At 37.5% G+C, this 72,089-nt stretch overlaps 2 protein-coding genes and 1 long non-coding RNA gene across 3 annotated transcripts; 2 read left to right on the plus strand and 1 right to left on the minus strand.

Moving 5' to 3' along the window:
* Window positions 1–11,250: 11,250 nt before the first annotated feature.
* On the minus strand, window positions 11,251–12,170 carry LOC145796146 (uncharacterized). The gene is made up of 2 exons (XR_014336819.1): window positions 12,030–12,170; window positions 11,251–11,644 (listed from the first exon to the last, which is right to left on the minus strand). It is a non-coding gene; the product is annotated as an uncharacterized LOC145796146 (long non-coding RNA).
* On the plus strand, window positions 11,416–13,348 carry LOC114268302 (UDP-glycosyltransferase 71K2-like). Its single transcript, XM_082881167.1, has 2 exons — window positions 11,416–11,644; window positions 12,030–13,348. The coding sequence occupies exons 1-2, from the start codon at window positions 11,416–11,418 to the stop codon at window positions 13,238–13,240; spliced, it is 1,440 nt and encodes a 479-aa protein (XP_082737293.1). The 3' UTR covers window positions 13,241–13,348.
* A 10,259-nt stretch (window positions 13,349–23,607) lies between these two features.
* Window positions 23,608–25,403, plus strand: LOC114268343 (UDP-glycosyltransferase 71K1). The gene has a single exon (XM_082881174.1). It carries the CDS (start codon window positions 23,893–23,895, stop codon window positions 25,333–25,335), a length of 1,443 nt encoding a protein of 480 aa, XP_082737300.1. The 5' UTR covers window positions 23,608–23,892; the 3' UTR covers window positions 25,336–25,403.
* The last annotated feature ends 46,686 nt before the right edge of the window (window positions 25,404–72,089 follow it).

Consider the following 72,089-nt stretch of genomic DNA (forward strand, 5'->3'; position numbering starts at 1 on the left):
TTTTACAGTTCTGTAAAGTGGCTTATTTTTGGCCCCTCTTCAATGTTGTTGAAGGGCCCTAACCTATTTGGAGTTAGCAGCTGTGAGTTGCTTCATAATCTCATGTTTAGGGCCATTTTTGCATGCCATTGTTGCCCTATCTTTGCTTGCTGTTTGGCCATGATTTGTACTGTAAAAATGCTTATTTTGAGGCTGCCTTGCTTCTGTCTTTTCATCTCGTGTACCAATTATGCATGCTTTGTATAGCTGTAGTTCATTCTATGCGCCTAATTTGCATTTCGGGAGAGATTCCATGCATCGGGTGTGTTTTCGCCTCATTTCGGGGCTGTTTTCCCCCACATTTCATTGCTGAAAATCCATTAGCATGCTTGTATATCATTTTCCATGCCATTGCATTGCGTATGCCATTGCCTTGGTTTGCGTGCTCGCGTGCACGCATTTCGAGACACTTTATTTTCATCCATCGGCCTCTTATTTGAGTGTGGCTGAGGCTCTCTCATGTTAGTATAAGTCCATGTTGCATTCTATATGTCATTTCCATGCCATTGCATTGCGTATGCCATTGCCTCAGTTTGCGTGCCCGCGTACACGCATTTCGAGGCACTTCATTTTCATCCATCGGCCTCTTATGTGAGTGTGGCTGAGGCTCTCTCATGTTAGTATAAGTCCATGTTGCATTCTATATGTCATTTCCATGCCATTGCATTGCGTATGCCATTGCCTCGGTTTGCGTGCCCGCGTGCACGCATTTCGAGGCACTTCATTTTCATCCATCGGCCTCTTATGTGAGTGTGGCTGAGGCTCTCTCATGTTAGTATAAGTCCATGTTGCATTCTATATGTCATTTCTATGCCATTGCATTGCGTATGCCATTGCCTCGGTTTGCGTGCCCGTGTGCATGCATTTCGAGGCACTTCATTTTCATCTATCGGCCTCTTATGTGAGTGTGGCTGAGGCTCTCTCATGTTAGTGTAAGCCCATATCATATTTCCATGTCATTTGTATTGCGTATGTCATTTTCTCGGTTTGCGTGCCTGTGTGCACGCATTTTGAGGCATCTCATTTTCATAGCATTGTGCATACTAGGTTGTATCTTAGATCGCATTTATGTATTTTCTCGGTTTGCGTGCCCGTGTGCACGCATTTCGAGACATCTCATTTTCATAGCATTGTGCATGCTAGGCTGTATCTTAGTTGTATTCATGCATATCATGCATATTGCATCGTGTTCGGGATAGGAGTTAGCCCGGGCACGGGAAACGAGATGCGTTTCGTACTCCGAGTGACGGAACGTGTCTCAATTCCCAGTCACCGACACTCCGGATTACCCATGATGGAGTTAGGTTCTTGTTGTGTTTATACGTGCATTCATTCTATATTGAGTTACACATTTCGACTCCTCGGCCATCATACCTCGATATGCGTGATTGGTGGCACGAGGATCGAGGCATGCATATATCTGTGAAAATACATTGCCATGCCCCTTTCTTGCTCTCTGTTGCAGCAAAATAAAGAATCAGCAACTTTTCGGAGTCTGGCACGCTTTCCAAGAATAACTGCTAAACAGAGGCTAATTGGGGCATCCCGGTGGATTTCCGCGCAAAGTAGCCTAACATACATCATTCATCAGAAGCGAGGCAGTCCTTGGCTTGCACGCCAGTTTTACAGCTTTCTTAGTTAATTTGTTAATTAAGTAGGAATTTGTATATTTTTTGGACTGTAATATTTGGACTGTACTATTCTTTCATTTGGGACTGTATTATTTATTCGGACCCTCTGCGCGAGGGCATAACTGTAATAAGTGTGCGTGTGTGTGTTGTATGTCTTCCAACCCCACGTCTTTCTCCCTTTTATTTATCCGCTTATGATGGTTAGATCAGGGCATATTTCAATTAACATACAGTATGATAGCATGTTTGCATTCATTCATCTGTATTGCATGCACCGGGCTCGGCGCATCATACTAACTGCATTGTACTTTCAATTCCAAATTGAATACATGATAGTTGTAGCATTTCATATGTAGCCGAGCCTGCTATAGTTTGCATTTTTGCATGTGTTGCATTAGGCATTTCTGTATACTTAGGGTCATGCATGATTTCTAATGTAGTCTCTTTTTTGGCTTGGAGTACCCGGTTAGCTTTATGCTTTAGCATCCTTGCATGCGTGTGAGTGAATGCCATGATAGCATGCTTACCATGAGGCTATTTGCTTGTGTGATATAACTGCCTGAATGCCTGTGGGTGAAGGTTGGGTTGTTTAAATTGGAACAAATCATTGACTGTGAGTTTTAAGCCCACTAGATAGTGGCAAAACCATCTTTTCTAAGCCCACCCGAGGGTGGCAAAATCTGTATTTTAAGCCTACTTGCGAGTAGCAAACCATCTTTCAAAAACAAACATGAAATGTTTTGTTTCAATTCGGGCGACCTAGTCTATACTTATATGCTGTGTGCATCACATAGTAACCTAGGCTAATAACCGGAATAAGGACACACAAAGTTTTCAAAAATAGATATCATGGTTAGTAGAGGCCGATCTTTGATCGGGCGAGCGGGGGTGCTCACGAAATGACCTTCCCCAATCGTACCCAAGTTCCCGAGCCGAGGCAACTTTGGTGATGACGGACACGTGGCCTTTGGCACCGAGTCAGGGTTTCCTAAATTTCCCATTAAAAAAACATTTAGGTGGTGACTCTGTATCTGGAAAAGCAGTCCATGTTTGGCACTTCTTTTCAAAAATTTGTTTCTCAAAACGATTTGCCGGATTTGGACTCTTTGGTTCATACTTAGAACCGTGACAATTTGAGAGTCCCGAGCTGTAGTGACCCCAAATGAACGGAACGGGAGCTCGTTCCTCTCGGGGCGTTCGGGAACGTCTACAACAGGGCACGGTAAGCGAAGAGGCCAGAAAGGTATGGAATCAATATATACAAGTAATCACTCTCTCTCTAACGACTTTCTACTTCCTCTCTAAGCTAAAAGCTTCAATTTTTCTACTAGAGACTGCTCTAACTTAAACATCGGAGGGTCCTCAAGAAGGAACCCTACCTCCGGGGTCCTTCTCGACGGACTTGGTGCAGGTACAACTAGGAAAACGAGGTTCAATCATCCTGTGGAGCATCCGGACCTTGTCCGACCCATTCCTCATCCGACAAAACTACATTATCAAAACTAATTCTTAATTTGATCTTCAATTTCAAATTTAAGAATCAATCCGTCTATAGAATATTCTAACCTAGAAAAACATTTGTCTACAAAGAATTTGGGGACTAATCGAATTAAACACACTTTCCATGAAATTTTCTTGAAACCCATTTTAACCCAAAACCCCTTCAACATTCATCTTTAATCATCTCAAAACTCATCTTAAATCAATTTCTATCTACATTATTTAAACAATAGAAGAAAGAAGATGAGATTTCTTACCTTAGGATGATTTTTTTCACAATTTTAAGCTTGAATCTTGGTACCCTACAAGGCTTTCTTCTTCCCCTCATTTTTTTTCCTCCCGGTCTCTCCTTCTTTTAACCGTGCTGCCTCTTCCTTTCTTTTTTTCTAATTCTGCTTCCAACAGATTGAAGGCCACCCTTATGACTTCATTCATCATCTCTTTTCTTTTTCTTTTTTATTCATTAGTGGGGCATTTGTCCTTGTCATATGAACCCATGTGGTGGTATGCTAGAATTAGTTTAGTACACTAATCACACATTAGTTTAATTAAGTATCACTTAGTCTTGATTAATCATAATTAGCACATAAGTTAATTAATTATAACTAATTACAATTCCAACATGATTTAATTAGTCTAATTTAACTTCCATTAAGGCCCAATTAATTATATTTAATTTTACCAATCCGAATCAGATTTTTAGTCAAACTTCCAAAAGACTTCAAATATTAAATTAAATTTGTTTCCATCATCAATTTTGGTTTCTTAAATCATTAAGGCCTTCAATTTCAGCTTAAACTTCAAAATCTTTGTCAATAAATTACATATTCAATTGAACACCTCATAAATAAATTTAATTCACAAAAATCTTAATTCCTAATTCGTATAACTTAATTAACTCCGATTCGGACCCAATTAATCAAATCTCAATTTTATAAATTTGAATCGAATATTTAATTAAACTCCCATATGGTCCGATACTCAAAATTTAAATAATTCAATTCATCATTCGTACTTTCTTGAGCCATTTAGGCTTTCAATTCCTAATTCCAAAATTAATCCTCAATAGAACTATATATAAATCAATCTTGATAATTTTCGTAAATCCCAAATTAAATTAGAATAATTGGCAATTAAATTTCAAATCTCCTTAATTAATTAAGTACTAATCATTAACGTGGTGGGGTCGTCACACTACGGGTTCGAATTATATTCCGTCTATTGTCACAAGTCCTATTTGTCATAGGGAAGCTGTTTGTGACAGCCATATTGTGGTTCGGGAGTTGTTTTGAATTTTCGACCTTGAAACGCCATTTTTCGACTAAGTTTAAGGCATTTTTGGCTCTAACTCCCAACCTACAGGTTCGAATTACATTACGTCTGTTGTCACGGGTCCTAATTGTCATGGGAAAGCTATCTGTGACAACCACATGGTGGTTCGCGAGCTGTTTTAAATTTTCACCCCCAGAATGCCCTTTTTCGACTAAGGGTTGGTTTGGCATAAACTAAATAATACAAAAAGTCAAAAAGTCGTTATCCTATTTAAGTCACATCATCTTATTTAAATCACATCACCTCTCTAACACATCAACTCAAACCCAACCCATATAAGCCAATAAGTCAAAAAGTACACTTTTTTAGAGCGTCCCAAACCAACCCTAAGTGTAAAACGTTTTTGGCTCTAACTCCCAACTTAGGAGTCCGAATTACATTCGTCAGTTGTCCTAAGTCCTATTTGTCAAGGGAAAGCTATCCGTGAGAGATACACGGTGGTTCGGCTCTCCCAACCTACCGGTCGGAATTACTAGCACAACTTGTACAACAACTTATGAAGATTTATGTTAGACCATATATAGTTGAGTTTTGAAAAAGATTAAGAAGGAGTCTAGTGACACAAAGATGAACATAAACTTCAAATAAAAAACGTGAACCACCACCTAGAGTAACAGATGGACAGCAAGATGAGCAAAAGAGTGCTTATTAATTGAGTTCGGAAAAATTGGAAAGAAGATGCTTAAATAGTTACTGCAAATATATCCACTGCCCATGTCAAACTAATTTTATTATTCATGAGGCACTAAGGAACACCTTAATCATAACATAATAATTAAGCACTCAAGTAATCTTCTCCAAGTAGTTGGGATTTCTGCTTGTGTCTATTTATGAAAATGAAAATGAATTTTAATAAACAAAATTAGACCAATGTTATTGCCTATCAAAATTAGAAATAGAGTCTACTCATTAGAAACATACCTCATATCCTATCCAAGTAACTGAAGCAATCGCTGTTCGTACTAATGCATTTGAGAACTTTCTATAAATATCCAACTTGACACAACTCCTCTTTGCCTGGATAGAAAAATATCATTATACAAACTCTATGAGAATGAAAATAGAAAAGTTGCTCTAATGGAAAAATAATTTAATGTTGCAACTAATCAGTTTCCCAAATTCTACCTATCCCCATGAAAATGGTACTAAAGAAGCCCTCTTGATGATGTTAACAAAGATTGATTTTGTCTCGTGATTCCTTTTGCAAATATAGTGTGATGGTTAACATCTATATTTAGCAGGCCACTATTTCAACTAGAAAAGTTTAAAATTTTTAAAATTTTACACTTAATAATGGGGAACTTGAAGGCATATTGGACGAAGACATATTTGAAAGATCCTGAAAATGAACAAGGGAAAGTACCAAAGCAGCGCATGTAAATGCTAGTCATATCCATTAATCAATGGGAGCCAAATCAAATGATATAGAAAATATATAGATGTCAATACAACTTTTTAAAGAAAAAAAGTAGTCTCAAACTCCCAAAACTTGTTCAAGTGCTGCTACCTAGAAAAGACAAGAGCAAGACCTTTAAGAACAAGTGAGAAAAACTCCCAAAACTTGATTGGCTCCATATTAGTTACAAAATATGCTTGCAAAACCAGCATGATATTGTAAATTTGTCAATTAAAGCCCTTCAAATTCAAAAAATGTCATTGCCTAACTTATGGGCAAATTACATAACAAAGCTTGACTATGCCATGTTCTTTTTTATTATTAATAAATTACGCTACTTAACTATTATCTACCTGCCACTAATTTATGAGTTTCTTGGGTTCTTAATCCATAATTTCAGCATTAAGTGACATTGGTCCCTTTAGGTATCAATTCCAATAATAAGACACATTGCCTCTACACTATTTCAACACTTAAAAAAACAATAACAAGTCATATGATGGTTCCAGCAACTAAGTTTTCCAAAAGCATACTACGTTTTCCAAAAGCTATCAGACAACACACATTTATAACAAGTGCAATATCAAGTTCTCATTTTTGTTTCACATTACCATAATAATCCATATTCCAATTACCATTATGCCAAAACGAGGAAGAAAATTTACCTTGGGTCCCTTCACAGTTAGGTAATCACCTTCACGCATTTCTCGAAAATGGTAGGACATCCTTTCTTGTGGACACATCTAATTAATATCAAGATTCAAAGACACAAAAGCAATCTAAAAGGAATGAGAACTAGATAAAACTAAATCAGAAGTAGTAAATAAACTAGTGGAACATTTTAGAGCTCGTATACCTTTATAACAAGTTCAAAGTAACCAACAAGTTCACCTTGACTATCCTTTCCTCTGTCTGAGAAAACAATGAAATTAAGAATAAAAAACTCATATATTTGGGCAAGAGTGTTTATATATATATATATATATAATTCAACATTAAATCCGTTCATTTGAAATCCTTCAATCTAAACATAACTTGAATTTATTTGGACAAGCTATAGTGATTCAAATTGTACAATTCTAAACCCTCGTCATCAAATCTTTAAACAAATATGAGAATTAATTTATGTATACAAATTTACTAACACACACTAATACATAGAAGATAAAATTCGGAGGCCTATTGAAACGAATGACCAAATTTGGGTCCCTCAGTTTCTTGGGTCTTTTTTTTTTTTTTTTTTAATATGTAAATTGTAGGGTACAACAACTTTGTTTTCACCAACAATCGCATAACTGAGATGAAGAAATTATCTCTGAGGTTCAATCCAAGTTGAAATTCAACAAAAGAAATGATTAACAATCTAAAAAGGGTTCCAAAAAAAGAGTATTTCACAAGTAAAAATACAAAAGAATCAAACAAAAAAGTAAATCAAACAATACACTCATGAGTAGGCAATCTAAGAAATAAAATGTTTGTGAAAACATTGTTTGTGATATAGTTGCACTGTTGTATAAAGATTAACATGCTCTATTTTGTATTCCAATCAGCACAAGTATTGCTAACAATGTAGTCATCCAGGAAACAAGTATTTCTGCAAAAAAAAAATTCTTGTTTCAAAATGCAAGCTTATGAGGAATCCATAAAATGTGCAGCTAATTAACCGAGTAAAACCCTAAATCAACATATCTGGGTTTCAGAAAAGGAGGAAACTGCGAAACAATCTAAATCAACACGAAATTAAACCCTAAATCTACAATCAGAAAAGAGAGAAACAGAGGATGGGGGGGAGAGAGAGAGAGAGAGACTGTGAACGAGAGAGAGAGAGAGAGAGACACACACACATACACACACACAGATGGAGAGCTATAGAGCGAGCTGAAGAGAGTGAGAGAGAGCACCTGCGATCTGTGTCTGTGGCGGTGGTGATTTTCGATGGTGGCAGTGGCCGTGTCGACGTCCTCCGTACAGTGGGCTGCGATGAAATGATTTCGTGTGAGGTTTGGTGGTGAGACAGTCTGGGTGTGAGAGAGTTTGAATATCGCTTTTGTCTAACAGAGGAAACGCGAGCAGCCAAAAATTGTTTCCCTCCCTAAACTTTTACCATTTTTAGCGACTAAATCAATGTTTTGTCGGCAAATGCAATATATATACCCATTATTCTATTTTGTAGCCGAAGATAAATTAACGGCGACTAACTTTTTAGTCGCCCAAAGTATTTTTGGCGACTAAATATAATTTTGGTTGGTAAAAGTTAATAAATGCCGACTAATTTTTTTGGTGGCCAAATAGTTACCATAAGAATATGCTTATTATTTGGCGACTAAAATTTGTTTTGTTGGCAAAACATAATATATGACGACTAAAAAAAAATTAGTAGCCTAAAATATAGACTTAAGGCGACTAATACAATTTTCAGTCGCCAAAAGTGAACTTTTTGCCGACTAAAACTAAATTTAGTCATCAAAAACTAATATTTGTTGACTAAAAAATTTTAGTAGCTAAATCCTAAACCAACGCTAACTAATAAATTTTTTAGTTGGCAAATGTGATACATTTGGCGACTAAAATACTTTTAGTTGCCAAATTTCGTCGCCAAAAGTGTAAATTCTTGTAGTGTATTTTACTTTTTTTGACCCCTGAACGACCTTTTTCGACTAAGTTTAAGGCGTTTTTGATTCCATATTTTTTTATTTTTTTATTTTTTTATAGTTATGATTCTCATAGGATTAAGTTATGACATTTGTGAAAATCAAACCCATAAATATCATAATCTATGTACACCATCTACGTATGGTAAACACTCTTTAAGATGTGTACCATAGAATTACCCATTTATCTATTCTATCAAATACATATTTTTCAATACATGAGCCAAATAATAAATTAAAAAATCATCACTTATTAGGTTCTTTATAAATTATATCGAAACAAAAAAAATCTTTTCACAATTGTAAGTGTGATTCATATAACTAATGCTTATGACAATTATAGTTGTTATTTTTACTACTATTCTTAATAAATTTTATCCAAATTCGTATTTTAACCTGCATTAAGAATCATATATATATATGTCTGTAATTATTAACAGTAAATATAAATTTTAAAGTGTATTTATAATAAAATGAAATAGGAATAACATTTTTGCTTTTTGTTTATATAATTTCACTAGGTTTAATTTGTAAAATCTCAAACATTTTTGGGTAAATTTTAAATTTAGTTTAAGAAAATTTCAACGTTGAGTGTTGTCATTATATAACTCCACCAGTGTTTATCAAGCATTTTGTGTATACTATTCATATAAAAAATTAAGTTGATTTGATAATTATATTTTTAAATTCAATTTAATTATTAGTATTTTTTTTTATGATAAATGTGATAAATTGAATAAGTTACATTTATTGAACGGTCTAATTTTTGTGTGTGAGTGTGTGTGACTGATATACAATAAGTGTCTGACAAATAAACGATTCGAATTATAAAAACAGAACTTATAATGAGTCTCACAAACTCGAACACCTTTCAATCTGAATGAGAGGAATATGCATCCTTTTTATAAGAGAGAGGATCGTGTAATTTTAAAATTTTTAACAGAAAAACAATAAGAAATTTTAGAAAAAATTAATTATTTTAGAGCATCTACAACGGTGCATCAAATTTTTAACCAAATTTGAGTAAAAGTTTCATTTGATATCAAGTGTTTCAACGAAGTTTTTTAAAGTTTCATCTGATCACCGGTTGATCGGGCGGATGATGGAGCGGATGTCCAACCGGTTGACCAGCCAGTGTAAATTTTTTACAAATTTTTGGCTTGAGATAGTCATCTGGGCGGACAACCGGGGGGACGATTGGTTAGTATAATTTTTTTATAAATTTTTGTCTTGAGGTGGTCATTCGAGGGACATCTGGAGGTATATCCAGGGTTCATCCGATAGTAAAAATCAAACGGTTATGAACAATGATTTAATGAAATGTACATTGATTCTTAGTTTGATGAGAGAAAAGTGACATATTAAATTTAATACCTATTAGATGAAATTATTGAAACAGATATTTTTTTTATCAAATTTAAATTTAAACAATTGAAGATGATTTTATATAACATCAGCGAGTAAAATCCAACAACCACTAGATATAAGAATTATAAATTACTTATAAAAAAACAAAACAATTTTATATTACTATTTTTTATTCATATAACAATAATTTATAAGGTAAATTACAAATATATCTCCTGAAATTTTATTAAAATACGAATCGCTCTGTGGTTTTGAAAATTACATTCTACCAACTAAGATTTCTAATTTCATAACAAATCGTTTATTTTATTAATAAATCATCAAGTCAAGTAATAATTTTTAATGATGTTAAAAATATGTTTTAATTAATAATTTAGGTAATTTTATTATTGTATAGGAGAGTAATTATGAATTTCATTTTTTTTAGTTAATTATGTTAAATAAAAAATTCTAATAAGGAGATATTTGTAATTTTTCAAAGCATAAAATAATCTCTATTTTAAGCAAAGTTTAAGGATGTATTTGTAATTTACCATAATTTATATGGATGTGTGGATCATGAGCCAAAGAGCATGGGAAATTCTATTTCCACATACCAAATATTTTCTGTGCACATCATTTCTCAAGGCACACACTTAATGAATTTAAAATCTCATCTTTTACTCAATACACAAAAATGCCCTCATCTCCTTCCTTCTTCAAACCCTAATCCTAACCCTAGCTCATCATTTTTCATTCACCGCTGGCCAACCAACGCTGGAAAATTACGCCATCATTGCCATTCTCATCCCTTTACCATCACTAGTCGCCATTACCATCCAATAACATTCTCTATTTACAGTTTTTTTAATTTTCCAAACATAAATTGGTGTTTTGTGAGTGTGTGCATCAGATGGAAAGAGAGAGGGGGGTAAATACTTGTGATATTGTTGGTCAACTTGGACGCATGTCTGAGTCTCTAAATTTGTGATCAAGTTTGCCAAATTCAATGAATTTCAATTCCTTCAAGAGGATCACATATTGTTTTAGAATTGCGTCCTCTTGCACCATTTCCAAAACTGTCCATTATATTTATCCCTCACTTACTCACAACTCAAAACATCTAAACCAGATTCTTGACTTTCCAAGAAATTATGTAGTAGACCCAAAATTCATTAATCATTCACATTCTAGCTAGTATTCATCAAAACAAAAAACAAAATAATCAATGGAGTACAAAATCTTGCAAAACCCAACATGTGACAGTGGCGGTGGGAAAAGTTCATCGAAGGTGGAGGCTAATGACCACGGATGGCACAATTGTGTTTTAATTTGAGAATTAGGGTTTAGATTAAAAAGATGAGAATATTTTGGTATTTTTATTTTAGAATAAAAATGTAATATAAATTTTTTTTATTAAGTATATGGATTGAAGAGATGTGTGGAAATAGAATTTTCCAAAGAGAATTGAGGAAAGGAAGGAAGGGAACCACAAAATCAAAATAGATCTAAATCTGAGATGATGAAAGCAGAGCTTGTGTTCATCCCATCTCCAGGGATCGGTCACCTTGTCTCAATTGTAGAGTTCGCGAAGCGCCTTATCGATCGAGATGATCGATTCTTCATCACCATCCTTCTCATCAAACCCTCCACCCTCCCAAACATTGACTCCGACACCAACTCACTCTCCGCCTCCCACCCACTCATCCAACTCATTGACCTCCCTCAACTCCATCCACCCAACTCACCTGAACGAATTGGGATCCTCCCCTTGAGCCCCCTCCTTCATTCTCTCCTTGCAGGGGCCTTCGGGTCCACTTTGAGGCACAGTTTTGATAATCCGAACCGTTCATATTTTTAGATTTATTCAGTATATCATACCTGTAAAAAATCAAGTTGATCGAATATCATAAAGTATGTGTTCGGAAAACTGTTTATTAAAAAATAGTTTGTAGTCCCAAATTTCTGAACGCATACTTTCTGATATCCGATCAACTTGATTTTTTACAGGTATAATATACTGAATAAATCTAAAAATATGAACGGTTTGGATTATCAAAACTGGGTCTCAAAGTGGACCCGAAGGCCCCTGCAAGGAGGGAATGAAGGAAGGGGCTCAAGGAGGGGATCCACCTGAACTCGCCAAATCCCCTAAAAACTATATCACTCTTTACATAGAAAGTTTCAAACCCCACATCAAACACGTCCTCGGTAACCTCATCGGGTCGACTCACTCTCACCCTAACTCGCCCCGACTCGTTGGGTTAGTCCTCGACTTCTTTTGCATTTCCATGATTGACGTTGGCAACGAACTCGGTCTTCCTTCTTATCTATTCTTGACCTCCGGTGCTGCGTTTCTTGGCCTCATGCTATACATCCCAACTCGCCACGACCGGGTCAGCACCGAGTTCAGCGAATCGGATCCTGAGTTTTTGATTCCGGGTTTTATCAACCCAGTTCCTCCACGAGTTTTGCCCTCCGCAGTGTTCAACAAGGACGGTGGTTACGCTGCTTATCTCAAGCTTGCAAAAAGGTTTAGGGACACCAAGGGCATTATAGTAAATACATTACTGGAGTTGGAATCCCATGCTATTAGCTCATTTTGCGATGATCAAACCCCTCCAATCTACACCGTAGGACCGGTGATTGATGCAAAGGGTGAGGCCCAGAACAAGCTAGGTTCCCCAGGGTCCCACAGTAAGAACAACAACATAATGAAATGGCTTGATGATCAAGATCCATCGTCGGTGGTGTTCCTGTGCTTCGGGAGCATGGGGACATTCTGTGCACCCCAACTCAGAGAGATAGCTCAAGCGCTGGAGCGCAGCGGGCATGGGTTCTTGTGGTCCATTTGTCTACCACCACCAACAACACCACAAGGAAAAGCTGAGAATCCGGAGGAGGAGATGTTGCCAGATGGGTTCATCGAACGGACCAGAGGGAAGGGGCTGGTGTGTGGGTGGTCCCCACAGGCGGAGATACTGGCCCACAAAGCGATCGGAGGGTTCGTATCGCACTGCGGATGGAACTCGATCATGGAGAGCTTGTGGAACGGTGTGCCTTTGGTGACGTGGCCATTGTCCGCTGAACAACAGCTCAACGCGTTCACGATGGTGAGGGAGTTGGGAGTGGCGGTGGAGATGAGGTTGGACTATCGCCGCGGTGGTGACCTTGTGATGGCCGATGAGATAGAAAGAGCGGTGAGGTGTGTGATGGTAAGTGACGGTGATGTGAGAGAGAAGGTGAAAGAGATTGGAGAGAAGAGCAAGAAGGCGTTGGTGGAGGGTGGATCTTCATTCAACATGATCGGAAGGCTGATGGAGGATATGTTAGTCGATGTTTGATTGCCATTACTACAATTTACACGGCAGAGCATTTGTCAATTTCACGATAAAGTAAAGGTAGTTAATTTCACAATGTTTGTGGTAGAGAAGTTATCGGCCGGTCTTGCATATCGGGGTTTGGTGTCTTAATTAGTGGGTTTAATTTCAATCTTTTAAATTTAGATTTTTAGAAATTAAAATTTTTATTTTTAGTAAATATTTTTAAAATTTTAAATAATTTTTTTTATTTTTTTTTTTATGTATCTTATTTAGATATATCTAGGTAGTAAGATATTTAGGAAAAAAATATTTTAAAAATTTAATAAACACACAAAAATATGAAAAATGTCTTGAATCTTTATATATTTTTTTATATTTTTAATATTAAGTTAATGTTTTTGAATTATTTTTTACAAATATTATATTTTTTAAATATATTTATTTTAGGTGTGTTTAAAAATTAAAAAAATTCAATGAAAATAAAAAAAATATGAAAAACAAAAAAATATTAATTTTTTGAAAAGTAAATTCTAAAAAGTGAATAGTTTTGTGATTGATAAAAAGAGTAAAATTATAAATTTATATTGAATTATTGAAAAATATAAAGAACATCATAAATTGTGATTGGTGTGTAATATAATGATGTAATACTCTAAGGGCATGTTTGATTGGGTGGATTAGAGTATGAAATTGAGATTATTAATCTGTGAGCTCAATTATCCTATATTTGTTTTAATATTTTATTTTAGGATTATTAATGCAATGGATAATTAATCCAACAAATTTATAAGATTATTAGTAATAGGGTAGGAATGAAATTATTAATCCAATAAATATTAATCTAATTGAATAATACATACTACACTAATTTAATAGAATTATTAATACTTTATTATTAATATTGTGATCAAACATCAACTAATAATTTTTCTGAGGTCGAGGTGTGTTGCTATTGCTGGCTGTCTTTGTCAATGGCGGACGGAGTGGCGCTTGTATGTTCCACTTGTTTTTGCTTTTAAATTACGTAATTTATTATTTCAAGTAGTATTTAGCTGGTAAAGAAAAATGGAATTAAAAAAACATGACTAATGTTACAATTACACCCATTTATACTTCTAAACACATTCCTTAGAGAGAGTGAATGTGTGAAATCCGTGTGTGTATATATATATATATATTAGCAGTTGCCACACGCGATACGTGTATAATTCAAATAAATATAAATAAAATAAAATATTTATCATATATTATGTACTAGTTAAGTGGTAAGAGTCTTATTCATTTGATATAAGTCTAAGGTTCAAGTTCCATTCACTCATCTATCTAATTTTTTTTTTATTTTAAATAAAAAAAATAGACATGTGATAACATAAGAAACAAAATTTCAGGACACCATAAGAGGTGTTCACTTTATAATAGTATTAAATATTAAGGGAATTTTTTTTAAGGTCCCTAATAAGAGTAATTTACAGCATAAAGGACACCAAAAATAGGAATGATGTCTCAGGTCCCTCACTAACGACAGGCGCGTTTTTAATTTTTTTTTGGATCAAAATACCCTTCACAGATCAACATAGAATGCTCAACTCGATTGCATTCCGATGACTCAATTCATTCCAAACATCCAACCATTTTCATGAGTAAGAGAACATGAGAATTATGGTTTCACTATCATCTTCACTGTCGTCATTACAGTTTCATTATCTTCTGCCAAACTCTTTTCAATTCGTTCCTCACAAATTTCTCTGACCCGTTTTCATTGTTCATCGTCATCTCAGTTCATCTTCATCTCATTGCATCTTCATCTCAAGCCATTTCAGTTCGAAATTAGGGTTTCATCATCACTCTGGTAAGTTTTCTCCAATCCAACTAGTTTTTCTCCGAAACACAGTTGACTAGCCTTCCATTAATTAGGATTTCAATTTCGTAATAAAAACCTACATGAATTTGAAAAATGTTATTTCTCTAAGTTTCGAACTTATTCTTGAAGATGTTTGTGTGATTTTGTCTGTAAATTTCTCTGTCATTTGAATTTCTCTGGTATTTGCTTGATCTATGTGTTTTCTTTGAATTTTCTCTGGCATGTTTATTCCCCCATTTGTTTCTGGTTATTCCATATTTTTCTCTGGTTTTCTGTAAATTTTTCTGGCATTTTCATATTATGGAATTCATATTTTTTTTGGCTTGCCATGTTTAATTTTCTCTGTCATATATGTAATTTTCTCTGGCTTGCCATGTGTAATTTTTCTGGTATGTTTATTTTGTTCCATTCTTAAATTTTCTATGGCCACATCACTTTTCTCTTTTGTGTGGTTCTGTCATGTTCCATTTTCTCTAGTTGCTTGTAAATTTCTCTGGCATTTTCATATTATGGAATACACACGTGTTTAATTTTCTCTAGCTTACCATGTGTAATTTTCTCTGGTATGTTTATTTTATTCCATTCTTGAATTTTCTCTGGCCACATCACTTTTCTTATTTGTGTGTGTCTGTTATGTTCAATTTTCTCTGGTTGTCTATAAATTTCTCTGGCATTTTCATATTATGGAATGACATTTTCTCTAGTTTGCCTTGTTTAATTTTCTTTGGCATATATGTAATATTTTCTGGCTTACCACGTGCAATTTTCTCTGATATGTTTATTTTGTTCCACACTTGAATTTTCTATGGCCACATCATTTTTCTCCTTTGTATGTGTCTGTCATGTTCTATTTTCTTTGGTTGTCTGTAAATTTCTCTGGGATTTTTATATTATGGAATGCATATTTTCTGTAGCTTGCCTTGTTAATTTTCTCTGGCATATATGTAATTTCTCCTGGCTTGCCATGTGTAATTTTCTCTGGTATATGTTTGGTTTGTTCCATTCTTGAATTTTCTCCGGCCGCATCACTTTTCTCCTTTGTGTGTGTTTGTTATGTTCCATTTTCTCAATTTCTCTGGGATTTAATGTTGACATCTTTATGTTTTCATTGTCTAAAAATGACGAAACGTAAAAGCAGCAAAACACCATAAATACCAAGTAAGAAACAGAAACTCTATAAATAAGATAATCTAATTTGAATATTTCTTAAAACTAACTATACCTATAATTTGTATGTAGTGTGGATTGTGGCATCTTCATTTGCTACATAATGAGACAATATAGCAACCATGAACCTATCAGCTCAACATTGTCAAAACAAGACGTAAGGTTCACGAGGACAGAAAATCATAGAGAGATTTGCGACCGAAATTGGCCGGTCATGGACAGAACCAATTGAAATATCACCAAAAGAAGAACTAAAAGTATAATAGTGAGCGCATACTAGTGAAATGAAGACAATGTACACAATGTAATAAGGAATGACCCTTCAATTTTTTTTCCCGTACATTGAAGAAATGATGTTTTTGACATATATGTATATATATTGTTTTAACTAATGTAAATTTCATAACTATCAATGGTTAAATATTTTTTTTTATAATGCATATTTAGTGGTGATTATCAATACAATCCACGCAAAGAAAATTGTCTAAAGAAATTTTTCTTGTATGAAGTTACCAGAATTTCACAGAAAAATTTAACTCGTATTGTGCCAAAAGGGTGCCTATATGATCATATAATTTGTAATGCACTGTGTTGGTATGAAACAATCATCAAATTCAAAAAACACAATGCACATTGTAGTTTTCTCTACTATTGGCAAATTTCTCTAGATGAATTTGAGCACACAAAACATAGTGCACTATTAGCAAATTTATCTAGATGAATTTGACCTCACAAACCATAGTGCAGAAAGTAATTTTCTCTGCTAGTGGCAAATTTCTCTAGATGAATTTGCCACAATGCACATAGTAAATTTTTCTGGATGAATTTCACCTCACAAATTTCTCTAGATGAATTTGACCTTACAAAACATAGTGCACAAAGTAATTTTCTCTGTTACTGGCAAATTTCTCTGGATAAATTTGCCACAATGCACATAGTAAATTTCTTTGGATGAATTTGACCTCACAAATTTCTCTACTATTGACAAATTTCACTGGATGAATTTGACCTCACAAAACGCAATGCACATTTCAACAAACACAATGCACATAGCAAATTTCTCTGCTATAGGAAATTTTCTCTAGATCAATTTGATTGGTATTATAAAGGCACTCCCAAAGTATGTTTCTAAAAACGCAACATAAAAAGTAATTTTCACTGCTATTAAAAAATTTCTCTGGATGAATTTGATTGGTATTATATATGCACTGTCCAAAAAGTACATTTCACAAAACAAAATACACAAAGTAATTCTCAAATGTATTATTCAATCAATAAATGTAATATCCTCAACTATTTAACAAAGGTTCCTTGCATGTCCTCTTATTATGGCGATCAATCCTATCACATCGACTACACTTAATCACCATTTTAAACTCTTCAGTAAAAGCAATTTTGTTCTTCTTTGGCCTCCCAGCTGGTCTCTTACTCAATGCAAGTAAAATCATAGCATCATCAATTCAATTCGCATGAAACATTAATGATAATAGTATCATTCCCATATTTGCATAGCAACAACACTGCACTGTCCATCTAAACTAAAACAAAAAATACCAAAAATAACTTGTTCAATATAAAAATATTTCACAAGAACAACATAAAAGTCCAGAGAAATTTACAAACTTAAATTCACCTTCAAGATAACAAAAACAAAATTATAGAAGAATTAATGAATCTAGAGAAAATCACAGAGATATTCAATGCTAACTATTAAACACAATCATAGACAAAAATCACACAGAAGATCAGTTATCAAATTATAAGCTTCTCTGTGATTTTCACTGGACTACAAGCTTATAATTTTCTTTGTGTGATTGTGCATTATTGGACACAAATCAAAATGCAGAGAAATTTCTCTGGAATATAAACATACAATTTTCTTTGGAATATGAACATATAATTTTCTCTGGAATACAAAGCAAAGTGTAGAAAAATGAAAAGTGCAGAATAAATGAAAAAAACAAAGCACAAAACTTAAGACAGTGAAGAAAAACAGAGCCGGTCTCCAAACACGAAGAACAAAACTTATCATTGATAAACATGTAACACAGAATGAAAAATCAACTCCATTGTCAATAACAAAGAATGAAAAATCAACTTCAAAAATCAAAAATATAATTCACTAAGCTGGCTTTTCTATCACTTTGATCAAAACTGAAAATAAAAACCTAATTCAAAATAAACTACAAAAACTTATTTGAAATCGGAGTCCATATATACAAATCAAATGAAAAATAAAAAACTTAAACTGATTATTAAACTTACCTGATTCAGCTCTACTGGAAATTCGAGCTTCAACACGACTTCAACTTCTACACGATCAACGAAACTCAACTACTATACGACTACAAAATTCCTATAAAATTTCCACGAAATTTGCATCATCGAAATCTCCATCGATCGCCAAGTTCATCCCAAAGTAATCTTCCATAAAAATAGTAACGTAATCTTCGGATTCCAAAATTGAAAACCACGTATAATATACAAAAAGGTAAAATAGGTATTTTATAAACTAAACTAACATTGAGGGACCTTAGACACCAGAAAATATTATTGTGGATCTCTCCTCATACTAAAAGTTGGATAGGGACCTTAGACCAATTTTCCCTAAATATTACAACTACAAAAATCTCTTCCATTTTGAAAGACAGAAATTGTGCATTTTTTATTTTACCTAAATTGTCCTCAACAAATGACCGTATGTTAGCCTGGTGTTAAATTACATATTTATCCTTTTTGTATTGAGAATATTGCAAATTTATCTTTATGTTAGCTTTGCATTAAATTACATTTTTTTCCTTTTATATTGAGAATATTGCAAATTTATCTTAGTTGGGCGTATTGTAATTTTGTTTGGCTTCAAATTTTTTTTTATGAAGTTTGGTCCTCAGTATATAGTAAACAAATTGTTTGTTGGTGGACTGTCTCGTGTCATTTAACTTGCTATTTTTACTCTCTTGTGGATAAACGAGTAAATTACAAATATATTATTGGAGATTTGTTCAAAAGGAAAATTAGTAAAATATTTCTTTCTAATTTTGTGTAATAGAAAAGGTCTAAGATTTTTTTTTTTTTTTATTAGCTGAGGTCCCTTAATATTTTTACTGAGAAAATTTGATTCAGAGAAATCTTGTTCGACTCAGAGAAATTTTGCCCTATTTAGAGAAATTTTGGCCCAAACTTCGAGAAATTTTGTTTCTCTATGAAAATTGAAATTCCTCTGAGTCAGGACTAAATTTCTCTGAGCCGGGCAAAATATCTCTCAGTCGAATTTTTTCTGTAAAAATGTTGAGGAATCTTAACTATTATGAAAATATTGTATGTTATTTATCTTATAAAATCTTAATATCAAGGACCTTAAAAAAGATTCCCCTTGTTTAAAATGTGAATTACTTTCAATGGTTTCGGAAATTACAAATATTTTTTATCAAAATTTATAAAAAAACTATTAATTGACTTATTGGTTAATTAATGAAAGGATAATTTGTTATGCGATTATATATTTAAAAGAGTGGGATGTAATTTTTAAAATCATAAGTCAGCAATTAGTATCACAAATTCCTATATTTCAAACAAATTTTCACAATGAATGGTTTATTTTAAAAATATATTTGTTGTCTATTTTTTTAGAGATAGAAATGATAAAATAAAATTATTATGATTATCAGATTGAACTAATTTTATTCATGGATAGTACACAAAAGACACCACTTAAATAAGATGTGTGAACAAAACTAGACTCATAATAAAATAATACTAGGCCCCGTTTAGAAATTGATTCTTTTAATTGATTTTTTCACTTTATAAAAATATGTGTAAAAAATAAAAAGAACGAGACCTATTAATTACACATAGAAATATACAGTTAGAAGTGATTGAGACTCTGCAATCACCACTCCTACCACCCCACACACTCGTGGGGCTGGTGAAAAAAAAAAAAAAAATGAGAGAGAGAAAGAGAGACAGGAAGATGAAAAAATGGGTGAAAAGAGAAATGTTATATTAAAAGAGTAAGATGACGTCGTTTTTTTTTTTTTTTTTTTTTGTGATAGAAAAATACCGTTGCATTTATTTAAACTATTTTGTGACTATATATATGAAGCCGTCTGAAAGCCACAATATATATATATATATTTTTACTTTTTTTTTTTGCAACGGTACCTATTATAGTCGCAAAAAACTCTTTTTTTTTTTTTTTTGCAACAGCAATCTCTGCCATCGCAAATACTCTTTCTTTTTTTTACGATAACGATTTCTGCCGTCGCAAATACTCTATTTTTTGCCACAGCAAGTTGTGTCGTCGCAAAAAGTCATATTTTTTTTAGACAGCAAGTTGTACCGTCTCAAAAATATATTTGTTGTCTATTTTTTTAGAGATAGAAATGATAAAATAAAATAATTATGATTATCAGATTGAACTAATTTTATTCATGGATAGTACACAAAAGACACCACTTAAATAAGATGTGTGAACAAAACTAAACTCATAATAAAATAATACTAGGCCCCGTTTAGAAATTAATTATTTTAATTGATTTTTTCACTTTATAAAATTATGTGTAAAAAATAGAAAGAAAGAGACCCATTAATTACACATAGAAATATATAGTTAGAAATGATTGAGACTCTGCAATCACCACTCCTACCACCCCACACACTCGTGGGGCTGGTGATTGAAAAAAAAAAGAAAAAAAAAAGGCCAATCCCAACCAGAGGGGGACGTGGGGTGCCCTGTGGGGTCCAAATCATTTTTCAATATACAGTGATCATGGTCAACTTAGGTAATCCAAATGATTGAAACCGCAAGAATGAAAAAAAAAAGAAAAAAAGAAAAAAAAGAAAAGAAAAGAAGCAATTTTGAAAGTAATATCCATTAATCAAATTATAATGTTGCATATGATTCATTAGAATGAAAGTTTAATAATCATTATTTTTTTTTATAATGATGAATAATGATATATTTTTAGTACATTTTTTTTTAATCATACGTGAGAATTAACATTTTAATTAATTATTTAATTCCACTTTCATTCTATTAAACTGAAAACTACTGATAAAACTCACTGCAGTCTATCACTACTTCGGCTGCGTATTGGAACACAACAAGAATTAATCCAAAAACAACTTATACAAAACAGAGATTTATTGAATAATTAGGTTAAGTTTGGCAACTCTAAAATAATTCATATTTTTATCTTTTTTCCATCACATTACCTTTCTACTTTTCTGCACATCTTTTCGTAAAAAGACAAAAAATACACTTATTTAGGTCATTCCAAACAACCCCTTAGTTTGGGAATTGTTTGAAGTTGATACAAGTGGTATAAAGAAGATAGTTGACTGTTATTGCATTGGATTCGCTTAAAATCTTAATTTACAAAATACTTAACTCTTTCTTCATCAGTAATTCGTTAGTTATATGAATTTAAAATAATTTGTTATCTCTTTTATAATAAAATGTATATTTTATTTTGTTTATCTTTGTGTCATTATACATACATTAATTCTCACTACAACAAATTACACTTTTGGAGACTAAGGCTAGGTTTGGCATCTTCAAAAAAAGTCAAAAAGTCACTATCTTATTTAAGTCACATCACTTATCTATCACATCACTTCAAACCCAACCCATATTTCATAAAAAGTCAAAAAATGCATTTATTTAGAACATCCCAAACAACCCCTAAATTTTTAGTCGTCAAAAGTTATTTTTTAGTCACCAAAGATTTTTGCCGACTAAAATTCTTCACCAAGGATCCTCTAGAGTTTTTTTTTCCCTAAAGTTTCCTAAAGTGGTGTGTTGTATGGGTGAGATTTAATGCTAAAAAATTGATGTGACTTGTCAAAATTCTTGGCCGCCCGTTTGGTCGTCGACTAACTATTGGCAAGAGAATTGGCGACTAATTTGTTTTTAGCTGTCAAAAAATGGCCAATTGGCAACGAAAAATTTAGTCGCCTAAATAAAAATATTTCAGACTGAAAATAAAAATACATTTCTAAAATTAAAATCCATTTAATGAAGTTAAGTATTATTTCAGGCCTAAACTTCTCAAAAAATTAAATCCAAGCCTATGAGGTACTTAAAAAAAAATAATAATAAAGAACAAAAAAAAGAAAAAAAGAAAAAAAAAGAAACGGCCAAACACATGGCCTTGTTTGGTGGAATTGGGGTGGTTGAGTGCACAACAACCACCGTCGTGCAGTCATTTGGGTCATTTTTAGGGTCTATTTTGATAATTCGAACTGTTCATATTTTAGAATACATCAAGTAGAACATACCTTTAAAAAATCAAGTTAATCGGATATCGTTTACCCATTCATCCACTCACATTTGTATTCATTTTAATATTTTAAATTACAATTGTTATTTATTTTTGTAGATACAAATGTGAGTGGATGAATGGGTAAAAGATATCCGATTAACTTGATTTTTTACAGGTATATTCTACTTGATGTATTCTAAAATGTGAACGGTTCGGATTATCAAAATGAATCCCGAAAATGGCCCAATTGGCTGCACAGTAATGGCTGCTGTGCACTCCGCACAGCAGCCACACCAATTCCTTGTTTGGTTTGTTTTTCAGAATTTTTTTTAGAAAAACTTCTCTACAAACAAATTTTCAAGAGTAATTAAACCAAACAAATTTTTCCAAAAACAATCTCAAAATTTTGTTTAGTTACCTACTTTTCAAAATTACTCTATTTCTCATACACATCAAATCAATCACTTTTTTTAAAACTTTCTTCTCAAAACAATTTTTCAAAACCATTTCTAAAAAAAAACAAACAAAATAAATTTTCGTACTTTTTATCTCAAAAATTACTCTACAAACACAAACCAAACACACCCATCAATTTTAAAAACACATAAGCAAGGATCCTCTAGAGTGATTTTTTCCTAAAATTTCCTAGAGTGCTACATTGTGTGGTTGAGATTTATTGACTAGTCACATCAATTTTTCTGATGTGACTTGGCAGTCAATCTCAACCACACAATGTAGCACTCTAGGAAATTTTAAGAAAATTTCACTCTAGAGGATCCTTGGTGAACTCACATGGGATAAGAACACTCTGATACATCCGCAAAAACAAAACACAATAAAAATAATAATAATAATAATAATAAAATAATATCTCTGATACACCCTGGACTTGGCGGAGGCAATCATTTTAAGGCCAGTCCAGCTCAGCAAGGATCCTCTAGAGTTTTTTTTTTCTAAAGTTTTCTAGAGTGGTGTGTTGTATGGGTGAGATTTAATGCTAAAAATCGATGTGATTTGTCATTAAATCTCAACCATACAACACATCACTCTAGAAAACTTTAGAAGAAAAAAAAACTCTAGAAGATCCTTACTCAGTCCAACTTGTTCCGCCGAAAGTCTAGTGTCATTTTTAATAAAAAAATAATAATATTTTAATAAAAATATAAAAAAAATATAAAAAATATTATTCAAGTCCGCCTGGGCCCACCCAAACCCGAGGGCCCACGCCACCCCACCCCACCCAAGGCAAGAACCCATGAGAATTTCATCATCCAATATGTATATGGATGTGTGATCATCAGCCAAAGAGCAAAGAGCATTGAAGGAAGGAAGGAAGGAAGTAAGCAAGAGAGACGCAAATTCAAAAGAGACCTAAATCTGAGATGAAGAAAGCAGAGCTCGTGTTCATACCATGTCCAGGGATCGGTCACCTTGTCTCAATTGTAGAGTTCGCGAAGCGCCTTATCGATCGAGATGATCGATTCTCCATCACCATCCTTGTCATCAAATTCAAAACCTCCACCCCCCCAAACATTGACTCCTACACCAACTCACTCTCCGCCTCCCACCCACTCATCAAACTCATTGACCTCCCTCAACTCCATCCACCCAACTCATCTGAACTCGCCAAATCCCCTGAAAACTATATCACTCTTTACATAGAAAGTTTCAAACCCCACATCAAACACGTCCTCGGTAACCTCATCGGGTCGGCTCACTCTCACCCTAACTCGCCCCGACTCGTTGGGTTAGTCCTCGACTTCTTTTGCATTTCCATGATTGACGTTGGCAACGAACTCGGTCTTCCTTCTTATCTATTCTTGACCTCCGGTGCTGCGTTTCTTGGCCTCATGCTATACATCCCAACCCGCCACGACCGGGTCAGCACCGAGTTCAGCGAATCGGATCCTGAGTTTCTGATTCCGGGTTTTATCAACCCAGTTCCTCCACGAGTTTTGCCCTCCGCAGTGTTCAACAAGGACGGTGGTTACGCTGCTTATCTCAAGCTTGCAAAAAGGTTTAGGGACACCAAGGGCATTATAGTAAATACATTACTGGAGTTGGAATCCCATGCTATTAGCTCACTGTGCGAAGGTCAAACCCCTCCAATCTACACCGTAGGACCGGTGATTGATGCAAAGGGTGAGGCCCAGAACAAGCTAGGTTCCCCAGGGTCCCACAGTAAGAACAACAACATAATGACATGGCTTGATGATCAAGATCCATCGTCGGTGGTGTTCCTGTGCTTCGGGAGCATGGGGACATTCGGTGCACCCCAACTCAGAGAGATAGCTCAAGCGCTGGAGCGCAGCGGGCATGGGTTCTTGTGGTCCATTCGTCTACCACCAACAACACCACAAGGAAAAGCTGAGAATCCGGAGGAGGAGATGTTGCCAGATGGGTTCATCGAACGGACCAGAGGGAAGGGGATGGTGTGTGGGTGGTCCCCACAGGCGGAGGTACTGGCCCACAAAGCGATCGGAGGGTTCGTATCGCACTGCGGATGGAACTCGATCATGGAGAGCTTGTGGAACGGTGTGCCTTTGGTGACGTGGCCAATGTCCGCTGAACAACAGCTCAACGCGTTCACAATGGTGAGGGAGTTGGGAGTGGCGGTGGAGATGAGGTTGGACTATCGCCGCGGTGGTGACCTTGTGATGGCCGATGAGATAGAAAGAGCGGTGAGGAGTGTGATGGTAAGTGACAGTGATGTGAGAGAGAAGGTGAAAGAGATTGGAGAGAAGAGCAAGAAGGCGTTGGTGGAGGGTGGATCTTCATTCAACGTGATCGGAAGGCTGATGGAGGATATGTTAGTCAATGTTTGATTGCCAACAATTTACACGGCAGAGCATTTGTCAATTTCACAATAAAGTAAAGGTAATTAAATTCGCAATATGTTTGTGGTGGAGAAGTTATTGGTTGGTGTGATGTCGTGATTGGTAGAGAAATTAATTTTTTTGAGTTTTTTGATTTTTTTAGTAAAAAAATTAATTTTTTTTATCTAAAATAATTCAGTTTTTTATTAAAATAACTATTAAAAAATTTAAAAAATTATAAAGTTACAAACTTCTCAAAATATTACTAAAATTTAGAAAGTTATATTGAGTAAATAAAAAATATTAAGTGATTAAAAAAATATGATTGATGTATAATATGGTTACATCTTACTCTAAAATCAATCAATAATTTTTCTTGAGGTGGAGGTGTGTTGGTGTTGCTGGCTGTCTTTGTCAATGGCAGACCGAGTGGCGCTTGTAAGCTCCACTCGTTTCTATTTTAAAATTAAAAAATGTCTCGTAACTTAAATTTTGTGGTTCAAAAATGATTTAAATGGTCAAAATGACGTCGTTTTGGCCATTTTTATGTTATTCTGTACTCAAAATGACGTCGTTTTGGCCATTTGAGCCACTTTTGAGTCACAAAATTTGAGTTACGTAGCATTATCGTAAAATTATGTACGATTATTTTAAGAAGATGATTATTTTTTAATTTTTAATTTTTAATTTATTTTAAGTTAAATTATCTTTTTATATATTTATTTAATTTTTTTAATAAGAAATTAAAAAATTAACTTTTAACTATCTTTTATTTCAAGTAGTATTTAGCTGGTTAAGAAAAAATGAAGTAAAAAAACATGAGTTATGTTACAATTACATTCATTTATACTTCTAAACACATTCTTTAGAGATAGTGAATGTGTGAAATCCATGTGTGTATATGTAGGTGTTTGGGAAGTAAGTTCTTTTATAAAATTTTTTAGTTATAAGATATTATTAGATTTTGTATTTGAGAAGGTTTTTTTTTGGTTGGATGTGATGTTTATAAGAGAAAAAGTAAAATGATTATGGAATTTGATGTGATATTTTGTTTAAATTTATTTTTTTTTTGATTTTGTAATCAATTTACCTTTTAATAAAAAAAACAAAAAAAAATTTCTTTCCAAACACCCCAATTAGGAATGGCAACGGGACGGGGCGGGGCGGGGCCGGGGATCACCCTCCCCGTCCCCGATCTCCGATGGTGGAAATCCCCCCGTCCCCGGCCCCGATCCCCAACGGGGAATCAACTACCGCCCCCACCCCCGTCCCCTAACGGGGATCGGGTTTCCCCGACCCCGAAAATCCCCGGCCAAAAAAAAAAAAAACACACAGAGCTCCAGAAACCATCTTCATCTTCAAATCTGAACAACAACAATAACATCAACAGATCTCAACAACAACATCAACAGATCTTCATCTTCATCTCCACCATTTTTCAGATATGCAGAACAAAAGCAAAAAACAAGAGAGAGAGAGAGAGAGAGAGAGAGAGAGAGAGAAAGACGGAGATACCGTGAGAGGGAGATGAGTCGGCGGTGAGAAGGAGCGAAGAAGTCGACGGTGAGGGAGCTGCCGGTGAGAAGGAGCCGGCAGTGTGGGAGAGATGCAGCGTGTGAGAGAGTGAAAGAGAGGGGCCAGATCTGTTGTTTACATGTTTGTTGCCAACACACACACACACACCAAACCCCACACACGCACACCACACACACGTATGTATATATATATAATATATATAAACACACAGCACACACATATATTTATACATATATAATGATATAAACTGGATCGGGGGCTGAACGGGGCGGAGCCGGGGTCGGGCCGGGCCGGGGTTGGAAAATATATCCCCGTCCCCGGCCCGAATATCATCGGGGATTTATTTTTAAATACCATCCCCGGCCCGTCGGGGGTATTTTTCGAAAAAAAACATTCAATTCGAGGTCGGGTGGTCGGATCCCCGTCGGGCCGGTTTCAAATTGCCATCCCTAACCCCAATATATATATATCACAACTGTAAAAATCTCTCCGATTTTGAAATAATGAAATTGCGCATTTTTTGTTTTACCTAAATTGTCCTCAACAAATGACTCTATGTTAGCTTTGTGTTAAATTACATTTTTGTCCTTTTATATTGAGAATATTGCAAATTTATTTTAGGTGTGCTTACTGTAATTTTGTTTGCTTTCAAAGTTTTTTTTATGAAGTTTGGTCCTCGGTATATAATAAACAAATTGTTTGTTGGTGGACTGTCTCCTATCATTTAACTTGCTATTTTTATTATCTTGTGGATAAAAGAGTGAATTACAAATATATTATGTGTGATTTGTTTAATGTTGTGTTTGGTTAGGAAATTTGGAGAGGAATTTGAAAAAAGAAAGAGAAAAGGTGTGTAAAACTAGGTGAAATATAGGCATGTTTTATTCACATTTTACCTATCTTTTTCATTTTCCTTTCCAAATCCCTCCCCAAATCCTCCAATCAAACACATAAAGAAAAAATTAGTGAAACATCTTTTTTTTTTAATTTTGTGTAGTAGAAGAGGTCTAAGACATTGTTTTTTTAATTAACTAAGGTCCCTCAACATTTTCACAGGAAAAATTTGACTCGACATTTTCACAGGAAAAATTTAACTCATAATTTTTTTGTTCAATTAAGAAAAATTTCGCAAGACTCAGACAAATTTTGACTCCGATTCACAGAAATTTCTCTGATTTTACAAAGAAATTTTGAAATTTTTCTATGAAAATTGAAATTTCTTTGAGTCGGGCAAAATTTCTCTAAGTCGAATTTTTTCTGTAAAAATGTTGAAGGACCTTAACTACTATAAAAATATTATATGTTCTTTATCTTATAAAATTTTAATATCAGGGACCTTAAATTTTTTTTTCCTTGTTTAAAATGTGAATTACCTTCAATGGTTTCAGAAATTACAAATATTTCTTTATCAAAATTTATTAAAAACTATTAATTGACTTATTGATTAATTAATGAAAGGATAATTTGTTATGCGATTACAAATTTGAAAAAATGAAATGTAATTTTCAAAATTACAAGTCGCAATTAGTATCACAAATTCCTATATTTTATACAAATTTTCATAATGAATGGTCTATTTTAAAAAATATATTTGTCGTTCATTTTTTTAGAGACACAAACGATAAAATAAAAATATTATGATTATCAGATCGAACTAATTTTATTTATGAATGATACACAAAAGACACCGTGTAAGTAAGATGTGCCAACAAAACTAGACTTTCCATAATAAAATAATCCTAGGACCCCATTTGGAAATTGATTGTTTTAATTAATTTTGTGACTTTATGGAAAGATGTATAAAAAATAGAAAGTGTAATGTGATAATTTATAATAATTTTTAATTTTTTTGACTATAAACCTCCCTCTCAAAAGAGAAAGAAATAAATTACAAAAAAGAAGTAGAAGAAGAAGTCCCACACCATAGAATAAATAATCAATATTTGCATTTTTAAAGATTGACCTATTAATTACACATATAGAAATATATAGTGATGATGGTCAACTTAGCTCATCCAAATGATACATATAGAAATATAACAGTGATGATGGCCAACTTAGCTAATCCAAATGATTAACTTATTTATGACTGAAACCGGAAGATTGAAAAAAAAAAAAAAAAGAATGAAAAAAAAAGAAAGAAGAAGAAGCCGAAGAAGAAGAAGAAGCAACAAAAAAAAAAAAAACAAAGCAATATTAAAAGTAATATCTATTAATCAAACTATAATGTAGCGTATGGTTCATTAGAACGAAAGTTTAATAATCATTCAATAATTTCAAATGGAATTACCATTTTTTATATTGGTGAATAACGATCTATTTTCAATATATTTTTTTAACATATGTGAGAATTAACATTTTAATTGATTATTTAATTCCACTTTCATTCCATTAAAACTGGAAATTACTGATGAAACTCCCCACTTCAAATGATTATTGGAAAACAAAAAGAATTAATCCAAAAAAGAACTTATACAAAATAGAGATTTATCGAATAATTTAGTCTGGTGATTGTTTGAAGTTGATAAAAGTGGTGATGAATACATACTTGAGTGTTATTGCATTGGATTCGCTTAAAATCTTAATTTATAAAACACTTAATTCTTTTTTCATCAGTATTTTATTAGTTATATAGATACAAAATGACTTGTCATCTCTTTTATGATTAAATGTATATTTTATTTTGTTTATCTTTGTGTCATTACACCTACATTAATTTTGGTCATTTTAATCTTAGTAAAATGAAAGTTGGTATAAATATGTTAAAATTGTATGACATATTATATTTTCTCCAATTCCTATTATTTATAATACAATTTATATAATTCTATGGTACCTAATGATTTATTCTATTTAGTTTTATAAGAGAATATTCTTATTTTTAAAATTATCATCAAAATACAAAATTTAAATATATAGTAATAATAGCTTGTGAGGCATTTTTTTTAAAAAAAAAATCTATACTAAGGGTGGACATAGAGTTATCCGAACCGTTCAACCCACTCAACCCAAACCAATTCGCATATAAATGGGCGGTTTCGCAAACACAATACGGGCGGATGCGATTTGAAATATGACATGATTGCGGGTTGCGGGTTTAACAAGCACACACAAGAACCCGCTCGCACTTAGACTCTTTTTAAATAAATAAAAAAAAATTGGACCGTTGTTATTTTATTATTGCATTTTTTATGAATTTAAAAGTTAATGAAGAATAACTTTTAGGTAAGTTTAGGATTTTGAATGATTTTACTTTAATTGTATTGTTGGGTAGAAGATAGTAAATGAGATTGATGATCTAATTTAAAATTTTGAAAGATGTGCTTGTGTTAGTTTATGATTTGATTTAAAAGTTTAGGATTTTGAATGATTTGTTTGTGTTAGGAATTGATTTTGTTGTGTTTTAATTTTATAAGTTTTAATTCATTAATTATTAATGTTGGAGCATTTTAGAAAATGGGAGGAAAATGACCCAAAATAAATATTTACAAAATGAAAAAAAAAGGCTCCAAAATAAATTTTTAAAGAAAAAAGTCCAATTTGCAAACTGCCTGCACATCTGCGAACTCTATTCGCACAAATCGCAAACCGCACTGTGGGCGGTTGCAGGTTGAATTTTCCTCAAACCGCATACATGTAGGTGGGTCTAAACCGATCCGCAAACCGTCCAAAACTGAACCGTGACCACCCCCAATCTATACTATTATATGTGTGAAGCCTTGATATGGTGTCGACACAAAATGTCTTATATTTTGAATTTTTTTCAAAATACCCCTATAATTAGTGTTTATTAACAGAGAATGACAAAACTTGAAACCGAAATCATGAATTTGACAAAGCAAGCCGCTACAAGTTGAGCAACACATACTATATGTGCATTTTTTTGGATCATTATTCTTATACTATTATGATTTTTGCGAATTGTACACGCGCCACGTGTGCAAACTGTTAATATATTTATGTGTGATGATAGAAACTAATAACCTTAGGAGTAAGGGTGTAAATTTGGCTCGATGCCCGCCCGCGGTCTCGAGTGGGCCCAGCTTGGTTAGGCCCAAGCTAGAGCCTAACTTGGGACCTTGGGCCTGGGCCTGGGCCTAGGCCATGGCCATCATTATCATTTTGAAACCCGGCCTGACCCATGGGTCCGGCCCGCCCGAGACCCAGTATCATTTTTAGTGAAAAATAATAAAATTTTGATTAAAAAAAATAGAAAAAAATTAAAAAAAATATTTAGACCACCCAAGGCCAGGCCCAACCTGTTGGTTCGTCTAAGGCCTCGAATACTCCATGGGCCTGGGCCTAATTTTCTAGTTTGTGACCCGGCCCAACTTGACTTGAATTTTGGCAAGAGCTCAGGCCGCCCAACATGGGTCGGCACGAGCCCAGCTCAGGTGGGTCGGGCCGAACCCAGTTTACACCCCTACCTAGAGTCGATGGCAAGAACCCATGAGAATTTCATCATCCAATATGTCATTATTACTAATAATAAATTTTTTAAATTAGACTCTATTTGTTTTGACAAAAAATATTTTCTCAAAAATATTATACACATTTTCATTGTTTGGTGAAATAAAAAAATAAGTAAAATTTTATCATAATATCTGACGTGTATAAGCCCATAAAGGCTACGAATCACTATGAACAATCCAAGCCCATCACTTGGAGCCCAATGCATAACCCAGCTGGTGAGGTCCAGGACAGCTGGAGTCCAACATGGCATAAAGAACCAATGACATTCAGACACACGGCAGGTGAAGGACAAGCCACATCAGCAGACAAAGATCTGCAAAGTTATTGCCACTGCACATCACCATTAATGCAGCCCATCACAACATTTATTACGACAACACCTCTCCGTCGGAACAGGACCCCCTTATCCTGAACAAGGTAAGCTACAGCATAGACTTTCAGCGAGGAGGGCAGGTTGGAAGGGACAGCGAAATGATTACCAAATGATATAAGAAAATGTTGAAGACAAGAAGAAGGTTAAGCTATTCTATCTCTAATCTCTCCCTCTACACTCTACTTCTCTTCCTAACTTGCTCGTCGGAGGGTTCACTGGGGGACTACCCCGTTCCCCGTTGAACTTGTTTGCAGGTTATCCGGTGGGCTTGATCATTTGGACCTGGGCTTGAGGAGCTTGGACCAGTCCGATCCATTCACTGGGACAAACTGTATCATCAGTTGGCGCCGTCTGTGGGAAGTGGTTCTTATCCGGACGCCAGTTGTGCTCATTGTCGCCGGAGACCCCGTCCTAACAACCTTTTCCTCTTACCCATCCAAGTGTATGGTCACGACTAGATCCATGGCTTCTCACCATAATGCTGCCGACCATCAAACCGACCCTCCCAATCCAAACAACCCACCACAGTATATCATTGAGCTTACCAACAGCATTAACCGTATGACCGAACAAAACCAGGCCCTGATAAATGCTTTACTCCAAAGAAACCTTCCGATGCCTCTTCCACCACCTTTAGATATCCCACCCAACCAAGAAAGAGCTTGAGCCATACTGTTCCACAACCTTATCCATCCAACTTGGAAGGTTTGCAACCTCCTCCCTCGGCATATAAATCTACCACCTCCACCCCCACACCCTTCGGTCGTAGCACCAGCCCCGGAAGGGGAAGCCAGCAGCGTCCAGCCCCCATTGACTGACTATGGTGACCACATTCCCCTCTGGGACGCTGAACTCCGAGCAATGAAGCTCCAGCTCCAAGGGGTCATGCAGAACATTCAGCATAAACCCTCTACCACGGCAAGCTCACCATTTGTTGCCTCCATCCGGGACAAATCTCTGCCCGCCAAGTTCAAGATGCCCTCCATTGACTCTTTTGACGGTACGACAGACCCAGTTGACCATCTGGAGACTTACCGTACCCTCATGATCCTCCATGTCTTCCCTGACGAGATCATGTGTCGGGCTTTCCCTGTGACACTGAAGGGGTCAGCTCGACTGTGGTTCAGCCAGTTACCAGCAGACTCTGTTTCCACTTTCCAGCATCTCAGCGACTCCTTCCTTAGCCATTTCATTGGAGCCCAGCGCCAACGCCGCCCTGCAACCCAACTCCTCAACATCCGTCAGACCGAGGGGGAGTCGCTACGCAGTTTCGTTACCCGCTTCAACACCGAAGCCCTGTAGGTAGCGAAAAATGATGACAAGGTCATCCTCACGGCTTTCATGGCCAGGCTACGATTGTCCAATTTCCTCTTCTCCCTCTTCAAAAACCCCCCGACCTCCATGGCCGCCCTACTCTCCAAAGCCCAGAAATACATGAATGCCGAAGATTCACTAGCCGCTCGGCAAGATCCAATATCTAAAAACCCGACCCCCAGAGAAAAGAGAAAAGACTCAGAACCCAGAAACACCCAGTATAACAGCCAAACACCCCACTATACCGACCGACCTCCTCGCGCTGACCGGTCGGCGCCAACCCGACCGCCCGGTCGGTTCGAGCGGTACACGCCCCTTAATTCTCCCATGGAACAAGTCCTCCACCAGATCCAACAGGACTACCCCCTCAAATGGCCCCTACCCTCACGGACCCCTTTCGACCGGAAAGACCAGTCCAAATATTGTCGTTTCCACCAGGACCATGGCCACAACACTGATGACTGTATCAACCTCAAGGATCAGGTCGAGACCCTCATTCGTCAAGGGCGTCTCAGCCGGTTCATGGACACTCGCCCACAGCAGAGGCAAAGAACCGAGCCCCTCAGAAACAACCGCCGGCGTACCCCACCCCGGCAGCCAGCCCAATCTAACCAAGGCCATGATCGCCCCCCACAACAGCCTCGGCCACCAGGTAATCCCCCTCCGCCAGTTGGTGAAATCTGAGTCATTTCAGGTGGCCTTGCTTATGGCGGACCATCCTACTCCGCTCAGAGAGCAGAGCTCAGGAAGATAAGGCAAGGCTCGGACAGAGCAGTTGCCACAGTAGACTGACCCTCCAAACAGCCCAAGCAGTGGACAGAGCCCATCACCTTCACGGACGCTGACTGTACAGGCATCCGTTATCCTCATGATGACCCTTTCGTCATTTCTGCCCTCCTCTCAAACTATAAGGTCAGACGGGTTCTCATCGACAACGGTAGTTCTTCAGACATCATATTCCTCAACTGCTTCGGCCTGCTCAAGATTGGAGAGGAACGCCTGTCTCCCCTCCAAACCCCTTTGGTCGGTTTCACTGGCGACCGGGTGACCTCCATCGGCTCCATCGATCTCCCCCTCACCATCGGCGAATACCCGCGGCAGACTACCAAGTTGGTCACTTTCCTTGTGGTTGACTGTCCCTCTGCCTATAACATCATCCTTGGCCGCACCGCCCTCAACGCTTTCCAAGCTATCTTTTCAACCTACCACCTCGCCATAAAGTTCCCTACCAACCTAGACGTCGGGACAATAAGGGGAGAGCAGACTGTAGCCAGGGAATGTTATGTCACCTCACTCAAGGAAGTCAAGCTGAAGGAGGCCATGATCATTGAAGGACTTGACGTCCGAGATGAGGACGAGCTGGTTAGAGGAGAGCCGGTTGAGGAGCTCGTCGAGGTTCCCATCGATCCCACCAACCCTATGAAGACTGCCAAGATCGGCATGCAGCTATCCCCCTAAGTTAAGGCCGACCTTACTGCCCTTCTGATCGAGCACAATGATGTATTTGCCTGGACTCATTCAGACATGTCGGGCATTGACCCCTCTTTCATAACTCACCACCTCAACATCGAACCCCATTTTCGACCTTACCGCTAGAAGCAGCGCATCTTCCATCCAGAGCGCAATACACTTATAGCCGCAGAGGTTGACAAGCTCCTTGAGGCCCAATTCATCAAAAACGTGGATTACCCTAAATGGTTGTCAAACGTGGTCCTAGTCCGCAAGAACAATGGCAAATGGCGACTCTGTGTCGATTACTCTGACCTAAATCGAGCTTGTCCCAAAGACAGCTATCCTCTTCCCCGCATAGATCTGCTGGTCGACGCCATGGCCGGTCATCAAATGCTCAGCTTCATGGATGCTTTATGTGGGTACAACCAAATCCTGATGCACCCGTCTGATCGAGAACATACATCCTTCATTACCGACCAAGGTACCTACCACTACCGCGTGATGCCATTTGGACTGAAGAATGCTGGGGCTACCTACCAATGGTTGGTCAATGTCGTTTTCCATCATTAGATAGGTCGGAATATGGAAGTCTATGTCGACGACATTCTAGTCAAGAGCAAACTCTCTATTGATCATCTGTCCGACCTGCGAGAGACCTTTACCACTCTACGCAAGTACCAAATGAAGCTCAACCTAGAGAAATGCGCCTTCGGCGTAGGATCTGGGAAGTTTCTGGGTTTTATGGTCAGTCAGCGGGGCATTGAAGCTAATCCTGAAAAGATCAAGGCCTTGATTGAGATGCAGTCACCCAGAACGGTTAAGGAGGTTCAAAGGCTCACTGGCCAAGTTGCGGCCCTCAACCGCTTCATTTCCCGCACAACAGATGAGTGCCTACCATTCTTCAAAGTTCTTCGGCAAACTTTTGAATGGACAACTGAATTTGAAGAAGTTTTTCAGCAGTTGAAACAGTTCATGGCAAATCCCCCCTTCTTTCACAAGCAATTACGGGCGAGCCCCTCTTCTTCTATTTAGCCGTCTCAAGCACCGCAGTCAGTGCAGCTCTTATCAGGGAAGACTACTCTGTCTAACGGCCGGTCTACTACATCAGTCAGGCTTTCAGGGGAGAAGAGCAGAATTACCCGCTGTTAGAAAATTTTTCCTTGGCCTTGGTCACCGCCTCCAGACGGCTCCGTCCTTACTTCCTGGCCCATTCCATAGTGGTTCTCACCGACCAACCATTAAAGAAGGTCATGCAACAACCAGAACTTTCCGGCAGACTCATGCAGTGGTCAGTGGAACTCAGTCAGTTTAACATCTCCTACCGGCCTTGAACAGCAATTAAGGGACAGGCTGTCGCGGATTTCATCCTGGAATTCACTAATCCTACCCCAACCGCTGCGCCCCCACCCCCACCAACCCCTACCGAGCCAGAAGACCCGCATTCATGGACTCTCAACGTGGACGGATCATCCCGCAGGGAAGGTAGTGGGGCTGGCCTCAATCTCACCGCCCTTGAGGGCGGCTATTTCAAATGTGCTCTCCGTTTCTTGTTTAATGCTAGTAACAATGAGGCCGAATATAAGGCATTGATAGCAGGACTCCGCCTCGCCAAGGACATTGGAGTCAGCTACATCCGGGTGTTCAGCGACTCCCAGCTCATCGTCGGCCAGATTACAGGGGAATTCGATGCCAAGGAGGACACAATGCGGGCTTATAGGGATATGGCCCTCCCCCATGTTCACCTCTTCAATACCTTCCACATCAAGCACATACCTCGGGCGGAAAACTCCAAGGCAGACGAGATGGCTAAGTTGGCCTCTGCAGACCAGTCCGACCTCAGCCACGGTGTCCGCCTCGAATACCTAGCCCACCCGGCCATCTCACCCGACTTACAAGAAGTGCAGTTCCTCCAAAACATTGGGTCTCCGACATCTTCCTATTTTTGACAACGGGGGAACTCCCAGATGACCAACAACAGGCCGCCAAAGTCAGGGCCCGGTCATCCAATTACATCCTGGTCAGTGGCGTCTTATACAAACGTGGTTTTTCATGCCCATACCTGCGATGCCTCAATTCGGCTCAAGCAACCTATGTAATACAGGAAATCCATGAGGGAATTTGTGGCAATCATTCGGGCGGCAGGTCTCTGGCCCACAAAATACTCCGTACTGGTTATTTCTGGCCAACTCTTAATCAAGATGCGACTGATTTCGTGCTCAAATGTGATAAGTGTCAACGTTTTGCCAACATCCCCTATGCTCCTCCTACAGAGTTGATCACACTTTACAGCCCTTATCCGTTCGCCAAATGGGGGATCGACTTGGTCGGTCCACTTCCCACCGGCTGAGGTCAGACCAAGTTCGCGATCGTCGCCATTGATTACTTCACCAAGTGGGTAGAGGCAGAACCCCTTGCCACCATTACCGAGCGGAATACAACCAAGTTCATCTAGCAGTCGATCGTTTACAGATTTGGCATCCCTCAGGCCATTGTCTCCGACAACGGCAAACAATTTGACAACGCCAAGTACAGGAAGTTCTGTGCCGACCTCTAGATTCAACCATGTTTCTCTTCCCCCGGTCCGGTCATCCCCAGGCTAATGGCCAAGTCGAGGTCACTAACCGTTCTCTCCTGAAGATCATCAAAACTAAGCTCGAAGCTGCTAAGGGACTTTGGGCTGAGGAACTACCGAATGTACTTTGGGCTTACCGAACTACAGCTCGGACTCCCATTGGGGAAACCCCTTTCCGCTTAACATACGGCGCTGAGGCGGTTATTCCAGTAGAAGTCGGTCTGCCTACTCCCAGGGTTTTATATCCGAATCTAGCACAAACCAAAGAGCTTCATCGGGCAGACCTGGACCTAATCGAAGAACTCAGAGAGACCACTGTGGTCAGACTGGCCTCATACCAACAGAAAATGAGAACACACTACAACCGGAAATTCCGACCAAGGGAGTTCACTGTAGGGGACCTTGTCTTGAGAGAAGCAACTTTTGCCACCAAAAATCCGACTGAGGGTAAACTAGCAGCCAAATGGGAGGGACCTTATGTTGTGAAAGCCAGACCACGTCCGGGCACCTACCGACTTCAGGACATGGAAGGTCGAGACCTCCCCCACCCATGGAATGCTGAACACCTGAAACGTTACTTTCAATAAGCTCCTACTTTTGTATCGCTCAGTTGTTGTATTTTCTTTCCGGCAAATTTACGCATTCTTGATATTTCCTTACACAATGTAACTTTTTAATTAACTGGGTTACACTTCCCCTACCATAAATTATATATCTCAGTTATCTGTATGGTGTCTCAATGACGTTTTGATTGCAGCACTCATGAAAAGCCTCAGCCAGACTGAGCATCAAAAAGCCTCAGCCAGACTGAGCATTAAAAGGCCTCAGCCAGACTGAGCATCATAAAGCCTCAGCCAGACTGAGCATGAAACCTCAGCCAGACTGAGCATCATAAAGCCTTAGCCAGACTGAGCATAAAGCCTCAGCCAGACTGAGCATGAAGCACTTGGCCAGACCAAGCCTCTGCCAGCCTAAGCATAACAAGTCTCAGCCGGACCGAGCGCCACAATTTCAGGATCAGACTGAGTTCCTTACGACGTCAGTGCATCATAGCTTAAGCCCCAACTAAGCGCGCGTGCAGGGCTCGGTCAAAGCCATCTATGCAAACTTCATACTTGTGGAATTAGTAGACACACTTAGTCACAATTCCAGGTCCAAGTATTTACACCACTCTTTGCTTAGTCAAATTCCAAAGACCTTCTTACACGTTTTCTTTACAAGTCAGGTTATTTTCTTCTCAATCAAACTCTTACAAGTCAGCCTGTTCCCTTACAAGCCAAGTTTCACTCTAATAAACCACTAATCTACTTCAACAGTGTGACAAACACAAACTTATAATTTTATTACATTTTAAATTTCACTATGCATTGAGGAGTTCTTAACTTTACTCTGCATCGAGTCTTTATTGCAAGTTCAATTTTACTCTGCATTGAGGAGTTCTTAACTTCACTCTACATTGAGTTTTTATTACAACTTCAACTTCACTCTACACTGAGGAGTTCTTACATTTAGTTCTTATTACAAGTTTAACTTCACTTTGCACTTCACAATGAGTTATACACCTCATTCATTTCAGCTGTACAAGCATAGACAATCAAACGAAAACATAATTGTAATTTTATTTATTCAAAATTTGTACATGAGTTCATTACAGCCATTCAAAAAAAAAAAAAAAACTCTCTTAAGTACAAACTTTCTTCACTTCACTCATTCATCCTCACTGGAGACAAGGTCTTCTTCTTCAATACCCTCATCTAGGGGGGTCTGGGCCACACCATCTTCACCAATTGTTACACTATTGAGGTCTAAGTCTGGGAACAGTTCTTCCTCCCTACGTTTGAACATTTTCCAGCCACTGTCCCAAAACTCAACCATTTCGTGTTTATAGAAGTCTGACTGCTGGAAGCTCTCAATCACTTCCGCTTCAGTTCTGCCCCCAGCGGTCGTCCTCGATGGGCCCGCCCTCCCAGACTCCTCTCTCGCTAAGCTGTTGGCGACCGCGGCATCCATTGCCATTTGAAACTCAGCAGACCCCTTGAATTAATCCACTGCTGCCACATACAGATTGGGGTAAGCCGCCCTTTCAGAGGCTGCCTTCGTCCTTTCTTCATCCAGCTCCTTCTACAGGGTCGCCGTTTTAGAGGCTGCCTTAGCCCTCTCTTCCTCCCACTCCTTCTCCAGGGACGCCCTTTCGGCAGTTGCCTTGGCTCTCTCTGCCTCCAACTCCTTCCGAAGGCTTTCTCTCTCTTCCAGTGCCTTTGCACGCTCGTCCTCTAGCTCCTTCTACAAATCGCTAATCTTCACGTCTGCCTCATCCTTCTGCCTGACTAGCTCTTCATTACTGCTCATCGCCTCTTCGTGCCGTTCGACCGCGACCGCACAGGCTTTTTCGGCCTCATCCAACCTCTTCTGCTCGCCAGCCAGTTGGAACTCGAGCGACACAACCTGGCGGCGTGTGTTCTCCAGCTCCACCTTGACCGTTTGCAGCTCAGCGCGGGCACTCTCCTAGTTTGTGCTCTATTTCTTCAACCTTGCAAGTTGAGCCTTGGCCCCATCTGCCTGGAGCTTTGCAGCCCCAGCCTTCCTCAGCAGAGTCCCTGCTAAGGTGGTTACCTCCATTTGAGCGGAGCATAACCCCCTCAGCAGTTCAGCCTCATTGAATCTGGCTGCTGAGCGCAAGACTGCCTCTTCTACAATCCCCACAAGGCGGTCTGCCCCTGCCTTGGCTGGGCCTTCTTCTCCCTCCAGCTACCCAGCCACCACACGAGCATGGTAGATCGCAGTAGTCAGACTGACTCCCCCTCCTTGGGGTGCAAGAGCCCCCTGGGGCTGTTCTTCCCTCCTTGGCTCAGGGCCAGTCGCATTACCTTCTACTTGCACTTTAGGGGCGGCCCTCGCGACCCCCGCGGTGATCGCCACCACTACTGGAATGACTTCCATACCCTCTGAGGCAATGTCCACCACTTCTGGGGCGATTAGTCTTCCTGGGGTCTTCTTCACTTCCCCCCCTCTGCCCCCTTCGCCATACTGGTCTCTTCTGCCCTCACTTCTCTTTTCCTCTTCTGGGCAGGCTCTTCTTTTTCATTCCTCCTCACTCTCATCTTCTTCTTCACTACGCCCAACACCTCCATCTCCTTCAAAGACCTCTCCTTCAAAGGATCTGTTGGGGGGCGGTCGTGGTACAAATTTACCTAAGTTTTTCTCCCCCAAGGGTTTGGGGCGAGGACGGATTCGCTCCCTTGCAACCGGCTTTGGCGGTCAGTTTTCCTGAGATTCTTTGAATTTTTGAGCTTTGGCAAGGATGGTCTGATCCTCCGCTTCTTGAGCCTTCCTCCAAGCCTCCAACTCCGCTCGGTCGAGGTCCCCACCGCTTGGCTGTGGACCCAACCCCGCCTCAAACAAAGCCGATGGCTGAACAAGCTCGTCCCACCTAACCCCTCCCTTCTCCCTCCATTCCTTTACCCTCTTCACCCTCTCCTCTGCTGCTGCCCCCAGCTTTGGCTCCATAGACTTGGTGGGCACTTTCCAAATGGTGCGTACTCCAACCCCTCCACTAGCAGACACATAGAACCACTGTGGTCTCCATCCCTTGATCGACGACGGCAGCCCCGCCACCAGCCCTTTCCCTGCTACTGCCTGCAGAGTGACCCAAGTCTCTTGCTGCCCTGACGCCTTGTAACATGCGAAGAATTCGTCTACTGTCATGGCCGCCCCTTCGTTCGCATTCGACCATGCGCTTGCACAGGCCAGCAAGATCTTCCACGCATTGGGCATTAGTTGACCCGGCTCTACCTCTAAACGATTCAGGACATCTACCACCACTTGCGGCAGGGGCAGCCTCAGTCCTCCCTTCAATGCTTCCTCATAAAGGGCAAACTCCCCTGGCCTGGCGTCAGATGGCCTCTCCGTCGACGTCGGCAACAATAACTCTATTTTAGCAGGCACCTGGCATTTTTCTCGCATAGCCTCCAAATCCGTTGCACTAACCGTTGATCTATCTGCCCTTGTACGCCAGTGATCTGGCTCTGCCTGGCTGATTGGCTTCAGCGCTGCTATCATGGTGGAACCATGGGATCGTACCACCGACTTCCCTCCTCTCTCCATCCTATATTGCTGCGCCAACTCCACTGCATCATCATCACCAAGTGGATCCACCCTGACATTCGCAGTTTCTTCTTGGGCCATCTCTATGGTATGTCTGCGAATCGCTTCGGATGCAGGTGCAGGGAAATTGAAAAAGTGTTGCAGAGGTGTATCGTGAGCAACAAAGGAATTAACACTTGGAATGTTTTGATTTTTTGTAAACAAGTAGGTGAATCGAATGATGCCAAAAGCCCACGGTTTGCCCGTATTCAAAGGATCCCAATTAATTTTCGCCAGTTTGAAAACTTTTCAAATCATCCGCCAAAACTGTCTTTTCAACACCCATAATGACCTATCGTTTCATTTCTGATCTAGCGCCTAATCTCCCCCCCTCCGCGGGATGTTGCCACGTGTACGACCACGATCCACTGACTCGTCTCCTCACCCTGTCTTTTCTACTTCAAATCACCACGTGACATGCCGCCTCTCGAGCCCCATGCCCCTCCACCTCACCCTTCGCGGTCGGCCCTCCTCGCGGCCGACCCTCCCACTCGGCCAACCTCCGCGGTCGACTCCCCTCGCGGTCGGCCCTCCTTGTGGTCAACCCTCTCACTCGGCCAACCTCCGCAGTCAGCCCCCCCTCGCGGTCGGCCCTCCTCGTATTCGACCTTTCCACTCGGCCAACCTTTGTGGTCGGTCCTCCCCGTGATCGACCCTTCCACTCGGCCAACCCTTGCGGTCGGTCCTCTCCGCGATCGACCTTTCCACTCGGTCACCCTGCACGGTCGGACCACCTCCCGGTCGATTCACCCCCTCGGTCACCCCTGCCGGTTGACCTCCATCCTGCCAATCCCTAACACCCTCATTTAGTTCATTAATATTCCCTTCGTTGGACTAAAGCTGCACTCGGGAATGGGGGACTACTGACGTGTATAAGCCCATAAAGGCCACGAATCACTACGAACAATCCAAGCCCATCACTTGGAGCCCAATGCATAACCCAGCTGGTGAGGTCCAGGACAGCTGGAGTCCAACATGGCATAAAGAACCAATGACATTTAGACACACGACAGGTGAAGGACGAGCCACATCAGCAGACAAAGATCTGCAAAGTTATTGCCACTGCACATTACCATTAATGCAGCCCATCACAACATTTATTACGACAACACCTCTCCGTCAGAACAGGACCCCCTTACCCTGAACAAGGTAAGCTACAGCATAGACTTTTTGCGAGGAGGGCAGGTCGGAAGGGATAGCGAAATGATTACCAAAGGATATAAGTAAACGTTGAAGACAAGAAGAAGGTTAAGCTTTTCTATCTCTAATCTCTCCCTCTACACTCTACTTCTCTTCCTAACTTGCTCATCGGAGGGTTCACTGGGGGACTACCCCGTTCCCCGTTGAACTTGTTTGCAGGTTATCCGGTGGGCTTGATCATTTGGACCTGGGCTTGAGGAGCTTGGACCAGTCCGATCCATTCACTGGGACAAACTGTATCATCAATATCCAAAATAATTTGTCACTAAAAATTTGTAAGTCAATATCCCAAATAATTTATTGCTAAAAATTCGTAAGTCAATTAATTTAAAAAGTTCCCTTCTAACTAACTGTTTTAGCATATTGATCTTTTTTAAAAATCAAAGGACGACTCTTTAATTTACACACCCATGGTCACCATGGGACCTCTTCTTCCCTTTTCTTTTCACCATTACACATAATCTCCTCCCATCATCTCCTTTTGTTTTTTCCTCACTTCCTCCAATAACCTATGGTCACTATGGGACCACCTCACTCTATAACACACATGATATACACACTCACTAAATTGGGATAATAATTTGGAATGATTTATGTTTCATACATATTATATAACAAGCGATACCTTTGGTAAGAAAGGTATGAGAACTGAACCATCCCCAAATACCTCCCAATGTAGCATATGCCTTGGACAGTTGTTTTCTGTGGAGCTAGTTTTGGATGATTTGAGCTTTTATTGAGTGGGCAATTGAATGTCTTCGTAAAAGGTTGTGAATGGATTGGTACCTTTTGCCACCATCTCTCAAGAAATTAAAATCTAATTTTCTCTCTCTAGTCTACAATCTCTGTACTGTGTTGTGTTGCGTTGCGCTTGATTTTTTGAGAGCAAATATATATATATATATATATATGTATGTATAACTATATGTAGGAATACATTTTGGTAAAATAATTTAAGGGCGGATTACAATAACGGGCCCTATAACTTGAAACTTGTGTCATTTTGGTTTTTAACCTTTTAATTGTGATACCTTTGATCTTAAATTTTGAATATCATTTTAAATAAAGACAATTGAAGACATCGTTACTTCATTTTAAGGGCAAAGTCGTTAATTTGACAAAATATAACTTAGTTTGAGAAAAATAAATATAAAAAATTTATTTTTTAATTTTTAAAAATTATTTCTATGCATCGAAGGTAAAATTATATAAAAATGATAAAATATTTATTTATTTTTATTTTTTCACAAAATTAATTTTTAGTATGTATTTCGATGATAATCATGTAATGAGTGGTTGTTTTTGTTGATATTTTTTGATGGTTATCATGTAATAGATGGTTGTATTTGTTGTTAACAAATATTTTTTTATGGTTATTATGTAATGGATGATTATTAGACTTTTAATGTATAATCAAAATGTTTAATATATGAAATGTTTTTAGTTTTAGAATTTATTTATTTATTTAATGGATTGTGTTAGGTTTTTGTAATTGGCAATCTCATTGGATAAAACTCTATTCAATTGTATTTTTATTCGCTCTATTGTGTCTGGGAGTTATGAGAGTTTATATGTGAATCCAACCCGAGTTGTGCCTATGTAGAGGAGTTTGTGTTGATATTTCGTATCTTAACTTGAGTATTTATTGTTTGCCACTTCGCTGACTAAACACGGGGCTTGAACGATGAAGTGGTTCATCCAGTATCTCTACCTCTTTTCTAAACTTCTAAGAGGCATGTTTTACAACTTGAACGGTAGATATTGTGCTCGAGCGGTTGACCTATATGTGAGCATTGCCTTTAGTCACACCGCTCAAGCGATAAAGTGAGCGCTCGAGCGGTCTTCGAGGCTCTGTTTGTTATAAAGTGCGTCGTTTGCTCATTTTAGGGTTAAGCCTGTCTAGATTTTTAGAGAGGAGTAAAAAACAAAGTGTTCTATATTGAAGGGTATTTATATATGAGTTTCTTTGATGTATAGAAGGTGATTGATTGATCAATGAACTACATATTGACATACATCAAGGGTTGTTTTTGTTCTTTCATTGACAAATTCACAAAAAAAGAGAGGTGCTCATCAGTGGATTCCGAGAAACTTGGGCCTAAAGCTTTGGTGGATTTCGGAGTGGCTTATCGTCATGGATTCGATATCGACGTTGTAGATTCAATGTTAAGGAAAGAAATTTCGAGGTGAAGACGGTAGTGAAAGAAGCACATCGGGTTTAGTTTAATTCGGATGTGGATTCGTTAGATAATTGAGGGTTCATGTGTATAATTTATTTTTGTTTTCTTAGTGATTTTTTTGTACCTTTAGCCTATGATTTTTTCTCATAATTGGAGGAGTCCAATTGTGATTTTTTTCACATTAAATCGTTGTGCCGATTTATTGTTGATTATTTGATTAGGATTGCTAAAATTGAATCTTAATCATAAATCAATATCTTGGGAGTTTTTAGATTTTTTAGGTTTAATAATGACATCAAAGTTGTCATCATGTTTGGCTTCTAAAAAAATGGAAACTAATTTAACGAAATAAATATCAAAAAAAAATTATTTAAAAATATTATTTCTACCCTCCCAAAAATGAAATTATATAACAATGATATTTTTAAAATTTTTTACCAATTTAATTTTTAGTTTCTTAAAAAAAATTCTAAAAATAGATCTGAAAACTAAATCAAACAAAACTTTATAACCAAGAAAGTTCAAACATTATTCATTAATAAAAATGTCATTACATTTCAAACAATATACAAGTTAACCAATACAAAATAAGTTGTATAACGATTTTGCTTTTGAAAAGGATTATTTGCAAAGGAAACATCTTTGATTGTTCTTATTTGGAACAAGATTCAAAATTCATGGTCAAATATATCACAATTGAAAAGTCAGGGACCAAAGTGACATAAGCTCCAAACTATAGGGATTGTTAGTGTAATTCGCCCACAATTTAATGTACAAATAAATAAATAAAATAAAATAAAACCTAACAGAATTTCTATAGATTGTTTACAAACAAGTTTGTGATTGAGGCTAGTGTTTAAACACTGTGTCTCTAAGATTGAATTTTATCCTCTCCAATGGTGTTTGAGAACAATGGATGTCTTGTCTCCAAGATACAACAATTACCACAAATGAAGAAAGCACACTCTTTGATTATATAATGATCCAAAGTTATGTTTCGTACTTACACAAACTTAGACACACTAATGATAAAGAAACCGGGAGGATGAAATTGAAGAAAATATGAAAATTCTGAATGAAAAAATTGGAATGGAGGCAGCCTTTAAATAGGCATGTTGGTGACTGTTCATAAACATAGAAAATGTGTGAAGAACGGACGTGACCGGAGGGAACCAGGTTCGGTGATAGTTTGTTAGAAAAACACCTATTCAAAGAAGAAAACATTCGAGATTCAAATTTGAATTTCAAAAATTTGTTGCAAGATTTTTGAATCTAAAATTCGAATTTAGTGTAAAAATTTAGATTGAAATTCAAAAGTTTTTAGACCAAAAATGTCACGACCGGAACCCGCCCCTAGAAGATGGAAGAGATCAAAGGGAAAAAAGGAAAGGTTGAAGGTATGGGGCTCTAATTATCATTTTTGTAGATAATTCATCTAATACATGAGACCAAAGATTAATTTGGAAGTTTGATATGTGAGAATCAACCATGGGTAAGATGTATTAGCATAATTTTGAGTCTATATGATGGAAATTTGAATATATGAAAAAAAGATGAGACTTGGATTCCTAACTTAAGGCAAAGATTGATTTATTTGAGATGAGATTATACTTGGTTGATTTTAGTTTATCATGATATTAGGCAATTTTACATGTTTTTGAGTGATTGATGTTTAGAACCAAGCTTAAAATGGAAAGAACCAAATGTTTGAGCAAAAGAGCTATTTTCGGACTGGTTTTTTTGCCCAGACCGTACGAGCGGCCATGGGCACCGCACGAGCAGACATGAAGAGGAAAAAGGAGTTTTCATTTTGCTTTTGGGCGCTCGAGCGGCTGGGTTTTTCCGCTCGAGCGGAATTGGGCCGCACGAGCGGCCAAAGTGGGCGCACGAGCGGCCACCCTTGTTTCAACATGTGCTAGGTAACTTTGAATAAGCATATCATTTGCATCCGGACTTCGTTTTGAGTGATTCTTGAGCCTAAAATCAAGCCTCGGAAGTCTAGTTTCCATTGGTGGTGGTCTCACTCCCAAATTCTAAGTACAGAAATAGTTATTCCCAAATTAGTGAGAGTTGCTCACTTTCTATCTACCGATTTTGTACCATTTCTTCACTTAAACTATTTTCCTATCGGTTCTTCCTATCTTCTGAGGTATGGATTATAACCTATGGAGGACTAATGAGTTTAGAACCACCATGGCTATTGATTAAGGAATAAAAAAGAGATTGGTTTTATCCTCATAATCTGCTATGTATATTTTGTTTGTAGGTCAAGACGAGGACATCGCTCCACCGCTATCAGAAAATCTACCATTGTGAGTAGTAGTACTGTAGTCGAACATTTACTTACCATTTATAATTCTTATTATTATTAACGTTCTGTTCTTTGTAAGTGATTATGTTAACATTTATGTTGATGGGAAATCGGTACAAGCTTGTGTGAATATTGAAAGGGCTGGGTACATTGGTCTGACCTTGGAATTACTCTGCATTCCAGTTACATTTAAAGATTATTTGTAATGTGCTATAATCTATAAATTACTTGTGATTCCGCATAAGAATTGCGTACAGACTATTAATGCTGTGAAGTTGGTTAACAGGAAGAAATCGTGAATGTAAGCCCGTGTATCGGGAACATGATATTGAATGGGAACATGACTTTATACGATGCTTAATACATGTTACTTTATACGTTAGTAACCGTTGAGAAGTTATGCTAAATATCAGACTAACCTATGAATAACTTAATCCAAGGAAAGAATTGAATATCAATAACATTGTTATGTGACTCATGTTATGATATGAACTGTTCTGACCTATTGATGTAATGGTACCTTTACCTTCAGACTATTGTTAATATTAATGTTCTGCTAATTACGAGGCAAGTATGTCGACCTACAAAGAACCATGAGGAAATCTAAGCGCATCGTTGGATTATACGTTTTGTTTACTGTTGATAGTTAATGTTGACATTCCATTGTCTGCGAGTTAGTGGTATTGGTTCATGACAAGCAAATGTGATGTATGTGCATTATGGAACTATGGTATCTACGTATCTTTGGAATGTGGTTACCTTTTGCTAACAATTATCAGCAACGTTCTGTTCAACTTATATTACTGATGGTAATTCATGTGAATAATGGGAAGAATGTAGGTACTTTCTGTATGATTATGAAGTTAATCTGTTCTGATGATTTCTGGTATGGAACAAAGTGCTATACAGAACTAAGTGCTACACTTTGGTGGGAGCCACCTCTAGAATCCGTACGAGCCACCTCTTGAGTCCATACATATGTATTTCTGGGCCGCTAGGCCGTTCTGTTATTTCTGGGTCGCTAGGCCGTTCTGTTATTTCTGGGCCGATAGGCCGTTCTCCTATTTCTTGGCCGATGGCCATTCTGTGTATTACTGGGCTTGAAGTCACTCTGTTAAGGAAGTTGGGCCATCGTCGTTCTAGAAATGACTACAGAATGTAATTAATCATATGCCCCCACAGTTATATGCTTTATTATTTAAGTTAACCACTGCATTATTTATGTGTTATTATTCACTGAGTTTTACTCACTCTGTATTTTGTCTGTTTCTGTAGGTAATCAACTGGAAAGCCAGTCCTAACCCTCGAGACTTGTCTATCTCTTGTCAACCTTAGTGTGTGCAGGCACTTAAGATGGAACCCGTGCATTTTGTAAAGCTTTAACTAGGTTTTCGGTTTATGCTTTGATTGTCTGCCTATGTTGAATGTAAATAACCCATTTTTTCTTTAGTACTTTGGTATGAATGTGAATGACTGTAACTAAAGCTCGGGTATATGCTTCTTGTGTACTATCTATCTAATGTAATGTTTGCGGTCCTAGCATAGCAGTGGTAGCTCAATGGATGATGTTTTATGTTATTTTATTTTATTAATGCTTCTGTCCAAGCCCCATATATTACGTATATCAGGTTAATTATCCGTTTCTGAATAAGTCATGCCCGAAACTTTTAGGGACAGGTTTAGGGCATGACAAAGATATTACTCACAATGATTCAGTTGTTGATACGTCCTCGCGGATGATCCTACACAATTCATAAACACATACACACATTGAATCATATTGTTTATTTGAATCATTTTCTAACTTATTCAATTCTCTTAGGCTTCTTTCTAACTCTTTAGTTCATTTAAGATGTTCAATTCATGCCTAAGCATGCTCGGAAGGGAATAAGAATGCTAAAATGAGTAAAGCATGACTTTTCAAAATATGTTGAAACAAGACACTTCGCTTGAGTGCAACATTGGTCGCTCAAGCGGACCGCTTGGTCTGCAAAAGTATTGGATGGTCCCAATCTAGGCTCCATGGTCGCTCGAGTTATTGTGCAAAATAAAAGGCAGTCGCTCGATCGGTGACTTGTTTGCCCGAGCCAACTTTAAATGTCTGCAAAACTACTGGATGCATGAAATGTGCACTCGAGCAATAGATTGTTCGCTCGAGCAGTGAGGCAGAATTCTAGAATTTCCAGAACAGAGTTGAGCTTCAAACACATAGTTTCAAATCATGAACTTGCATGGCTCATTCACAACTTAAAAGAACACTTAGAAACCCTTTCAAAAACACAATTATGTACTCAATTTCAAACCCTTAGCTTAAAACTTTAGGAATTCCTCAAAATGAAACCCAAATCTTCATAATTTCAATTTTTTTTTTCTCCAAAGCTCTCAAAACATAAAATTTAACTTCCAAACCTTATGAATTATGAATGCACGTGTGATATATCCTCTAATTTCAACATAGATGATATGAATCATGCTCAAAATTATGAAACTCAACAAAATCATGCATATGGATTAGCTTCAATTTCTTTTTTCTTGAATTCACATATTAAATGACTTAAACTCATGAATTAGGGGCTAATCTCTAACCTAAGGTCGTCAATAACACTAATTCTAGCAAGAACTTGAGTTGTCTTCCTCAATTCTCCAATCTTCAAGCAAAATTCTACAATTTCTTGTCGTTCTCTCTATAGACTTGAGCTCCTTTTATCTCTAACACTTACAAACTCAGCCAAATGAAATGTTTGAGCTCAAATTGCTAGATTAGCATGGACTAATTAAGTAAACTTAATGTCAACTAATCTCACTTAATTCTCATTAATTTAACTTGAATCAAATTTTAATCAAATTTTTTCAATAGGCTCTAAAAATTATGCCGATTTTAATAAACTAACCAATTTTGGTTTCTGACGCCATTAAGGCCTTCAATTTTCAGATTATAATAGAAATTAGAACAGATATTCTTGTAGTTAATAGATATGAATCCAAAAATCACATTAAACATATAATTAGGATTCATATTCACACTGAGCACATAAGCACATGCAAATTAAGGGATTTAAAGGCATAATACGTGATGAGGTTTTCACAATCTTCTTCCTTTAAGAAATTTGGTCCTCCAAACTTGCATTACCTGAAGTCGGAAATAACTCAGGATACCTTTGCCTCATTTCATCCACTTTCTTCCAAGTCGCTTCCGTGCAATAGTGTTCCTTCCATTCTACTTTTACCATAGGGATTTCTTTATTCCACAACTATTTCACTTGTCTGTCAATGATCTAAATTGGTTTCTCTTTATACTCCATATTCACATCGAGAGCTATTTGGCGATAATCAATAACATGGAACAGATCCCGAAGACAGCCTCTCAACATCGATACATGAAATACATTGTGCATTTGTTCCATTCCCGATGATAGAGCAATTCGGTATGCAATTGGACCACGCTTTTCCAGAATCTGAAATTGTCATGACCCGAACCCACCCCTAGAAGTTAGGATCATAACCGGCTAGTAATCACGAGATTACATATGGCCTTAAATAGATAATCAAACGTATTTACCAATAGAGGGCCGAAAGTGGAAGCAAAAACACAAAGATTGTCTAATGGACTGTGCATGTATGGTAAAATAAAAACCCTTCTCATATATATAATAACTCATGCATCACATACATAACCAATTTATACATGGCCAAGATCATCAAAAGCAGTCTTAAAAAAAAACCAAGGTTATGTACAAACTTGGTCACACATGACCATAAAAGAAAACAAAAAGGAAAATCAAAAGCCTCATACGTGAGGCAACCTTGGTTGACTTCAAAATCTCGGTACTCTTTCACAATTTCATTAGGACTGGGGCTGAACATCCCACTGCTCATGTACATACATATAGATAAAGAGTGAGCTAACGCCCAGGGAATAATACCAAAGTAAAGGGGTTAATGAATGAGATTTGTATTTTTATAAATCATACTTGTTCTTAATACATATGGAACACAATTCCCATTCATAAAGTACTTAAGTAAATCATAACGGAATGACCTCAGGTCCATTCCATTATACTTAGAACATGTTGAAAAGACGAAACGACCTTGGGTCCAAAGATTTTTCATAACTGGTCATAGCATATGGACTAAACGACCTCGAGCCCAACATTTCCATATTCTTGTTTATGCGCATATTCAAAGTCAAGATTGTGTGCACATTTAACAAATCCATGCATATATGACCATCTGGTCCTTCAAATCACATGTACAAAATGACCTTAGGTCCTTTATTTCCAATGCATATTCTCACGCGCGTTTATAATCATGATTATGGTCACATTCATATTCGCATTCAAAACGACCTTTGGTCCAATCACTTCCTTATTCAAAATTACCTTTGGTCCATTTAGCAGTAAAAGAAAAAATGACCTTCGGTCCAATGCATACGATGACCTGAGGTCTACCTGGTCAAATATTCTAAACGTCCTTAGGCCCATTTCATGTCTTTGTCAAATATACAAAACGGTCTTGGGCCCATTGCATATTCTCATTAAACATCCCAAACGGCTTTAGGCCCATTGAGTATTCATGCAAAATGACCTTTGGTCCAATCTTATAATGTCGTTCTTATTAATCACATTTCAAGTCTTTTACAAATTAGACAGGTAGAATACTCATTCACAAAAAAAAATTCATAAGTTCGGAAAACTTACCACATAGGTAGTTGTAGACAGCCCAAAACTCGCTCCGCGCGCCCCCCTTTCAGAGAGGGCGCGAATTGGGTTCCTGTTACTACAGTTCGGACTCCTGTTACGGTTCAAAATCTAATCTCACGAAGTTTAATGTGAGACTGATAAACACCAAAGAGTCCAAATCCGGCAAATCGTTTTGGAAAATCGATTTTGAATAAAAAATGCCAAACATGGACTGCTTTGCCAGATTACTGAGTCGTCACCTAAATATTTTGTTTTGGGAAATTTAGGAAACCCTGACTCGTGCCTAACGCCACGTGTCCATCATCACCAAAGTTGCCTCAGCTCAGGAACTTGGGTACAAGAGGGAAAGGTCATGAAATGAGCACCCTCGCTTGCCCAATCAAAGGATCGGCCTCTACTAACATGATATGTTGTTTTATAAACCTCATGTGTTCTTATCTGGTTATTAATCTAACTTACCATGTGATGCGCACAATACACAAGTATAGACTAAATCGCTCGATTTGGAACAAAACATCTCATGTTTGTTTTTCGAAAATGGTTTGAAGATGCTACTCGCAAGTAGGATAAAACACGGATTTGCCACCAAACAAGGTGGGCTTAAAACATGATGATTTGCCACTCCAAGTGGGATTAAAACTCACATTTTGATGAATTGTTCCAATTCAAGTAATAAAGCCTTCATCCACAGGCATTCATGCAGTTATATCAATTAAGCAAATAGCCTTATGGCAAGCATGCTATCATGGCAATCACTCACACACATGCAAGTATGCTAAAGCGTAAACACTTACAGTGTACTCCGAGCCAAAACAGAAAACTAGTTAGAAAACAATGCATGATCCTAACTATACAACATGCCTAATGCAACACATGCAAAAATGCAACTAAATAGGCTCGGCTATCTAATATGGCATATGAAATGCAACAATTTGATAACATGCTTTGAAACACGTATTCAATAAGTATTGAAAGTCAATGTAGTTTGAATGATGCGCCGAGCCTGGTGCATGCAAGACAAATGAGTGATGCAAACATGCAAGCATAAGGCATGCTAATCGAAATATGTCCTAAACTAACCATCGAAAGCTGATAAGTAAAAGGGAGAAAGAAGTGGGGGTTGGAAGACATGCACACACACACGCACTCTTATTATAACAATACGCCATCGCGAAGGAGGGTCCGAATAATAAGCTACCTAGCTACAATAAGCTAAGCTAACTAACTAATCTAATTAAGCTAATTAGACTAATTATTACAACAATCAATTAATTAACAAACTAATTAATTAAATTACAAATTTAAGTTAACTAACAAGTAAAGCTAATTACAAATCATACTGCCTTAGCTCTGTTCCAAGAGGTTGAAGATGCATGCTCGGTTGGCGTTCGCTCGGAAATCCATCACCATGCTGTCAATTGCCTCTGTTTGCACTTGCCTTGATCCCTTAAAATTGTGCCAACCTCCAAACTACCTTTATTTTGAAACAGGGATTTGCTGGTGGGCTGCCAGCCAGAAAAAGTGGCTGCCAGCCACTAAAACTGGCCGGTCGGCTAGTAAAACTGGCTGGTCAGCTAGTTACTTTTGCAGGCTTCTGGTTTTGCTGCAACAGAGAACACGAGAGGCACATCAATGTATTTGCAAGACAATGTAGGCACTGCCACTCTCCCAATCATGTCCCAAGCTCAAAGGAGCATAGCACTCGGCTCTCAAGCCACCAACCAAGCACCTCAATGCATGGTGGCCGAGGACTAAGCTTGCACCATGTTGATGAATGCACAAACATCACACAAAGAGCCTCCACCCTATCATGCTTGATCAAGGGTGTTAGCGACCAAGAAACGTGACACGTTTCATCACTTCAAGTATGAAACGTCCCATATTTCTTATGTTTGGATTAACGTCCGATCCAAACACATGCAATGCAACACACATATGTTATCTTGGCATGTTTTAGTTGACTTAATTCTTGTTTACACATTTTACATTACCAATCCATTCTTTAATTGGTTAAGTCCAATGTGCAAGTCTTCTAAGGAGAGGAGGTCAACCAAAAGAATGGTTTAGGACATGAGAGGGATTATGCCCTTTGACTAGGAGGAACCCTCAAAAGAGGGTTAAAGCCATTTGGGCACAAATCCCACTTCATGCTTAAACACAAGCTTAAGGCCAAACAACCCTCAAATCAAATTGAAAAATGAAGAAATGGGGGAGGTTACAACTGCTTTAATGCTGAGATGGCATACTAAAGACCTTAAAGCATGCAAGACATGCATGCATAGCATGTTAAGAGACTTAAGCATTAAAACTAGTGAAGGACACAACACTAGAACCGTGTAATACAATGCTCAATGAACTAAACCAGCCCTAAACAGACCTCTTGCATGCCAAAGTAGTGGCCAAAATGAGCTGAAATGATAGCATGAAAGGCAAGAAACGCATGCTCATGCATTGACCTATAGACAAGGCACAAGGCACAAGGCACAACTCTCAAACACAATGAAGGAGTGATATATGTGAGAGTGTGATGGAGTTGTATGCTCTGAATTCATGTGTGAAATGATGCTAAAACATGCAATCATCACAAGCATAGCATGTTAAAGACCTCAAAACTCAAAGCTAGTCAAGGCCCTTTACACTGCAACCATACTAAGCAATGCTCAAATGACCTTAATCACTCAAAACAGACCTAAGGTAGGTCGAAACAATAGCAAAAAACATGCTAGACTTGCGGCATAGATGGCAAGAAAGATATGCTCATGTATTGGCTCACAAACAAGGCATAATGCTCAACTTCTCAAAAGCATTGAAAGAGTGATTTAAGTGGAAGTATGGCAAATATATAAGCTCTGAAATTACATACCAAATGATGCCATATCATGCACACATAAAAAATAAGGCATGCTAGGGATCTCAAAACACAAGACTAGCAAAGCCAATTACACTATAGCCCTACAAGGAAAGCCATACATGGCCAAGACCACTTGGAACAGAGTCTAAGAATGCTAAAACAAGGCCAAAAGCATGCTGAAATATAGCTAAAACAAGCTAGAACAATAGGCCAAAACACTAAGCATGCAAGGCTAATGAGTAAGATTGCACTACAAGTACAAAAACCAAGCAAGAGGTGACCCAACCAACCAAAATCAGAGTTAGAGCATGTTAAATAATGGCCAAAAACATGCTGGAGTGGAGCCAATACATGCTAGAATTATAGGCTAAGACATGAAGCATGTTAGGCTAGCGAGTAGGATTGCACTACAAGTGTATGAAGCATGCAAGAGGTGACCAAACCAGCCAAAAACAGAGTTATGAAAGGTCTAAAAAGTCACAAAAATATGCTTGAACAAAGCCACAAAGAAGTAGAAACACATGCTCATTTGGTGAGCCATCAACACATGTAAGCAAGAGAAGAGGAGAGGGGACCACCCCCTCCTATTTGGGACCTCAAAACCACTTTTTCACCACTGAAATTCCTCTAGAATTTAGTGGTTAAAAGGCCAAAAAGAGATTGTTTTAAAGGCCTTAAGAGATAGCACAAAACTTAGCAAACAAGCTACAAAAAGGGGAGGAACACCTCTAACTCCAACATGACCTTAAACAACCATCTTTAACACTGAAAAATAGAAGTTTTATAGTTGAAAGCTAAGCCAAAGAAGCATGCAAAGGTGGCCAAACACTTGATCAAAATAAAGCTTAAAGAGGGAAGACACTCACCCTTGAAGCACAGCAACAAAAACAACAATTTCTGAGCCAAAACCAACACAAAGAGCTCCAAACAAGTCTCCAAGAACCTCAAGCCTAAGGTTAAGGTGTTTGTCTAAGGGGTTGTGTATAAATATGTGAAGAAAAAGACAATTTAAAGCATAATATATATATATATATATATAGAGAATTCTAGAGAGAGGGGGAATTTTTAGCTCTAAAATTTCAGAACCCTTCTAAAGGGGGAGGGAGCTCCCCTTATATAAGCAATGCAAGCAAAAGCTTTGCTTGACAAGCTTCAAGCTTGTTTCCATCCCTCCATACACGTGTATGGAGAATGGCTTCAATGCGCAACAGCTGGCTGAAAATATCTGAAAAAGGAGAAAATTGGCTGCTAGCCAGTTCAAGTGGCCGGCCGACCACTTAAACTAGCTGGCCGACCACTCTAACTAGATGACAAGGAGAAAAGGTGGCTGGCAAATGCCAAAAGTGGCTAGCAGGGCGCCACTCTCCTTCAGCCAAGAGGCACCAAGGTTTGGCCTAAAAACAAGGCCAAAACACAGAGGGTTTAGAGGCTCAAACACAAGGCGCTCGACTAAGACCTTCGGGCACTCAAAACTAGCACAAACATGCGCAATCATCGAGTACACAGACGATAACGTCTGAGTCTTAAGGTCGGTCAAAAATAGGGTGTCTACAGTAGTATTTAAAAAATAGCTTACATGAAAATATCTTTACCAAAATATTACTCACAGTGTTCAGATGGTTGATTCGTCCTTGCGATTGACCCTACACAATCATAGCACATACGGAAATCGGGTCACAATACAATTCAATCCATTCTTTAATTTGTTTATCTTTCTTAAGCTTCTTTCTAACTTTTTAGTTCATTTAGGATGCTCAATGTATGCCTAAGAATGCTCAGAAATGAAAGAGAATGGATGTCGGAACATAATACATCTTTTCGAAGTTTCCTGAAACAGTGTACTTTGCTCGAGCGCAACATTGGTCACTTGAGCGAATCCCTTGGTCTGCACAAGTACTGGATGCTCTCATTTTATGCTCGAGCCAACTTTTTGGTTGCTCGTGCCAAGACCGCAATTAAAGGGTGGTCGCTCGAGCCAATCACCAATGTCTGCAAAAGTACAGAGAGCTCGAAATGTATGCTCAAGCGACAATTCCATCGCTTGAGCGAATTGCTCGGATTCTGGAATTTCTAAAATGCTGTTTGAGCTTCAAACATACCTTCAAGGTTCCAAATTCGTACGCGACTCACTCCAACATGCAAGAACACTCCCAAATACATATATTTGAAGCTAGTTTCAACCCAGAGTTCAAAAATCCATGAATTCATCAAAATTCAAACCGTAATCTTCATGTGTGTGAACCATTTTTCAAATCTTCCATCCATAGACTTTTAAACTTAGAATTGGACTCTAAAACATGGCAATTCATGCATGCATGCAAGATATAATTTCCAATTCATCACAATTTACATGGTTCATGCTCAAAATTGAAGAATCAACACTGATTCATGCATACATGCCCAAATTTAATTCAATTTCTTTCCCTGACTTCAAATATATACAATTGAGTTTCTTAACTTTGTGAATTATGCATGCATGTGAAAGATTGCTTCTAATTTCATTTCAAATGACATGAATGTTGCTCAAACTCATGAAACATTAGAAAATCATGCATGCATATACGATGTAGCATCACATTCTTCATCCTAGGCTCAATTTATGCAACTTATTTCATTGCCTTCTTGAATTCTCAAATTATATGTTTTCAATTTACAATTTGAGGTTCAATTACTCACCTAAAGCCTTCAACTCTTCCAAATTTAGCTAGAACTTGACTTAATCTTCCAATCTCTAAGCTTTGAGTTTAATCCCTCGAGCTTTCCCCTTCTCTCCCTTGAATTCTCACTTTCTCTTTCTCTATAGTGTATAATCTCAGCCAAATGTTGAGGATGGACTCAAAATTATAAGCCTAGGCACTTACTTAACATATATATATATATGGTCATTAGCTTAGACTAATCAATTTTGATTAAGGTTAATCAATTACACTTACTTCAATCAATTTAATCTAATTAATTTGATACGAATTAATTTTTAATCAAATTTCACTGTAGGCTCTAAAATTAGGCTAATCACAATGGTACAGTCAATTTTGATTTATGTCGCCTCTATAACCCTCAATTTTAGTTTATTACAGAATACCGAACAGATTTCTCTACGATGGACATATGTAAATTGAAAAATGCATATAATCACATACTTAGCATCCAAATTCATATTAAAGATTAACGACATAACACAAAATGGGGTTGTCACATTTTCCCTCAATTTTAGGAAGTTCGGTTCTCCAAACTTATGTTACCTTTAATTGGAAACAGATGTGGATAGCATTGTCGCATCTCTTCTTCTTCTCCCATGTGGCTTCCCTTCTATAATGCTCTTTTCATTCCACTTTCACTATTGGAATGGATTTGTTTCTCAGTTGCTTCACTTATCGATCAATAATCTGTTTGGCCATTTTTCATATTCCATATTCTCGTCAAGGGATTTTCAGTGGTAATCAATTACGTGGAACGGATCTCGGAGATAGTCTCTTAACATCGATACGTAGAACATATTGTGCATTTGTTCCATACCCGGCGGTAAAGCAACTCTGTAAGCAACTGGACTAAGTCTCTTCAGAATTTGAAATCGCCCAATGTAACAGGGTGACATCTTATCCTTCTTACAGAATCTCGATTAGCCTTTCATTAGAATTACATCGATGAACACATGATCACCAACCTCATATTCAAGAGGCCGTATTCTTCTAACATCCATATAGTGCTTTTGTCTGCTCTGTGTTGTCTTGAGCCTTTGTTGAATAACTTTGATCTTTTCGGTGGTGGTTTGCATAATTTTAGGCCCAAGCAAGACTCTATTCCGAACTTCTATCCAACAGACCGGTGATCTACATTTTTTTCCATATAAGGCTTTATACGGTGCCATGTTAAAGCTGGAGTGGAAGTTGTTATTATACGCAAACTCTGCCAATGGTAAGTAATCTTCCCAACTCCCCTGAAACTTTAAGGTGCACATTTGAAGCATGTCTTCTAGAGTCTGTATGGTTTGTTCTAATTGTCCATCAGTTTGCGGATGGAATGCAGTACTAAATTTGAGTTTTATCCCCATTGCTGCTTGAAGGTATTTCGAGAATCTAGATACAAATTTCGGATCTCTATTCGATACAATGGACATCGACACTCCATGTAAATGGACAATTTCATCGAGATAAATTGTGGCCAATCTATATGCATCATAAGTGGTTCGAACAAGAAGAAAATGTGTAGATTCAGTCAGTCTATCAACTATAACCCAAATAGAATTTATACCTCTTGGGGTTCAAGGCAGTCCAATAATAAAGTCCATGGTTATATGGTCCCATTTCCATTCTGAAATAGGGAGAGGTTGAAGTAGACCTGCCTGTTTCTTGTGTTCAGCTTTAACTTGCTGACACTAAAGACATTTAGACACATATTTTGCAATTTCCCGTTTCATATTAGGCCACCAATAGCTTTGTTTCAAATCCTGGTACATCTTATTGTTGCTTGGATGCAATGCAAACATTGACTTGTAAGCATCATCTAGAATTCTTTTCTTTAAATCAGAGATATTCGGAACACACAATCTATTTTGGAATTTCAATGCTTCATTCTTAACACTAAACCCTGGTCTCAGATTCATTTCAAGCTCATCAATTATCTTCTTGAGGAACTTATCTTCTCTTTGTTTCTATTTGATCTTATCAATTATTGTCGGTTCAGCTGAAATGGGGGCCATTAATCTGCCCTGCTCATGTAATACCACTTTAGTTTTGGATTTTTCAACATCCTTTAGTACCTTTTCTTGTTCAGTAAGCAAATAAGCTAAGTTCCCCGTTGAATTTCTGCTCAAAGCATCGGCTACTGTGTTGGCTTTACCCGGGTGATACTGAATCTGGAGATCATAATCTTTTATCAATTTGAGCCATCTTCTCTGCCGCATGTTTAGTTCTTTTTGGATAAAAAAGTACTTTAACTTTTGTGATATGTATAAACCTCGTATTTTGCCCTATACAAGTAATGCCGCCAAATTTTCAAAGTAAACAAAATTGCGGCCAACTCCAGGTCATGCGTTGGGTAGTTATTTTCATGTGGTCTCAGTTGTCGGGAGGCATAGGCAATTACGCTTCCGTTCTGCATTAACACAACCCAGACCCTTGTAAGAAACATCACTAAATATCACAAAATTTTTTGTACCTGAAGGCAATGTCAACCCTGATGCAGTAGTCAATCTTGTTTTTAGTTCTTGGAAAGTAGATTTCTTTTCATTATTCCATTCAAACGGTTGCCCTTTTCGAGTTAGTTGGGTAAACAGTACAACTATTTTCGAAAAGTCTTTCACAAACCGTCTGTAATGTCTAGCTAAGCCCATGAAACTATGGACTTCAGTTACATTAGTCGGTGTAGACCAGTTCACAGCCTCTATCTTGTGTGGGTCTATAGAAATACCATCTCTGTTGATGACATGCACTAGGAAGACAACTTTATCCAACCAAAATTCATATTTCTTCATTTTAGCAAATAATTTCTTTTCTCTAAGTGTTTGCAAGACAATTCTCAGATGTTGTTCATGTTCAATTCTACTCTTTGAATATATCAGAATATCATTAATAAAGATATCAACAAACTCATCAAGGTAGGATTTAAAAATACCATTCATAAGATTCATAAATGCGGCAGGTGCATTAGTCACTTCAAATGGCATTACAAGAAATTCGTAGTGACCATACCTTGTTCGAAATGCAGTCTTTTCAACATCCTCTGCTTTTACCTTTAATTGGTGGTATTCAGATCTTAAATCGATCATTGAAAACACTTGTGAACCCAACAATTGGTCAAATAAATCGTCAATACAGGGCAAGGGGTATTTATTTTTGATTGTTACCTTGTTCAGTTCCTCGTAGTCAATGCACAAGTGTAAAGTCCTGTCTTTTTTCTTTACAAATAAAATCGGCGTGCCCCATGGCAAAGTGCTCGATTGGATAAACCTTTTATTCAGTAAATCTTGTAACTGTTCTTTCAATTCTTTCATTTTAACAGTAGACATTTTGTAGGGAGTTTTTGAGATTGGCTGGGTACCTGGTGCAACATCAATAGTAAACTCTATTTCTCTGTCAACCAATTCTCCTGGCAATTCATTAGGAAATACATTTGGAAATTCTCTAACAACAGGAATACTATCCATTTCGACATTCATAGATTGCACAGTCAAGATACTACACAAGTAACCATAACACCCCATCCTCAGCAGTTTACATGCTTTCATTGCTGAAATTAGATAAGGTGGAGGCATTACACCGTTACCAACAAACACAAACTCATCATGTCCTGGCGGTCTAAACATGACTTGTTTTGCTACACAATCGATGGCGGCATAGTATTTAGACAACCAATCCATACCCAAAATTACATCAAAGTATCTAATGTCCAAGGGTAACAAATCCACATATAAAGTAGCATTGCCAATACACATGTCACAAATATGATACACAGATGTACATAACAGAGATTCCCTTGATAGAGCAGATACATACAATAGATATGGTAATGATTCTAGGGGTCTATTCAATCTAGATGCAAATGTAGTGGACACAAAAGAATGTGTGGATCTGGAATCAAGTAACACAAAAGCATCTTGATTACATATAGAGATAGTACCTGAGACAACAGCTTCAATATTCTGTGTGTCACCTAGAACGAGTGCAAAGATTCTCCATTGTCTCATTGTGTCTCTGGTAGTAGGCCTCGTGGTATTTTCCAGTTTTGGGATGGATTCGGTTGAACTAGCAACTGGTTTTCCATTTCGTTGATGCTTAGTTTGGGTACAATCCCTTGCCATATGTCCCATTTTACCACATTTGAAGCAAGCCCCGGAGATACAGTAACAAACCCCATGATGTTTCTTGCCTCACTGATTACATGTTGGTGCCGTATCTCTGGTAGAGCCCAAAGTGCTTGAGGATCCCATATTCTGCTTTTTCTATGATCCCTTCTTTGAGCAGAAGCCTTGTCTCTTACTTTTCCAATCAATTGGTGGTTTACTCTGATTGGCCATATTAATTTCGAACATTAAAGCCTAATCCAACAGATCAACGTAAGTATGAAGTTTTAATACATTCACTATTTCTTGAATATCATTGCGGAGACTGCCCTTAAATTTTCTTGCCTTCTTATAGTCAGTGTTGACCATATGCGGTGCGAACCTGGCTAATTCTGTAAACTTTGCCTCGCATTCTGCCACAGTCAGATTGCCTTGTTTAAGCCCCTCAAATTCAACCATTTTTCTATCATGGGCACATTGCGGAAAGTATTTGTTGTAGAAGATCTCTAAAAATCGTACCCAATCAATACCTTTGTTTTCTCACATATTAACATCCACCACCTCCTCGCTTCGTCTTCAATCATAAATGTTGCCAACTGTACTTTCTGTGCTTCGAGGCATGGAAACACTTCAAATAGCTTTTCTATGCCGAGGACCCAAGCCTCTGCCTTCAATGGATCCACTCCTAGGTGGAATGTTGGCGGTTTCATCTTCTTAACTCCTTGGTAAGAGCTATTATTTGGTCATCATTTAGCAAATCTTGCATTATGCTAACATTACTATGTGAGGCACACAAATATAGACTATTCTGCCCATTTTGGAATGCTTTGATTTCATGTTTATTTTGGAAGAGTTTGAATATGTGCTACTTAAAAAGGTAAGCTCACATGTATATGTATTAAATTATCCCAACTTAAGTGAAAAAGCCTTCATCCATCGGCATTCAAGAGATATATCAACTAAGCACTTAGCCTCATGGCAAACATGCTAGATATGACAACACAAACATACATGCAATATGCTAAAGCGAAAATGCTCACCTAGTACTCAACAGAGGCAAGCCAAAATAGAAGAAAATAGTTAGAAAAATGCTTGCTCTAATATGCAAGTGCCTAATGCAACACATACAAAATGCAACTACGAGGTTTGGTTTATTAACATGATATATGGTTCAACTCAAAGTATGCGATAGCGCACATATTTAGTTAAGTAGGAAATAACAACAAGGTTAGCATGATGAACCGAACCTAATGCATACAAAAATGAATACAAAGCATGGCAATGATATGAAAATGTAAAACATGATGCTACCATTATAAGCATATAAATAAAAGGGAGAAAGAATGGAGGTTGGAAAATATACACGAATATTACAAGTGTTACAAATTGGCCCTCGCACACGAGGGTCTGAATGAATGTCCTATTTAGACTAATTATTACAACGCCAAATAAATGAATTAATGCTAATTTAACTAGCTATTACAAGTTTTGAATAAAGCTACTAATTAAGTACAACATATTACTATTCAAGCATTAATTTAACGGGCCACGGGAAGTGAAGAGTCACATGCACACGAATGAGATTATCCACCTGAAAACCTCTATGTTTTGCTACCAGAAACTGTTATGTTTGCAGTCAGAAAATTAATCTATTTTTGCCCCAGCTTCTACTCTGTTCTGCCATGAAAATGACACTGCCTGCATAAAATGGAGTGGTCGGCCGGCCTTGGAAAGTGGTCAGCCAGCTAGAGGGGTGGCCGACCGGCCACTATTTTTAGGTACTGCCCTGCTGCAACAGAATGGAAACAGAGCAAAAATAGAGTGCTTCCAGGGGATGTTTGTCCTTTCTGTCTCTCCCTATCATGAAATTGATCAAGGAATGAGTACAATCGGTCCACAAACCATTAATTATTACAAGGTTGTTGCATGATAATTTATGAACCGATAGGACAAAAGATCAATGAAATGAAATAAAAGACTAACATCACCTCTTCCCTATCACAGAGTTACATCAAGAAAAGAGGTGGACATTGCTTCTTGAACCATTGAACGTCACTAGAGAGTATACAATGAGTCAAGATGCAATAGGTTCAATTAACGCCTGATTGAACCTGACTTGATTTTATTGCTCTTTTTTTATTTCTTTATGTCAATTTTATTAGCCTTATTTTACATTACATTTCCATTACTTAATCATTTTGTCCAAAAGTGAGAGTTATGTCATTTACTTAACACAAGAAATAAGCTTTTCAAGCCCTTTTCTTTGGAGGAAATTACAAAGGAGGAACCAAACTCATTTACAAGTGATAATGGATCCGAAGTCAAACCCAAAATGAGCTATAATGACTAGTCAAACCCAAAATGAGCTATAATGACTAGTCAAACTCAAAAGAGCGATAATGACATAGCCAAACCCAAAATGAGCAATAAAGACTCTAAAGCCAAACTTGATAACAAGCTATAATGATACATTCCTTTATGATTTCCAAGGGTCTAAGCTAAAAAGCTCGTCCCTTAGAAGTAAATGCACCGGTGACAAAGAGGAATGACAAACAAGAAGTTGTGTTTAGCATAAGAGAGATGTAATGCCTTGGTAATGAACCTCCAGAGAGATTAAACCATTAAGCATGGAAGGTCTCTTTCTTATGTTTGAACAACAATTTTTTGTTAAGCACAACTCTTTAATCAAAATGAACAAAGAATGGAGGGAGGTTGCCGAGATGATTATGCAAAGGGATTATTAAAGTGAGACTCTCAAAATGGAAAAAAAGTAATGAAAAGCTATCAACTCAAATAGATTGGTGTCTAAGGCCTAAACCCCCAAATCCATGAGGACTTACAACAACACAAGCATAGTATGCAAAGCATCAACTAAGTAAACAATTAAAACAGCCCCAAAAAACAGCAAAAATAGTGCTGAAATTTACTTTGAAAAGTTAAAAAAGTAAGCAAAATGGAATGGAACAAAAACTAGTAAGCAAGCCTAAGAAAGGGTGGCTAACCCCTCCACTCTTTGGACCTTAAAATCACATATTTTAGCCTTTGAAAACTCTAAAAATCAGTAGCCAACAGTTGAGAAACAAGTGGGTAAAAATAAGGATTCAAGCCATGGGATAAAGTTCAAGAAAGGGTGGTTAACCCCTCCACCTTTGGTAGCTTTTTAATATCAAGTTTCAGCACTTGAAAAAGAACCAAAACAGTGTGAAAAAGTGAAGAAAAGAGTAGTACAAAGTAGCAAAAGATAGCAAGACTTATACCTTTGAAGAGAGGACACTCTTTGGTTCACAAACCACAAATTGTTCACTCCCAAGGGCTGAAATTTTAGTTCAATCATCTCAGCAACAAGTCCCAAAATATTGGTTTAGGAAGTGTATATATAATGTATGTATATTGCAAGATATTTTGCAAGTTTTGGGCTCTTGGCAAATTTTTATAACCTAAAATCATGAGGAATGGTCAAGTATATATAGACAAACAGGTGCCTCTGTCAGAAATATCTGTATTGAGCCAATTGATACAGTGCATGCACATGGGAGGGACAGCTGGCAGTGAATATCTGTTTGCCGGGAAACATGGCCGGCCAGCCATGTAGGGGGACGGCTGGCCAAGAAAATTGGCCTTCCGGCCACCTGTTGGCCAGCAGGCCTCTGAGTGGTCAGGCTAGAAAAAAATTGGGTTTTGGTCCAAAGGAGGTGCATGGTTTTAGGCTCTAAGACTCAAAATTGAAGCTTATTGCTGAAAAAATTGAACAAGTTGTATAGCGTATTATTTCATCATCGAGTGTTCAACCTGAGGTGCCCAAGTCTTAAGGGCGGTCCAAAATGGGGTGTCTATAGTAAACCTAATGAAGGTAATGTAATTCTAAATACAAAACTTTGAGAGAGTTTTTTCCTAACATCCTATTGTTCTAACTTAGGCGTCAAAGGGGTTTTTTAGCTAATACTCGCTGATAAGCTCACCGTTATTGTATTGTCAGGCCAAACGATGCCATTTGTAGAGGTTCTTACTTGATCATGAGGTATTAGCATGCAGGGTAAACTTTGTGTCCACAAAAAATACATGCTCAACAAAGCCCAAAGGTAGGCCTTGGAAAGAGCCAACTGGCCATTCCCTCAATTTCCCTAATTGTTTGGTCAAATTAACTTATTGTATATATATATCTAACTAAATGGTTTCATCCTAACTAAGCACTAACTAATTTAGTTACTATTTATTTATTTAATCTAGTTCACATAATTTCAAATAAGAACATAGAAAATTAATACAAAAAGGTTAAATTAGGATAGTCTAAAATTACTACTAATCATGAAATTTTAATATTATAAATTAATAATGGAATTACCAATATTAAAGTGACTTAATATAATTTAATTTTATAATTAATTATCACAATTGAATTATAGAATTTAAGTAGTTAAATATATTTATCAAAATTAATTTAAATAAAAATTGAAATATAATACGATCAGTGAAATAATTTAATGTATGAAACTATTGGTTCTTACACGAACGCTAGGCATAGTTGAACAATCAATTTTTTTGGAATGTAACTAATTGACATTAGTTTTTAAATTTCTTTTGGGATGAATATAAGACATTTTGTTGATTTAATTTAACTTTTAATAGAAATTTCCCTTTAATTCATATTCAAATTTATGTTGGTATTATCCTTATAATGTCCAAATTTTAGGGTGTCACATAGATTTCACAATCCAATCCCATGGGATTTGAGGCCAAAATACTACGATACCCCCACTTTATAAAATAACAAAATAACATTTTATATATTGAGGACTTTTATATAAATTCATATTTATCTTTCATCTCCAATCTAATAATACCACAATAGTATCCTCTAACTCAATCACATTATATTAATAATCTCATCTAACAAAGTTTGGTAAACAAACAAGGCCTAAGGGTCTCTAGTTTTACTCTATATATATTGGTATATGTCACTAATCTTTATAACACCGGGTCATTGACCTAATTAAAGTGTACCTTTTTGGACTTATTATGTAACACCCAATACAATATAATTTACATTGAATAGTTAAAAGTACATTCTTGACATATACACAACACATTTCCATTCGAATCTTTCTCTTTCTCACTGAATCGCAGATTTGCTTACAAAATAATTTCAAAATATGTATCTCTGTTCAGTGAGTTAGAGAAGATTACAAAACAATTACATTGCCCTTCTAGTTTACTAATTACATTGAGACATTAATACAAAATTACAAAATTCAAAATAAAATAAAAAAGGAGTTCCATGGTTTCATTACAAATTCAAGTTCACAAAAGGTTAGGAAAATTTTTTTTTTCTTCTTTTTCTTCATAAATGGGTTTGGTGTTCTTCATTTCCTAAAATGTTGGCGTTCTTCATTATTGTAGACACCCTATTTTTGACTGCCCTTATGACTTGGGTTCTTCATTCCGAGCACTCAATGATGAAAGTTACATTATGCAAATCGTTCGAATCTTCAGCAAAAGAATTTGGTTTTGAGCTCTAATCCCAAACCTTATGCCTCATTTTTGCCAAACTATTTTAGACCTTAAAACCCTCTTTTCAAAATATTTTTCCAAATGTTTCTATGATATTTTGAGGCTCGTATTTTGATTAAAATATTGCACTTTTTAGTAAATCGAGTAAGGACAAAGTGAAAATAAATGGAAGGGAGGTAAAATCTTGGAAAAATCATTAAAAACATCTTACTTATAGGTTTGACGTTGAAGGAAATAGGAAGGGATGGAAGAAAACTAGTTGGGGAAAAGGTTGAGCATCAAACCATTAAGAAAGAAATGAATAGCCCCTACTAAATTAGGCTTATCTCTTTGTACACTTGAAATTTAGATATAAGGTCCATTGGAAAGAAGGCTTCTGCGGCTTCAATTTAAATTCAAGAATCACCTAAAATCTAGTCAAGATAAGGGAGATATGCTCGTTTGAAGTCGGGCTTGAAAATGGATTTTTTTTTTTTACAAGTAGCAGACCGGCCAATTAATGTGGCTGGCTGGCCAATTGATGAGAAATCCAGCCAATTAAAGTAGACGGCCATCCACGTTTAGCGCAAGTAGATATTTTTCAACTACCAATTATCTTCATTCATGGGATGTTCGCCAGTTGTCTTTTTCTTGATATTTCCTACTGGAGAAGCTCATTGTCTATAGATGGAGGGCCTTCCCTTTGGTTTTCAGGTTACAAAATCAATTTCCAAGAGCTTTGAAAAAAACCAAAAATCTTCTCTACCCTCCCAAATATAGATACAAGTTAGATACACCATTGGAGCTTAGAACTTGACTCTTTTGCTAAGATTTCAACTTCATTTCAGAGGCTTGAGGGTGCTTTGAGTCAAGTTTTCTTAACCAAGAACATCCTCTCTTCAAGATGTATAACCTTTGTCATCTTTCTCTTTGTTTACACCACTCTTTTCTTCACTTTTTCTTGCTATTTGTATATTGTTTTGGACCGGTTCTAAGTGCTGGAACTTGTGATTTAAGTGCTACCAAAGGTGGAGGGGTTAACCACCCTTGCTTGAACCTTATCCATAGCTTATATCCATGTTCTTCCCACTTATTTCTCTGATTTTAGCCACTATTTTTGGGTTGTTTTTGGACTATTTTTAGAAGCGAAAATATGTGATTTGAAGTTGAAAAAAGTGGAGGGGTTAGCCACCCTTCCTTAGGTTTGATTACTAGCTTTGTTCTTTTCCATTTTTGCTTACTTTTTCTAGCCTTTCAAAATGATTTTATCACTGTTTTCTTAGTTTTCGGGGCTGTTTTAATTGTTTATTTAGTTTATGCTTTGAATATTATACTTGTGATGTTATAAGTCCTCATGAATTTGTGTGTTTAGGCCATAGACACCAATCCATTTGAGTTGATAGTTTTATTTACCTAGTTTTCATGTAAATAGTCTCACTTTTGTAATAATCAACTTTGCATGATCATCTCTGCAACCTCCCTCCTTTCTTTGTTTCTTTTGATTAAGAGTGGTATTCAACACTAGATTACCATTTAAAGCATAAGAAAGAGACCCGTCATGGGCTAAATGGTTTAATCCCTTCAGAGATTCATTACTAAGGCATTACATCTCTCTCTTATGTTGAGAACGATCTCCTGTTCAATACCTCTCTTAATCGCCGGTGCATTACTTCTAAGGGACTAGTTTTCTAACTTAGACTCGTGGAAATCACAAAGAAAGGATTCATTATAGCCTGTTATCGAGTTTGGATTTTGGGTCATTATCGCCCTTTTCAGGTTTGGCCTCGAGTTCATTATCGCTCATAAATGGGTTTGATTCCTTCTTTGTAGTTTCCTCCGAAGAACAGGACTCGAAGAGTTCATTTCTTGGGTTAAGTTATGCTTGCTTATCTTTATTGCTTTTGGGCATAGTGGATGTGGCTATCACTTTTGGACAAAATGGAATAAAAGATAAGAAATGGAAGGTAACATGGAAAAGGTAATAAAGGAGTAATAAAATTGGTTGAAAATTAACGTAAAGAAATAATAAAATTGGTTGGGTTCGGTCAGACGTTATACCGAATCTATCGCTTCTGGAATCATCACATACTATCTTGTGATGTTTGGTGGTTTTATGAAGCGAGTCGACCCACTTTCTTGAGTTAATTCTATGACAGAGAGAAGGTCATGTTTGTTTGTTTTATTGCTTTCATTGAATTGCAATCTCATCGCCTCTTAGATCGTCATGCAATAGCTTTGCACCGTTGATGATTTAAGAAACGAACCGGCTCTCTCCTTGAGCATTTACATGATAGGAGGGAACATGGTGGATGAACATCTCCTGGAAACCCTCTGTTTTGCTCTGTTTCTGTTCTGTCTCAGGTCTACTACAGAAAGCTCAGCAAACAGTGGCCGGGCGGCCAACTATTTTGTACGGCTGGCCATTTCATTTATACCTCTAGGGCACTTGTTCAATAAAACAGAGCAGGTCCAGAGGTCTAAAACAGGGCCCTTTTTAGATTGTAAATAGAACAGTCACTGGTAGCAAGCATAGGGGGTTTCCAGAGGGTGTTCTCGTCCGTGAGCGTGTGATTCCTCGCTTTCGTTTCGAAGTCCTTTAATTTAATTGCCTTGAATAAATTAGTTAGTTTATTTAGTCATAATTCATTCATTTGGACTTGTAATATTCTAATTAGCTAGTTTTTTTTGAATTTGTAATAATTAGTTTAATTTGGACATTTGGACCCTCCCACATGAGGGCAAATTTATAATAATTTGTGTATGTCTTCCAACCTCCATTTCTTTCTCCCTTTTATTTACATGTTTACCATAGTTGTATAGCATCATATTTTCCTTAGCATTTTCCATGACTTGCATCCATTCATTTTGCATGCATAAGGATCATATTGATCATTGTCATTTTCAAGTTCCTTATTCGAATACGTGCTTCATCGCATTTGAATTGATTCACATGTCACAATTAGTAGCCAAACCGAATAGATGCACTCTTGTATGTGTTGCATTAGTCATATTGCATTGTTAGAATCATGCATTTTTGCTAGCTATTTTATTTTCTTTTCTTTGGCTCATTTCGGATATTTGGGTGCGTGTTTTCTGCTTTAGCATATTACATGCGTGTGATTGTTGCCATGTCAAGCATAACTACCATGAGGCTACGTGCTTATTTGAAATAAACTCTTTGAATGCCTGTGGATAGAGGTTATTTTGCTTAAATTGGAATGATTCTGATAATTGTATATATTGACTCACTCATTTTCTTTGAGTTGCATATTTCAAACTCTTTTGAAATTCGCATGAAATCAAAGCATTCCAAATTGAGCAACATAGTCTATATTTGTTTGACTTCACGTAGTAAAGTTAGCATTAATAAATTGGAACATGTCTTATAATGCTAATAAAAATCACATCATGATTAGTAGAGGCCGATCATTGATTAGGTGAGTGGGGTGCTCAATTCATGACCTTTCCCTTTCATACCTAAGTTCTTGAACTGAGACACTTTGTTACGACGGACAAGTGGCCTTTAGCACAAGTCATGGGTTTCCTAATTTTCCCAAAAATATTAGGTGGCAACTCTGAAATCTGGCAATGCTGTCCATTTTTGTCATTTCTTGCAAATAAATGGATTTTTCTAAGATTTTTCGAACTTGGACTCTTACTCTTTTTTTTTTATTCACATTGCATTTGTGAAACGAGAATTCAAAACCATGGGAGTCCGAACTGTAAGGCGATCACATCCGAAGAAGGCTAAACCCCTTACGAGGAGCGCGGGAAACCAGTTATAGTTTTCTGGCAACTCTATTAAGGAGAATCAGAGAACTTGACTTGAACTTCATGTTGTAAAATTGTATTAACATATATATGTTCGTTGCATTTGTATTTGCATTGTTACTTTAAGTTACTGTGTTTTCTATCTGTTTTTCCTGGCCGGCTTGCCTAAAAAGCTTGCCAAAAGCCTGGCCGGTCGTGGGCTCTTCCATGTTGGAAACACAACCCTTGGACCTAGATTATTGCTGTACCGTTTGATCCTCCTTTAACTTCTTGGTGTTAGGTGTGAGAGGTATATTAGGAAATCTTGCTGAGATACCCCTTTTGACCAATCGGCCTTAATGCATATAGTTAGCCTTAGTGAATTTTTAAACATAGGACGGGATGCCCTCCTACTTACTATGCTATTGTGATACCGCTTGTTTGAAATAGTGAAACTCTAGATCATTCAAAAGCTAAGACAGGGTAACCCTACCCCCCTCATAGGGGTGTTTTGGTTCCAATTGCGTGTTATGTGATATGCTTGGATTGATACAGCGGTTCTCGAAAATCCAGTTCATTGGTTCAATATATGGGGGGAAAATTCAGTAGGGAGTATAATTGTTTAAAGCTGTGATCATGTTTGTTGGAAATTAGGCCGACGTGCTGTCCAATTTTTGATTTTGCTTTTCTCATTCTTCTTTTGCTAGGAACATCATAGCTTCAGAAAAGATCCAACATCCCCCATGTTGTGTGGACTCACACCGACAGGCTTTGCAAAGTTAGTGATTTGGTCGAAGGCCAGCCAGTGTTAGTCTCTCTCCCACCAGCTGTTTGGAGACGGAGGCAGTTACCGCCAACATAGAATATATAGCAGTCACCTATATGTTCTCACCCACTCAATTCCAGATGGAGAGCAAAGGCTGCTCAGATGACAAACAGACCTATCAAAAGGGAACAGGTCCGATTAGTCTTTCAGAACCTTGAGCTAGAAATGCTGCAAAGGAAGATAGTGGCTCTGCTATCTACTTTTTCTACTCTACATGAACTGGGAGTCCAGATTGAAAGTGCGTTCAAAAAGGAAATCATCCAAAGAACAACTGAACTGGCAAAGAGGTCGTTTACTAGGGGTTCCAATGCTAGTAATAGCACAATCCCTAGGCTTGTTGAGGTCAGTACCGTCACCACAATAACAAAAATAGCTGATTCATTTGCTGGTACAACCTCACAAATCGCCAGCTCAACTCGAACCTTATTTAGAGCTTTCACCCTTCTTCACATGGGTCTAACCCGTGCTTTCAAAGTCTTAATGGAAAATGGCATCTTAAGCTTCTTGACCCTCGACTCTTTTTTGACCCATTACTAGCCAAACATGAGCCTACTCAATACTGTATATCTCATTAGCAGCATAGTCACCACACTGACCATTGTTTTCGTATTCGTCATAAGATCCAGCATCTCATTGACAATAAGATCATAACTTCACCCACAAAGCTAGATGTGACCACCAACCCACTCCCTGTCCATAACTAGGTCCCCCTACCCAGAAATGTCAACTTCATCCATACATTACCACCTACCTTCAACCCCAACAGATACATCACCCCAGTTCATTTACCCAAACCAAAGGTGTTTATTTCAGA

Source organism: Camellia sinensis, chromosome 1 (assembly GCF_055761805.1).
Source record: "Camellia sinensis isolate YWXY chromosome 1, ASM5576180v1, whole genome shotgun sequence".
NCBI classification, from domain to species: Eukaryota; Viridiplantae; Streptophyta; class Magnoliopsida; order Ericales; family Theaceae; genus Camellia; species Camellia sinensis.

Coding starts and splice junctions, on each gene's coding strand:
- LOC114268302 (XM_082881167.1), top strand. CDS start 11,416: ATGATGAAAGCAGAGCTTGTGTTCATCCCATCTCCAGGGATCGGTCAC. Junction 11,645..12,029: donor ACTCCATCCACCCAACTCAC/CTGAACGAATTG, acceptor GAGGGGATCCAC/CTGAACTCGCCAAATCCCCT.
- LOC114268343 (XM_082881174.1), top strand. CDS start 23,893: ATGAAGAAAGCAGAGCTCGTGTTCATACCATGTCCAGGGATCGGTCAC.